This window comes from Scyliorhinus torazame, chromosome 9, assembly GCF_047496885.1.
Source record: "Scyliorhinus torazame isolate Kashiwa2021f chromosome 9, sScyTor2.1, whole genome shotgun sequence".
In the NCBI taxonomy this organism is placed as follows: domain Eukaryota; kingdom Metazoa; phylum Chordata; class Chondrichthyes; order Carcharhiniformes; family Scyliorhinidae; genus Scyliorhinus; species Scyliorhinus torazame.
Window position 1 is genome coordinate 165,557,068 of NC_092715.1, and position 72,089 is coordinate 165,629,156.

The 72,089-nt window shown below is 48.3% G+C and overlaps 1 long non-coding RNA gene across 1 annotated transcript; it reads left to right on the forward strand.

The window, feature by feature from the left end:
* Positions 1 to 30,073: 30,073 nt before the first annotated feature.
* Positions 30,074 to 55,615, forward strand: LOC140430039 (uncharacterized). Its single transcript, XR_011949293.1, has 3 exons — positions 30,074 to 30,277; positions 43,941 to 44,020; positions 54,658 to 55,615. It is a non-coding gene; the product is annotated as an uncharacterized lncRNA (long non-coding RNA).
* Positions 55,616 to 72,089: the final 16,474 nt, after the last annotated feature.

The window sequence follows — 72,089 nt, forward strand, 5'->3', positions numbered from 1 at the left end:
CCCGTGGCCTTCTTCTCCCGAACCCTCCACGCCTCAGAAATCCGCCACTCCTCAGTGGAAAAGGAAGCCCAAGCCATAGTGGAAGCTGTGCGACATTGGAGGCATTACCTGGCCGGCAGGAGATTCACTCTCCTCACTGACCAACGGTCGGTAGCCTTCATGTTCGATAATGCACAGCGGGGCAAGATTAAAAATTACAAGATCTTAAGGTGGAGGATCGAGCTCTCCACCTTCAACTATGAGATCTTGTACCGGCCCGGAAAGCTGAACGAGCCGTCCGATGCCCTATCCCGCGGCACATGTGCCAACGCACAAATTGACCGCCTCCAAGCCCTCCACGAGGACCTCTGCCACCCGGGGGTCACTCGGTTTTACCACTTCATCAAGTCCCGCAATCTCCCATACTCTTTAGAGGAGGTCCGTACAGTCACAAGGGACTGCCACATCTGCGCAGAATGAAAACCGCATTTTTTCAGGCCAGATGGAGCGCACCTGATTAAGGCTTCCCGCCCCTTTGAACGCTTCAGTCTCGATTTCAAAGGGCCCCTCCCCTCCACCGGCCGCAACACGTATTTCCTTAATGTAGTGGACGAATACTCCCGCTTCCCTTTTGCCATTCCCTGCTCCGACATGACCGCGGCCACAGTCATTAAAGCCCTGAACAGCATCTTCACGCTGTTCGGTTACCCCGCATACGTCCACAGCGACAGGGGGTCCTCTTTCATGAGTGACGAGCTGCGCCAGTTCCTGCTCAGCAAGGGCATAGCTTCAAGCAGGACGACCAGCTACAACGGGGAACGGGCAAGTAGAAAGGGAGAACGGCACGGTCTGGAAGGCCGTCCTACTGGCCCTACGGTCCAGGGATCTCCCAGTTTCACGGTGGCAGGAGGTCCTCCAGGACACTCTCCATTCCATCCGGTCGTTATTATGTACAAGCACTAATCAAACTCCTCATGAGCGTCTCCTTGTCTTCCCTAGGAGGTCCTCCTCTGGAACGTCGCTGCCGACCTGGCTGGCGGCCCCAGGACCCATCCTGCTCCGAAAGCACGTGCGGGCACATAAGGCGGACCCGTTGGTCGAAAGGGTTCCCCTCCTCCACGCAAACCCCCAGTACGCCTACGTGGAGTACCCCGACGGCCGACAGGACACGGTCTCCCTGCGGGATCTGGCGCCCGCCGGCACCACGCACACCCCCCCGACACCATCAACCCAACCGCCCCCCTTCCTGCCACTGCCGCACCCCGCGACCGCCCCCTTCCCAGGAGGATCAGTCCCCCTCCCCTTTGCACCGACAGCTGAAACCGTGCGGCTCCCGGAGGCGACAACACTGGTACAAGCACCACCACCACCGCCTGGGCCGAGGCGATCGACACGGACGACCAGACCGCCCGACCGACTCGTGGCGTCGATGTAAAACAAAGATGGACTGTCCAATGAACATTTTGTTTTTCCTATACCCTCTGTAAATAGTTGTAACAGGACGATACTGTCCAATACTGTACTACCATGTAACTGTTCTATCCTCCCAGGACCAGCCCTGTAAACCCTTACCACCATACGAAGCATCACCCCGCCGGGTTCATATTTGACAAGGGGTGAATGTGGTAGTATGTATTGGGGGTCATGTGGGACTGGAAGCCCTAATGTCATTGGCTGACAGATCCCGGGTCCTGGTTGGCCGTTGACCTCATGCTCCGCCCTGAAGGCGAAGTATAAGAAGCCGGTGCCTTCCCCCGCAGGCCAGTTTACTATCTGATTATGATGTGGAGATGCCGGCGTTGGACTGGGGTGAGCACAGTACGAAGTCTTACAACACCAGGTTAAAGTCCAACGGGTTTGTTTCGATGTCACTAGTTTTCAGAGCGCTGCTCCTTCCTCAGGTGAATGAAGAGGTATTTCTCTGATTAGACAGAATTCAATAGAATTTCCCCTCCTAACTTCAGGGCCTCTGTTTGACTGGGAGTATTTAATAGAGGGCATTAACAGGAGCTGCGAGTTCCAAGATGGCAAGTTGGGTACCAATCCCTGTTAGAAACTGAGTATAGTCAAGCTGCCCACCTGTAAGATTCCAAAGTGTGCACCCTACCCTAGAAACATATAAATTTCTAACAGGACTAAACAGGGCAGAATCAAATGAATGGTGTGGGAGCCCAGAACCAAGGATCACAGTCTAAGGATAAAGGGTAAACCATTTAGGACTGAGATGAGGAGAAATGTCTTCACCCAGCGAGTGGTGAACCTGTGGAATTTACTACCACAGAAAGCAGTTGAGGCCAAAACATTGTGGTGCGAATTCTCCGCCAGCAGGATTTTCCGTTCAGCCGGCGGTGCACCCTCCCCTTGCGGGTTGTCCGGAGGCGTGGGGTGACTACAAGGAAATCCCATTGGCCAGTGGCGGAAAGGAGAATCCCGCTACCAGCGAGAAACACACAGCTAGGGAGGAGGAAATTTCACTCCTACATGTTTTCAAGAAGGAGTTAGATAAAACCTTTGGGGACAAAGGGATGATAGGATAGGGAAAACAGAGACAGGTTACTGAGTTGGATGATCAGCTATGATCATAATGAATTGCAGAGCAGGCGTGATGGGCTGAATGGCCTCCTCCTGCTCCTAGTTTCTACATTTAGCATCTGCCTCTTTTCAACCATCTATATTTCTGCCCCAGAATCTCTCCACTATTGCCTTGTTCCTTTGGCTTGACATTCATTGATTGTCCCCTTCCCCTCACCTCAATGTTACATTCCATGCTGCAGATGAAGCATTGAAAAGAGCACGCCTTATTGTGGAGATAGGGCTTGGAACAGTTTCGGATAAAAAGACACTTTTTCCATTTGTATATATAAATAAAATACCTGCAAACACAAATATGTTTCCCACCTACTACAAGCTATCTACTTTGCTTACTTTATGAGACCTGGCAAATTGGGTTCCCACCTCTCAGGCCACAGGTTGTGAGGATAGCGAGTGTACATTAATGGCTTAAATGGGATCCACAGTTTTGGAGGTAGGGAGGGTGATGTGAAGTTCTGTGAGAACTGCACTACATATTCTCTGCCTAACATTATCTTTCCTTTTCAGCATTAGTTTATAACATTGTGTGCAGTTTTGGTCTCCTTATCTGAGGAAGGATGTTCTTGCAATGGAAGGAGTGCAGAGAAGGTTTACCAGACTGATTCCTGGGATGGGTGCGTCTGATGTATGAGGAGAGAGTGAGTGGTTTTGGATTATATTTGCTGGAGTTTAGAATAATGAGGGGGATCTCATAGAAACCTATAAAATTCATAAAGGACTGGGACAGGGTAGATGCTGGAATGTTACTGTAAGGTCTCAGGCAAGTGACCACTCGGAAATGATGTCTGTAGAAAAATTTGGTTTTATTCAAGTTATTATACATTCCTCCTATTCCCCGAAGTGTCTCCCACATCCGGCCCCCACCTGGGCTGGGGTAGTTTTATCCCTGCAGTCCGAGGAAAAGGGGGGTTAGCCTTGCCCCCTCATCTGGGTAGATTGTATTCAGGTTAGGCCACAGGACTCTGATGTTGCATTTCCCTGGGCCTCCTGTAGGGTTATAAGAACATCCCTCCCACCCCCCCCCCCCCCCCCCCGAACTCTGATACATTGTCCATGTCGAGGGAAGGGGGGGAATTCCTTTGCCCTCTTTGCCAAAGACTGATTATCTGACGTCCGTCACCCCGGGCCCGGAAGAGTGTAACGGATCGGGAATCGTCGTTTCTTGGATGAATGTCTCGGAGATTCTGCTGTAATTTGCTTGGCAGTCACCCCTGGACCTGCGTCAATGTCCGCTGGGAAAAAACCCATGTCCGACTCCTGGTCGGACGGGTCAATCTCCCGCATTTCTGAGTCACAGGGTTCAGCCATCTCAATCAGTACCACCGGCAACTACTCTGGAGGGAGGGAAACCACTAGGCCCGAGATCCATGGTCGGTCTTCGGAACCTGTTCCACCCGGCTCCGGAGATGGTCCCCGTTCCTATTCGAGTCCATCCCTTGCACCCACACCATATACAAGCACAGCCCGGTGCATTTTATGACCATTCGCAGAATCCATAATGCCCCGTCAGCAAAATTCCGGATGTATATGGAGTCACAAGCGGTGAATTCTCTCGCGGGCCTGGCTCGCTTTGCTCTGGCCTGTTCCTGCTGGTCACGGATCCTATCCCCTACGTCCGCCGAAACGAGGTTCAACCGTGTGCGCAAACTACGACCCATGAAAAGCTCTGCAGGTGTTACCTTGCTGGTAGCATGCAGCGTGGTCCCACAGTAGAACAAGAAATGGGCGGGCCCGTGGTTTGTTTTCACATCCCCAGCTTGAAAGCCTGTCGCGTGTTCTGCCAACCCATTTGAGGATGGGTGATAAGGCGCAGTGCGACATGACGGACTCCATTTTGCTTCAAAATATCTACAAACTCCGAACTAGTGAGTCATTGTCCGACATGAGGATCTCTGGAAGACTGTGGACGTTAAAGGTCTGCCGGAGTCACTTGGTGGTGGTACGCGATGTAGTCGTCGTCATCCAGTGTACATCCATCCATTTAGAATGCGTGTCTACAATCAGGAGGTACATTGCCCCTTGGAAAGGCCCTGCAAAATCCACCCCTGGACCTGCGTCAATGTCCGCTGGCAAAAGCTCCATGTCCGACTCCTGGTCACACTGGTCAATCTCCCGCATTTCTGAGTCACCGAGTTGAGTATCTTAAGACAAAGTCATTGGAAAACGTAGCAAGTAAGACAAAATACGTTTAAGTTTAAGATATGGCAGATGAGGTCAGCCAAGTGGAATGTCTGACGTGTCATATGTGGGAAGTCAGGGGCCTTACCGGCACCCTAGATGACCACATGTGCAAGAAGTGCTCATGAATGCAGGAACTTGAGCTTTGGGTTTCAGAGCTCGATTGGCGGCGGCTGGAGACACTGTTGCGCATCTGCAAGGCTGAAGGTTATTTGGATAGCACATTTAAAGAGGTGGCCACACTGCAGTTCAAGGGACTGGACGAAAGAAGGGTAACCACTCGGCAGTCCAAGAGAAACAGGTGGGTAACGCAGCAGTCCCTTGGGGTCCTGCTCTGAAATCAGTTTACCATTTTGGAAGCTGATGAGGGTGTTGGTTCCTGAAGAAGTGCAGTCAGAGCCATGCTTCTGGCACCACAAGCAGCCTGGCTGTACAGGAGTGGAGGAAGAAAGAAGGAAGAGCGATAGTGATAGGGGATTCATTACTTAGAGGAACTGACAGGTGTTCTACAGCCACAGATGTGACTCCAGGATGATGTGTTGTCTCCCTCGGATCGGGGTCAGAAATGTCCCTAATGGCTGCAGGGCATCCTCAAGTGGGAGGGTGATAAGTCAGATGTTGTGGTACAGGTTGGTACCAATGATATAGGTAGAATGAAGGATGAGGTCTTGCATCAAGAATTTAGGGAGCTAGGCAGCAGATTAACATACAGGACCTCATAGGTTGTAGTCTTTGGATTACTCCGGTGCTGCGTGTAAGCAAGTACAGAAACAGCAGAACAGGGCAGATTAATTTGCGGCTCAAGAGTTTGTGCAGATGTGAGGGTTTTTGATTCCTTGGTTCCTTTGTACCATTGGGAACATTTCTGGGGAAGGTGGAACATGTACAAGCGGGACGGTCTGCACCTGAATCAGAATGCAACTAACATCCTTGCGGGTAAGTTTGCTAGTGCTGTTGGGAGGAGTTTAAACTAGTTCAATAGTGGAAGGTACACAAAGCATTAGTACGACAAGGACACAGCATAATATCAGAAAGGAACCAAGACAGAGGGAGTTCGACCACGTTGAGTTCCAAAGGAGTAAGGCAAAGCTGGATGGCTGATAGGGGCGCAGAACCTGGATCGATTCAGCAACTGTGGAGGGACTAGCACCGGCGCCACGTGGAACACAATCGATTCCAATGCGGGATTTGTCGCCAGGTATGTGATTGATACTTGGGAGGCTGACAAGCTAATAATAAACTTTATTAGTGCTTACATTAACACTGCAATGAAGTTACTGTGAAAACCCCCGAGTCACCACACTCTGGCACATGTTCGGGTACACTGAGGGAGAATTCAGAATGTCCAATTCAACAAGCACGTCTTTTCGGAACTTGTGGGAGGAAACCGGAGAACCCGGAGGAAACCCATGCAGATACGGGGAGAACGAGCAGACTCCGCACAGACAGTGACCCAAGCCAGGAATCGAACCTGGGACCCTGGTGCTGTGAAGCAACAGTGATAACCACTGTGCTACCGTGCCGCACTATATAGCTGCAGCCGCATGAAACTCTGGTGCGGCCGCATTTGGAGTATTGCGTGCAATTCTGGTCGCCGCATTATAGGAAGGGTGTGGAAGCATTGGAAAGGGTGCAGAGGAGATTTACCAGAATGTTGCCTGGTATGGAGGGAAGATCTTATGAGGAAAGGCTGAGGGACTTGAGGCTGTTTTCGTTAGAGAGAAGAAGGTTAAGAGGTGGCTTAATTGAGGCATACAAGATGATCAGAGGATTGGATAGGGTGGACAGTGAGAGCCTTCTTCCTCGGATGGTGATGTCTAGCACGAGGGGACATAGCTTTAAATTGAGGGGAGATAGATATAAGACAGATGTCAGAGGTAGGTTCTTTACTCAGAGAGTAGTACGGGTGTGGAATGCCCTGCCTGCAACAGTAGTGGACTCGCCAACACTAAGGGTATTCAAATGGTCATTGGATAGACATATGGACGATAAGGGAATAGTGTAGATGGGCTTTAGAGTGGTTTCACAGGTCGGCTCAACATCGAGGGCCGAAGTGCCTGTACTGCGCTGTTATGTTCTATGTACACATTACAATCCCCACACACACTCATCCCAGCCAACAAGATGGCAATGGTTGTGCTGGAGCGTGCCCATACAGCTGATGGGTCAGCTGGGGCCAGAGGGCACCTAGAGGGTGGCCTGGGGGGACACCTATACGACCCGTGGCCCTAAGTTCACAGTGGGCTGTTAGCGGTGTGCTGCAGGGCTGCCTTGCTAGCTGCAGCAATGACGTTCCATGGCCACCCCCCACTACTCCCCTCAGCCCATGCAGACCCCCCCGACCAGCAGCACGATTGTCAGCAAACAATGGCGATTTTGGACATTTTCCATACCCCCTCTCTCTCCCTCAACAGCCACGACACCAGTTTCATGATTTTTAAAAGCACAAGTGAACCTCTCCATCGGGAACTCGGCCCATCAGAGGCGGAGCATCGCGGAGACTCCGGGGAATACCGAGTCGGGCCCGCTAATGATATGTAAATAGTGTTTACTGTATCTGCATTCTGGAATGCATTGACACCGCTGTCGAGGTGACAGAGAATTGCGATTTGGCGTCAAATCGATGGCCGCCACGATTTTAGCGTCAGAACCTATTCTCTGCCCAATCGTGTTTTGCGATTTTGGCATCAGCCAACAGAGAAACCCACGCGTGTGCTTTGCAATGCTCTTAAGAGCTGCTGTTTCTTTAATGGCTCTCACTTTATCTTCCATTGGGTGTAGCCCTTGAACATCCACCCTGTATCCAAGATAAGCGACCTCATTCACCTGGAAGGTGCACTTTTCTCTCTTTAGGTGCACTCTCGCTTCCTGGAACCCCTTTAAAACTTCATCCAGGTTTGCCAAATGTTCCTCCTCAGTGGACCCTGTAATCAGAACATCATCTAAGCAAACAATAACTTTGGGCAACCCTTGCAGTAAGCTCTCCATAGTCAGCTGAAAGGTGGCACAAGCTGACAAAACCCTAAAGGGTAAATGTGTATTTTGATGCAGTCCTTTGTGGGTGTTTATGGTGACATAAGTTCTCGGCACCATATCTAGTTCCAATTGTTGGAGGGTGGTTCATGCCCAACTTCGTATAAGTTTGGCCCCCAACTAGCTTTGCTTAAGGTCCTCTGTTATGGGTATGGGCTACTTGTCCAACTCCATAGCTTGATTCACTGTTAACATAATCTCCACAAATTCTGATTATTTTATCGTGTTTAACTACTGGTACGATGTGTGTTGCCCACTTTGCATACTGTACGGGTTTAATGATGCCCAAGTCTTCTAATCACTGCAATTCTGTTTCAACTTTTTCCACTAACACATAAGGCACAGGCCTTCCCTTTAAAAAACCTTTGGTGTAGCTTCTAGATCGATGTAGATCCTAGCTTGCAATCCTTTAGCTTTTCCAAATTCTTCTTGGAATACTTCTTCATATTTCATTAAGACCTCATTCAAGTCCCTTTCTTTAATCTTAAAGATTTCCAGCCAGTTTAATGTTGTCTCCCAGAGTCCATCACATCCCATCAAGCTTGGTCCCTAGCCTGACACCGCCGTCAGGCGGAAGCTGTGCTGACTGCTGTCCGTAACTCACAGGAGTTGTAGTTGTTCCTACTATCTTTATGACCTCTCTAGTATACGTGGCTAATTTTGCTGTAGTGTTCAGCAACTTTAGGTGTTGAACCCCTTCTTTCAGGCACCGGCAGGTCCATTCGTTTATAACGATAGCTGATGCCCCATTTTTAGTGCCGACCATTTACTACCAGCATGGTCTTACTTGACAAACTACGTCCCCTATCCCGCCTGGTATCTCGTTCTGTACTGCTACTGCTTGATCTTTCCCTTCTGCTGCAGTATGTCCTTTCAGTAATTCTCGACCTTTTCCTGTGAACCTGTTCACTATCCGATGTACTATCTGAACTGGCACTGCGTTTCTGTGCCCTCCATTTTTGAACTTCGTGTTCCCAATCCATTGTCTTGACACCCTCCCCTATATGCTGTACATTCAACCAGTGTTTATACTTTCCAGTGCCTTCCCTGCTCTCCTAACAACAGTTGCATCCTTCCATTGACTAGACCCTTCAGGCAAGTATGTCACTTTTGTACCAACTTTTGGCAATTGTCCTTTCAGAAAAATGGCCTGTTCCAATTCATCAGAAGTATTGTGTTGCTCTACAAAAACCCTGTCTATATCAGTTAACTGGTCCTCATAGGTTTGTAACACATGCGTACCAGATGACCCTGGTTCCTCATATCTGTCTGATCTGTCTACATTTGAAAATTTGTAATCTGTCCCCATTATCCTTGATGAATGTGCCCTAACAGTCTGATTGCCATGTTGCAAAATAATTGTTTTGCCATCTACGCCTATGATCTTCCCTGGGCCTTTCCATTCATTAAAATGGTCTCTCTTATAGTATACTATGTCTCCTTGCTGAAAAACGGTATTTGATGGCCGTACATTATGCCTTAAAGCTCTGAAAATTATTTCAGAGACTTCTGCTTCAAAAAAAGCTTTTCTACTGCTATGTAATGCATTTAAATGCTCAGCAAAGGCAGAGCTAATTGTAGTCCCTTCCCAAGCTGGAGGCTGGTCATCCAAAATGGATGACATTTTAGGATTTCTATCAAACACTAATTGATAGGGACTGTAGCCCCCAACCATCTGCAACAAATTCTTTGCATGTACCGCCCATGCTAAGGCTGAATTTAACTTGCAATTTGGTCTATCTGCCAAAATTTTCCAGAGCATGTCATCTATTACTGCATGGTTTCTTTCACACACACCATTACTAAATGGACTTTCCGCAGCCGTATTCATAACTGTGATATTTGTGTTTTCACACATATCCCTAAACTCATCGTTAGCAAATTTGCCCCCGTTGTCTGTAAGGAATTTTGCCGGTGGCCCCATTCATGTCCCTATCCATTTTTCCACGATCTGATCCAGGATTACTCACTTTTCTTTACTTCGTACAATGGTTGATTCACTAAATCTGGTTGCTAAATCTACAAAATGCAAAATAAATGTATCGTTGACTTCATCCCAGATCTTAAGTACCTTGTTCGGAGCCGTACGATCTCACTTCCACAGTCTGCTTTATTGCTAACTGACCCGTTTGTGTCATAAGAGCCATAGGAATTGAATGTTTCCCCATGAACTTCTTTAAGGCCTCTATCATCTGATCGAATAAGCTATCATTATCTGCAAACTTAACTCCTGTCAAAACCAGGAGCCAATCCATATTCGACACTCTGGCACAGTCCAGTCAAATGCCAACACAGACTGTGGAAATTCCAGGCGGTGTTTGTGCAGCCTTCTGTGTCGTCTGCTAAATTCCATTATAAAGTCCTCCATAGAGATAGATTCTGGAAAATAGAGGCTATCAAATTCTGACCAGTCTTCATACGCACTTAACAAGTCATCCTTTGATAAATCTTATCCATAAAACGTAATGGATTGTGGGAGGGGCAGCACGGTGGTCCAGTGGTTAGCACTGCATGCCTCACGGCGCTGAGGTCTCAGGTTCGATCCCGGCCCTGGGTCACTGTCCGTGTGGAGTTTGCACATTTTCCCTGTGTTGCGTGGGTTTCGCCCCCACAACCCAAAGATGTACAGGGTAAGTGGATTGGCCACGCTAAAATTGCCACTTAATTGGAAAAAATGAATTGGGTACTCTAAATTTATATTAAAAACAAAAAATCTTTGGGTTGTGGGGGCAAAACCCACGCAAACACAGGGAGAATGTGCAAATTCCACACGGACAGTGACCTGGGGCCGGGATCGAACCTGGGACCTCAGCACCGTGAGACAGCAGTGCTAACCACTGCGCCACCGTGCTGCCCTTACTGGATCCAAATTTTGATCAATGACACCAGCACTGGACTGCTTGTATACCTCCCTGGAGAAAATGGGAGCGGAGCCCTCTGGAAAAATGCCTTGGGAAGAAATATTGGCAGAGACTGAAAAATAAATAAAAATGTTAGCAGTACGTTCATTTTCATGGTCTGTACCCTCCCCACTGACTATAGCGGCAAGGTATCCCACCTCTTCAAACCCCCTTTGACCCCCCTCTACCAGACCGGTCAGATTCCACTTCTGCATAGTTGCCCATTCATGAGTCTCCTGAATCCCCAAATACCAAAACTATACCCTGGCCACCTTGAATGGCAAGGCCCCAAGGTCCACACTTCTCCCCTGGGCATTCATCGGAAAAACCTCACTTTTTCCCACATGCAATTTATACCTGAAAATTCCCTGAATTTCCTCAACAATTCCATAATTCACCCCATATTATCCAGTAGATTTGCAATGTACAACAATAGATCGTCAGTGTACACCAACACCCTGTGTTCTCTACTCGGTCCCCTCACAATCCCCTGCCACTCATTCGAGCCCGCGGCATGATTGATAAAGGCTTAATGACCAAAGCGAACAGCCAAAGAGAAAACGGGCATCCTTGCCTTGTCCCCTATGCAACCTAAAATACCTTGAGTTCATCCCATTCGTCCTTACATTTGCCGTGGGGGATGCATTTAGTAACGTACTCATGCACTGAACGCGGCCCAAACCCAAACCTCCAAAGAGTTTTGAATAGGTACCGCCACTCCACCCGATCAAAGCCCTTCGCATCCATCGATGCAATCACCTCCGGCACCTTACTCCGCGGTGGGGACATAACCATATTCAATAGCCTTCTGATATTGCTTGACAACTGCCCCTTAACAAACCCTGTCTGATCCTCCGAGACCACATCTGGGTGACACATCTCCAACCCCCCCACCAATACCGTCACGTACGTATTTAACAATGAGGACCCACTCGGATCCGTATCCTTCTTTGGAATCAAACAAATAGATGCCTGTGGCTAGTGGCCAACAATCCCCCCCTTCGCCAATGATTTGTTAAACATATTCAAAAGATGAGGCGCCAACTGTCCCAAAAAATACGTACAAAAGTTAACCGGGAAGCCATCTGGCCCCGGAGTGTTCCCCGATTGCATCAACCTGACACACTCCATTATCTCCTGCAGTCACAATGGCGCCTCCAGTGTCTGTCGTTTCTCCCCTTCCATCTCTGGGTACTCCAACCCATCCAAAAACTGCCCCATAACTGAGTTCTCCCACCAAGGCTCTGATCTACATAACTCCTGGTAGAAGGCCTCAAATGCCTCATTGATATTCCCTGGAGCCACTACAAACCCGCTCCCCCATCCGCAGCCCACGCCTGCACAATTTCCCGTGCCGCTGCCTGCTGTCTCAGTTGGTGGGCTAGCAGGTGACTAGCCTTCTCCCCATACTCATATTGACCGACGGAGCTGACCCAACACCTTCCCCCTTGTCAGCCGGTCAAACTGTCCTTTCAATTCCTTCCATTCTGCCAAAATGAGCATGCTGCCAAGATTTTCCGCTGAAAACCTACGATTCATATCCACAATAACTTCCAACAGTCTTTGGCTTTCCTCCCTCTCAACTCTATCCCTATAGGCCTTTAAGGAGATAACCTCCCCCCAAACCACCGCGTTCAATGCCTCCCAGAATGTGGCTGCAGAAACCTCCTCATTTTGATTAAGCTCCACGTAATTCTTTATCGCCAATGCCATCTTATCACAAAATGTCGAATCAGCCAAACGCACCAAATCAAATCTCCACCTGGTCTCTGTGCCCTCCCTGTTTCAAACCTCATATCCACTTAATGCGGTGCATGATCCGAAATAATTATTCCTGCATACTCCACCCCACTGCTCCCGGCAGCACCACCTTCCCCACCACAAAGCAATCAATGCAGAAGTATACCCGATGAACCCGATGCGAGAAGAAGGAGTATTCCGTCTCTCCCGGGTGCCTAAACCTTCACAGGTCCACCCCACCCCATCTGATTCATACATATCCCCAACCCCCTCGCCATCCCGACCTAGCCATTGACTTGGGACTAGATCTATCCATCCTAGGTTCCAATACACAATTAAACCACTCCCATGATCAACTGGTGGGTATCCAAGTCTAGGATGGATACCAAGAACTTCTTAAGAAAGTTTGCGTTGTCTCAGTTGGGCGCTTATACATTCATCAAAACCACCGGTGCCCCCCTAACATCCCACTAACCATCACTACCCTAGGGTCCCGCACATCCCTGACCACCATGAATGCCACCTTTTTACTGAACAGGATCGTGACCCCCCTCGACTTAGAGTCAAACCCGAATGGACCGTCTGTCCCACTCATCCCTTAACCTCATCTGATCCTTCATCCGTAGATGCGTCTCATGCAGGAACACCACATGTGCCCTCAAGATCTTTAGGTGTGCAAACACGTGAGTCAGTTTAATTGGACCTTTTAAAGCACGCATATTCCATGGTACAATCCTTACCATAGGGTCTCTGCCCTCCCCCCCCACTGCGAAGGTCTGCCATCATCTCTGAACCCAAAACCCTGCCCAACCATCCATCCCCTGACTACCCTGGGCCCTTCCAAAATGGCTGCCCCCTCAAACCTCATCCGAAACAATCCAGAAATCCAACTGCTTCACCAGCCAATACCCCTTCCTCCCCCCCCCACCCCCCCCCCCCCATTCAGGCTAACCACTGCAGCCTGAGGCTAACCACCCCCACACTGCTTCAGTTCATTAGCATTCCCTATTAGCATGGTGAATCCCACCTGGTGGTCTAAACAAAGGGCCTTGCCCATCCCACCCAAACTTGCATCCCCCTACTCTGCTTGCTCCCTCTTCGGCCCACCCCGATACCCAACCACCCTGTGCAAAAACCAAACGACCGCAAACTCATTATTGTATGCACCATTCACATCTTAAAAGTACAATAATAATAACAGTGAAAAGTACACATATACAAAAGCATTGCATATCAATTAAAAACAAAACCTGGCATGAACGTAAGTCATAAACCATACAAAAGTCCCAACATTAGCCCTCCCCCAATCCATGTTCCTTGATGAAGTCATTCACGTCCTTCGGCATTAAAAAATAATTTTCCTTGCTCTTAAAAGTTACCCAAAGTTTGGCTGGGTACAGCGCCCCAAACCAAACCTTGTACCGAAAGAGCCCGGCCTTGGCCTGATTGAATCCTGCCCATTGCTTGGCCAGGTCGACCCAATGTCCTGGTAGATCTGGATCTGATTGCCCTCCCAGCTTCAGCCTCGAGTTTCCTTGGACCACATCAGAATATTTTCTTTGTCTTGGAACTGAGGCGGCTCCCCAGCCGTTGGTCTCTGTCTCAGGGACTGATGGGCACGATCTACCTCTGGGGCCTTCTCGAAGATTTGCTCCTCCGCCAACTTCTAAAACATCTTCCTGCATAGCTCATGGCACTTGTTCCCTCTACTCCCTCCGGCAACACCGCGATTTGCAGGTTCTGCCGCCTGGACCGATTCTCCTGGTCATCCACCCTCGCATGCAGCACCTTGTAGGTCTCCCCAACATTGCCATCTCTGTGTCCAGTGAAATGATCTGGTCACTATTGTGCAACACCACCCTTTCCACCTCATGGATCTCGCACCTTGTGCCTCCAACCCCTTCTCCACACAATCCAAAGTCCTGCGAAGAGGGGCTACAGCTTCCATAATCGCACCAGACCAGCCTCCTGGCATCTCCTTTCATTATTGACAAAATTCGTCCTGAATGAAGTCCATTAGCTGCTCCATAGGCACTGTGGCAGACGATGATGACCCTTCCCTCTTTGCCATTTGTTCCAATGATGCTGCACCATGAGCGTCTTCCAACTCCTGAGCTAGAGCTCTGACCGACTTTTTCCGGGTCCGATACCCCGCTGACATTCCACTCTGGGGTGAAAGCACTAACCCTAACTCTCCTCTCACTTCACACTTTATTCATAAAGGTCACCCATTAACCGGGCAGAACGGGTCAAAACCAACACCTTTAAGCAGGAGCCAACCTGTGTGCGACCAATCACAGCCATCACAGGCTACCGTCGCAACCTCCGAAGTCAGATTTGCCTTCTTGAATGTGAACCTTCGGAAAGTGACGGGTCCTGACGGAGTCTCTGGTCGTACACTCAGATCTTGTGCGGACCAACTAGCAAGTGTGTTCGGGGACATCTTCAACCTTTTCCTACTCCGTTCCAAAGTTCCCACCTGCTTCAAGAAGACCACTATTATACCAGTGCCAAAGAAGAATCAGGCAAAGTGCCTCAATGACTACCGTCCGGTGGCTTTGACATCTGCCATTATGAAGTGCTTCAAGAGGTTGATGTTATTCACAGAATTTACAGTGCAGAAGGAGGCTATTCAGGCTATCGAGTCTGCACCAGCCCTTACAAACAGCACCCTACTGAAACCCACATATCTACCCTATCCCCGTAACCCAGTAACCCCCACTTAACATTTTTTGAACACTAAGGGAAATTTAGCATTGGCAATCCACCTAACACGCATATCTTTGGACTGTGGGAGGAAACCGGAGCACCCGGAAGAAACCCACGCATACACGGGGAGAACATGCAGACTCCGCACAGACAGTGACCCAGCTGGGAATTGAATCTGGAGCTGTGAAGCAACTGTGCTAACCATTATGCTACCGTGCTGATCTTGAGACACATCAACTCCATACTCCCAGAATGCCTTGATCCACTACAATTCGCATACAGCCACAAGCAATCCACAGCAGGCGCTAACTCCCTTGCCCTACACTCATCCCTGGAACATCTCAACCACAAGGACTCCTACGTCAGACTCCTATTCATTGACTACAGCTTTGCCTTCAACACCATAGACCCAGGCAAGCTCATATCAAAACTCCAAAACCTAGGACTTTGCTCCTCCCTCTGCAACTGGATCCTCGACTTCCTGACTCATTGACCACAATCGGTAAGGATAAACAACACCTCCTCCATGATAGTCCTCAATACCGGGGCCCTGCAAGACTGCATACTTAGCCCCCTACTATACTCCCTGTACACACACGATTGTGTGGCAAACTTTGGCTCCAAGTCCATCTACAGGTTTGCTGATGACATGACTATAGTGGGTCTTGAACAACGTTGAGTCAGAATACAGGAAGGAGACAGAGAACCTAGTGGCATGGTGTAATGACAACAATCTCTCCCTCAATGTGAGCAAACCTAGAGCTGGTCATTGACTTCAGGAAGCAAAGTATCATACACACCCCTGTCTGCATCAATGGTGCTGAGGGGGAGATGGTTGACAGCTTCAAATTCCTAGGTGTGCACATCACCAACAATCTGTCCACCCACGTCGATGCTACAATGAAGAAAGCACAACAGTGCCGCTATTTCCTCAGAAAACTAAGGAAATTCAATATGTCCACATTGACTCTCACCAATTTTTACAAATGCACCATAGAAAGCATCCTATCTGGCTGCATCACAGTCTGGTATGGCAACTGCTCGGCCCAAGGTGATAAGAAACTACAGAGAGTCGTGAACACAGCCCAGTCCATCACAAGAGCCCGTCTCCCATCCATTGACTCTGCCTACACCTCCCGCTGCCTTGGGAAAGCGGACAGCATAATCAATGAACCCTCCCACCCGGGTTATTCTCTTTTTCAACTTCTTACATCGGGCAGGGGATACAAAAGTCTGAGAATACGCACTAATAGGTTCAAAACCAGTTTCTTCACTACTGTTACCAGACTCCTGAATGGCCCTCTTGTGGACTGAAATGATCTCTCCACGCATCTTCTCTACTGAGTAGTACTACACTCCGTATGCTTCACCCGATTTCTGTGTCTATGCATTTACATTGGGTATTTACTGTATGTTCTGTATTTCATGTATGGAATGATCTGCCTAGACTGTATGCAGAAGTATACGTTTCACTGTACCTCGGCCCACGTGACAATAAATCCAAATCAAATCGGACCATGGCCTCCACCGGAAGTCCACTGTCACCATTTCTAATGCCTTCTTGAAAGTCAACTCGTATTCCAACAACAGTTTCCTTTTGTATGGCTTTGCTATTCATCCGCTTTCTAGCCATTCTCTGAGCATATCATTTAAAGCTGATCCAAAATCGCAGTACTCTGCAATCTGCTTTAGCCTGGCTACAAATGCTGTGATAGTCTACCCCGGGGCTCTACCTGTTGAGTTAACCGTGTAGTGATCTGTGTATCTGAAAGTATGTAGAGGGTTAACATCTATAAGTAAGTGCTAGATAACTACTAGATGGCAGCACCAGATATATGTATACAAGGTACACTCAGAGAGAGTTCCCGCCTCTTCGTATTAGGAGTGACTAGTGAACAGAGTATTCGAGATATAGCTTAGTGTGCAGAGGTAGTTAATCAAAATCTATGTATATATATACTTAATCTTATTTATCTAATCTACAGTTATAACTATTGAAGAGTGAACAAACTCATAGTTAATTTATAATTGTTACTCAATAAACAGTATTTGCTTGATTTGAAGACTTTGAGTGTTACTGAACATCAAGCATATGACCATTCTGGCATTAAGCAAATGAGTAACAAGATATTACAATACATAATATAACAAACCTTATATACTTGCAGTGTCATCGAGTCTTTAGGGTGATAATACCCCTACACTAGTTCCACTAGCTCTGCATGACTTGGTATCAGGAGCCTCCAGAGATGTTAAACTACGAGTCAGATTATAGGTCTGGGTCCCACATGCGGTAAGTAAAATTACTTTCTTTCTACCCTTCCTTTCTATTCCATTAGCCTAGAAAAAATACTCCAGCCATTCGACATACTGCTCCTAATTCTCAGTAGTCGGGTCGAAGCTGTCTTGCTTCTGAAAGAAAGGCCTGCTTCCCAGGCCTTGTGCCATCTGATTGACTTTGCGTTTTTTTAATGACACTCTCAGCAAGTTCCTCACTGCAACAAAATCTCTCCGATTTACCTTGTTTCTAATGTAGTAAATGAAGGATTGGAGACCACCAGTTAGTATGTATAATAACTTATAACGGTTTATTTACAAATGGTATTTACACCGAGCCTTTCGCGATGTTATCACTTCTAGCTTTAGGATCTACTCTGGCTGCAAAAGCCCATGCTCTACACCAGGATCCTCAGTCTGGATTCCCATTGAGTGATGGGGTCACAATGTATGCCCTTCAAAGGGACCAGCGACTACAATGGTAGAGGGGTAAATCACACAACCTTTAAAAGGTACGTGGATGAGCACTTGAAATGTTATAACATTCAAGGCTATGGACCACGTGCTGGAAAGTGGGATTAATGTAGATTTAGTGTAGTTTTGTTGGTGCCGACTCGATGGGCTGAAGGGCCTCTTCTGTACTATATGACTCTATGACGCTTTGATGTTTCCGATGGCGGGGAGTCCAGAACCAGGTTGTCATAGTCTAAGAATACAGGGTAAACCATTTAGAACTGAGACAAGGAGAAATGTCTCCACCCAGAGAGTGATGAGCCTGTGGAATTCGCTACCACAGAAAGCAGTTGAGGCCAAAACATTGTATGGTTTCAAGAAGAAGTTAGACCTCGCACTTGGGGCAAATAGGACCAAAGGATACGTGGAGAAAGTGGAAATACGATACCGAGATGAATAATCAGCCATGATCATAAGGTATGGCAGAGCAGGCTTGAAGGGCCGAATGGCTTCCGCCTGTTCCTATTTTCTATGTTTCTATAAGGCCTTAGAATGAAGTATCATTGGTTGGATATATGGCTCACTTCATTGAATAACATATTTTAACAGTGACGGTTGTCAAGGAAAATATTTCATAGGCATTTACTTTAAAATGAATCCAAATCCCTGCTGGGGTTAATATGAGTAATAATACTAATATTGTAACAACTGACTAAATGAATAGCACAGCATTAGAAAAAAATGCAGTATTCGTTTACTGGAATCAATGCTGTTAACTATTTTTGTTGGATTTTCTTTCATGATCCTATTCCGCAAGAAAACACTTTTCTGTACAATTTAAGTGCTTTGATGTGTTCCGTTTTGTGGGACATTCCTCGCAAAAGGTATTTGGGTTCACCTGAATATCTAGAGTTTATATTCTTTTAGATCAATGTTGCACATGGCATTTATTGAAGAGGGAACGTGTTCTGGGGGCATCAAACATCTCTTATCTACCACAAAATGATTGGTCAAATGAGGTAAGCTGACTGCAGGATTTGAGCACATAATTTAGTCTGGCAAGGAGCTGAGGGAGTGAGTGCTGCATTGCGAGATGTGTTTAGGTGAACACCAATATTTTTAGTTTGGAATATTTCACAATTCTGAACGCAATATTTATATAAAAACATTTTAACTGTACATAAAAGTGTTTTCTTTTGGAATAGGATCATGACTTATGAAAGAAAACAAAACTAAAAACATACTGATTTTTACTTCTTTTGGTCGGACACTAAGCCGACACCTGAGTTGCTTATCCAGGCTGGTGTAAAAAAATTCCTCAGCTGGAATTTCTTCATTTCTACCACCTTAATTTTATGACGTGGAGATGCCGGCATTGGACTGGGGTGAGCACAGTAAGAATTCTTACAACACCAGGTTAAAGTCCAACAGGTTTGTTTCAAACATTAGCTTTCGGAGCACTGCTCCTTCCTTGGGTGAATGAAGAGGTATGTTCCAGAAACATATATATAGACCAATTCAAAGATGCAAGACAATGCTTTGAATGCGAGCATTTGCAGTGAATTAAGTGTTTACAGATCCAGAGATGGGGGTAACCCCAGGTTAAAGAGGTGTGAATTGTCTCAAGCCAGGACAGTTGCGACATGAATCCCAGGTCTCGGTTGAGGCCGCACTCATGTGTGTGGAACTTGGCTATAAGTTTCTGCTCGGCGATTCTGCGTTGTCGTGCGTCCTAAAGGCTGCCTTGGAGAACGCTTACCCGGAGATCAGAGGCTGAATGCCCTTGACTGCTGAAGTGTTCCCCGACTGGAAGGGAACATCCCTGCCTGGTGATTGTCGCGCGATGTCCGTTCATTCGTTGTCGCAGCGTCTGCATGGTCTCGCCAATGTCCCACGTTTTGGGACATCCTTTCCTACAGCGTATGAGGTAGACAACGTTGGCTGAGTCGCACGAGTACGTACCGCGTACCTGGTGGGTGGTGTTCTCACGTGTGATGGTGGTATCCATGTCGATGATCTGGCACGTCTTGCAGAGATTGCCATGGCTGGTCGCTGTTCTGAAGGCAGGGTAGTTTGCTACAAACAATGGTTTGTTTGAGGTTGCGCGGTTGTTTGAAAGTCAACTGGGACCTGGGATTCATGTCGCATTACATTCACCCCCCCACCATCTGGCCTGGGCTTGCAAAATCCTACCAACTGCCCTGGCTTGAGACAATTCACACCTCTTTAACCTGGGGTTACCCCTATCTCTGGATCTGTAAACACTTAATTAACTGCAAATGTTCGCATTCTAAGCATTGTCTTGGATCTTTGAATCTGTCTATATATATGTTTCTGGAACATACCTCTTCATTCACCTGAGGAAGGAGCAGTGCTCCGAAAGCTAGTGTTTGAAACAAATCTGTTGGACTTTTACTTTAATTTCAGTGAATGATCATTTGAACCCTCAGGAATAGCATAAATGGATAAAAACAGCCATTTGTGCACATTCTTCAATTTGACTTCTGACAATGCTGCCACGATAGACTACGAGGAGAAGAGGAGAGGATTTTTCCCATTGTCCAGGCCAAAATGGATCCCATACCGTATTCATTTCAGTAGCTTTTTGTGAGTTCCCACAAAATACAAATGAGAGGAACCTGCTGGGGGATTTCCAGCCCACCATTTGTAGTAAGAATAAAGTTAAAGGGCATTTATAACAACTTGTGTATGAATAATATACTTCTTTTTCCTTTTGATCTTTTCATATTTGGACTACCTGTCTTAGAGGTCTCTCTTAATGACAGTTCTTACATGAGCTCACCTACTTAGAATGTAAGGGTGAAATTCACCCAAATCTTTTCTTTTGAACTTTTATCACCTTTGCTTTAACTTCTGAAATTGTATGCCCTCTTGTTAAACACTTCTTAGGTAAATAACTGTCACAGTGTTGTTAGGCTAATCTGCATATTAAAGAACTCAGTTCATTCGCCCCAGCCATACTGTCTTCCTAACCAACTCCCATGTAAAAAAGTAGTTTGCTCTCTTTTAATCCTTCACCCACCAGAACACAAAAAACAAAGAACAAAGAAAAGTATAGCACAGGAACAGGCCCTTCGGCCCTCCAAGCCTGCGCCGACCATGCTGCCCATCTAAACTAAAATCTTCTACACTTCCAGGGTCCGTATCCCTCTATTCCCATCCTATTCATGTATTTGTCAAAATGCCCCTTAAATGTCACGATCATCTCTGCTTCCACCACCTCCTCCGGCAGCGAGTTCCAGGCACCCACTACCCTCTGTGTAAAAAAACTTGCCTCATACATCTCCTCTAAACCTTGCCCCTCGCACCTTAAACCTATGCCCCCTGGTAATTGACCCCCCTACCCTGGGAAAAAGTCTCTGACTATCCACTCTGACTATGCCCTTCATAATTTTGTAGACCTCTATCAGGTCGCCCCTCAACCTCCGTCGTTCCAGTGAGAACAAACCAAGTTTATTCAACCTCTCCTCATAGCTAATGCCCTCCATACCAGGCAACATCCTGGTAAATCTCTTCTGCACTGTTCGATCTCTATGTCTATTCATATACCAGTAATGCCGTACTATATACTAAAGCCTTCTCATCCTTCTGGTAGTGTGGCGACCAGAATTGAACACTATACTCCAAGTATGGCCTAACTAAGGCTCTATACAGCTGCCACATGATTTGCCAATTTTTATACTCAATGCCCCGGCCAATGAAGGCAAGCATGCCGTATGCCTTCTTGACTACCTTCTCCACCTGTGATGGCCCTTTCAGTGACCTGTTGACCTGTACACCTAAATCTCTCTGACTGTCAATACTCTTGAGGGTTCTACCATTCACTGTATATTCCCTACCTGTATTAGACCTTCCAAAATGCATTACCTCCCATTTGTCCAGATTAAACTCCATCTGCCATCTCGCCACCCAAGTCCCCAAACGATCTAAATCCTGCTGTATCCTCTGACAGTCCTCATCATGACCTGCAATTCCACCAATATTTGTGTCGCCTGTAAACTTACTAATCAGGCAACCTTTGTGTTGTCCGCAAACTTACTAAACACATTCCCAATTATTAGGTTCCTTAATTTTCATTTTATCACAACCTGTTGACAGTCACTGAGAATATTGAGTATAATGGTATGATCCTGCCTGCTCAATCTTAAATCCTACCTCACCCTCGGGTGGCACGGTGGCGCCATGGTTAACGCTGATGTCTGATAGCACCGAGGACCTGGGTTCGATCCCTGCCCCTTTCCGCGTGGAGTTTGCACATCCTCCCCATGTCTGCCTGGGTTTCACCCCCACAACCCAACGATGTGCAGGGTAGGTGGATTGGTCACGCTAAATTGTCCCTTAATTGGAAAACATTTTTAAAAGTAAAAAAGAAAATCCTACCTCACCCTCTTCCTGCTATCTGGCATGACGTGCAAACCGATGATGATGTGACCATGAACTTTTTACTTTCTGCACAATTCCCACTTCCCTCATCCTAAACTTCCCCTCTGATTTGCTGCTTTCAGATAACTAAGAGCAATTGCCTGCCCAGCTGCACCAGCCTCAGGAGGGTGAGAGCATCACTCAAGTACTGACACTGCAATCTTTAGGTGGTAGTGTAGAGTTAAGGTCTTCACATGATGAGTCACTGGGCATGAGGGTCTGCAATCAGGGCAGAAGGGAAGGCTGTTCGACTACCAGCTACCCAGATGGCAAGGTTGCAGATGAGTCCTGCTAGAGATGAGTTGGGTGAGGAATTTGTTCGGATGGCCGACAGAGAACCCTGATGAACATGCACTCTGAAATGCCCGGTGCATTGGCAGGCCTGCCAGACAACCTGTTGTCACTGTCAAGGAGCACAAAGGAATCTGGCTCCATCACGGTACAGTACATTGCACACAGCTGGAGTCTAGACTTTATAGTATGGAAGTAGTGACCAACACTATGTCCCGATCATGAAAATGAATCCAGTGGTCAATTTCTCAGTTACTGTTGCAACACAGACAAAAGTTACCCAATATATGAGTCCTGCAGTAGAAGCTCAGATAGAGGTGACGAGATCCAATCCAGGCAGGCTCAGACTGCAGCTGCCGTGGCTGCCTAACACAGGTACATCCATGGTTTCACTGCAGTCCGATAAGTTATCCTCCTACAGGAATGAGGCAGTGCCACGGAAGAGTGGCAATGGTTCCATGGACCACAGGCTTGTTGCCTTCTCTTTGGATAAAAGCTATTGTCCTTGAATCATTGACACGCCATCCTTGCTGCTGCCTCCTAGGCAACCCAGACTACTGCTGCCATGTCGAGCTGGAGCAGTCTGCAGCCAAGCCCTTGTGGTTCAGAGCTGCTTCATGGTGCCCTTCTAGGCCATCCCCAGCCTTCCCATTTGAAAGGGAGCAGTTTCCAGCAGCCATGCCACAGCTACAAGGGTAAGACTGTGTCGGACAGGCAAAGGCACCTGTCAGTCCACTCACCAAAGGGATTCACTAGGATTACTTTTTGGTTATATAATTGGATATGTTGTTGGATAAAGATGTTATCAAAGTGAGAGTCTCTTTTCCAGGATTCTGGGTGCCTCCTCTTTTCCTCCTTGATCGACACTGACCATCTCGAGAGTTGGTGCCTAACGCACAACTGCTGACTCTCGAACTCCCACTCCCAACGCTCACGTATACGTTGATTGTCAGTGGGTGGGACTTCCATCCACCCTTGGAAGGAAGTCCCTTGCATAAGAGCTGTCAGTCAGTAAGGCTGACTGACAGATCTTCAACCCGGCCAGGCACAGCGCTGCAGTGACCAGAAACAATAGAGGAGTGTTCTGCCTGGGACTGAGCTCTTTGACTGTTGCAAGTCCTGGAGGGAACTCCAGGACAGGGCTTGGGTGACATCCTGGAGGATCGGGAGGGGGTCGATCATGGAGTGAGGGTGCCCCGACTCTGAGTAGGAGGCCTTCAGAGTGAGGCATTCCCCCCCCCCCCAATCCCACTTGAGATGGGGAAAAGTATTACTGTCACTTTCCCACCTTCCCTGCACCCACTGCTGCCGGCATAAAAATTGAGGCTGGACGGACAAGGCCCTTAAGTGGTTATTAAGTGGCTACTTAAGGGCCTTAATAGGTCAAGCGGTGGGATTCCTCACCAATGCCCTGCCCGCCCAAGCGTGATATTGCATCTGGGTTTGGGAGGGTGGGTTCCCGAGACGACTCCCATCCACTTCATTTTATGCTCCCAGCCCGCCCCCACCTCAGAACGTTTCTAGGTGGAATGTAACATTCTGCCAATGATAAAGGCATTGTGGCTGCTGCCAGGAGTGAAAGGTCATTTACCGACTGGTGTTTGCGTGGTCATACAGCAAGTGCAAGTTAACAGAATGGTAAACTTTATGGCCCCTCTATCTCGCCTTTTTGACATGTGGGACTGCAGAGCCACAAACAATAACCCTGCTATCCTGGAAAAGCCACATGCTCAATGAAATTACCTTTCCTAATCTATAAGGTGCCTGTCATTTTCCGATGCAACTATGGACGGTGGAGTGGGAGGTGTTCACTCTGTTGGCTGCTCATGCCCAGGGTTACAATTCGCTTGGTGGCCATTGGTAGTGCCATCCTAGCCCTGTTCAAAGCTTCAGGTCATATTGAAGGAGGTGGCACAGTTTTGCGACCACATCCTTGATGAATTTGAATTTGAAGCATCTCCTGGTTGAGATAGAAGTAGAAGTGCTTCCTGAAACTCCTTAATGGGTAGGGGCTTCTGCAGAGAGCCCTCCTTCTCCACCATCTCTGCAGAGCTCCTCTCTCTGCAGCCTCTATTCTTTTCTCTGTAATGTTGCAGACCCAAAGCCACTGAAACTCCAGCCTCCATACCTTTTGCAAACCTGGTGTGGACAGGTGACCAATTCCTCTACCCTCCCTAAAGATGCAACAACTGACCATAACACTTCCAAAAGCATTCAACAGTACTTAACAAACATTACTGCAGTCAAAAGCACCTCACTTTGTAAATAATGCTAATGAGATGTCCGTCATGCAGTTGAATGGATGTTCAGCTGAAAGTGATTAGCACATTTTAAATAATTAATTTGTTGCATGTGGGTGTCGCTGGCTCGGCCAACATGTATTGTCCACCAACAAAAACAATAAGTACTGAAAATTTCAGCAGGTCTGACAGCATCTGTGGAGAGAGAAGGGAGCTTACATTTAGTGGCTGGATGACGTGCCGCACTCCACAAAAGATTCAGCTTCATACACTTATGTCCCCACCTCAACACATTTCAGGCTCGACACGATGCTGAACTCAGCCCTGTTCATCTCCATGCTCACTTCTTCGGGCAGGAGTCCTCCCCCGTTCAACAGATCCTTTCACCCACCTCCAATACTCCCCTCCACCTGGACCCCTACCCTCCGGCTGCTTACCTACTCTTGATAGTTTTATAGAGAACTGTTGGCATGACATTGACCATCTCAATTTCTCTGCTCCTCCCACCTACTCGAACCTGTTGCCTTCTGCTCTCTCAGGTCCAACCCTGACTTTGTCATCAGACCCTCAACAAGGGTGGGGCTGCTGTCTGGCATGTTGTCTGTGCTTGGAGAGGTTGCTCATGAGACACATCAACTCCATATTCCCAGAATGCCTTGATCCACTATAATTTACATACCGCCACAACCGTCCACCGCAGACGCCATCTCCCTGGCCCTACACTCATCCCTGGAGCATCTCACCAGCAAGGACTCCTACATCAGACTCCTATTCATTGACTACAGCTCCGCCTTCAACACCATTATCCCAGCCAAGCTCATATAAAAACTCCAAATCCAAGGACTTGGCTCCTCCCTTTGCAACTGGATCCTTGACTTCCTGGCCCATAGACCACAATTAATAAGAATAAACAACAACACTTCCTCCACGCCAGTCCTCAATACCGGGGCCCTGCAAGGCTATGTACTTAGCCCCAGTCTATGGCTCCAACTCCATCTACAAGTTTGCTGATGACATAACTGTAGTGGGTGGAATCTCAAACAACAATGAATCAGAGTACAGGAGGGAGAAAGATAAGCTAGCGTTGTGGTGTAATGACAACAATCTCTCCCTCAATGTCAGCAAAACTAAGGAGCTGGTCATTGACTTCAGGAAGCGAAGTATCGTACACACCCATGTCTGCATCAAAGGTTGACAGCTTCAAATTCCTAGGTGTGCACATCACCAACAATCTGTCCTGGTCCACCCACGCCAACGCTACGACCAAGAAAGCACAACAGCACCTCTACGTCCATAGGAAACTCAGGAAATTTGGCATGTCCACATTGACTCATCAATTTTTACAGATGCACCATAGAAAGCATCCTATCTGACTGCATCACAACCTGGTATGGCAACTGCTCGGCCCAAGATCATAAGAAATACAGAGTTGTGAACACCCAGTCCACCACGCGAACCTATCGCCCATCCATTGACTCTGTCTACACCTTCCGCTGCTGTGGGAAAGGGGGTAGAATAATCAAAGACCCCTTCCACCCAGGTTATTCTCTCTTCCAACCTTTTCCATCAGGCAGGAGATACAAAAGTCTGGGAACACAAACTAACAGATTCATAAACAGCTTCTTCCCCGCTATTATCAGACTCCTGAATGACCCTCTTATGGACTGAACTGATCTCTCCACACATCTTCTCTACTGAGTAGCACTACACTCGCGTGTCTATAACTATGTATTCACATTGTGTATTTATTGTATGTCCTATGTTTTACATGTATGGAACGATCTGCCTGAGCTGTATGCAGAACAATGCTGTTCACTGTACCTTGGTACACGTGACAATAAATCAAAATCCATTCCAATCTATATTGACCTCTACCTTGCCAACACTCAGACACTCCCTCTTACCTCCCCCTGGACCACCACCCCACCACTGAGCATCAAGCCATTGTTTCCAGGACTGTCACTAACCTCATCCCCGCTGAATATCTTCCCTCTACAACTTCCAACCTTATAGTCTTCCATCGCTGCCCAGTCTATTTCTACCTCCACCCCAAAATCCACAAACAGGACTGTTTGCCCATTGTCAGCCTGTCCCTGCATCCCTTAACTAATTTCTTCTATCTTGACTCCATACTCCCTCCTCTTGTCCAGTCCCTTCCCACCTACATCCGTGATTTATCTGATGTCCTACATCATATCAACAACTTCCAGTTCCCTGGCCCTAACTGCCTTCTCTTTACCATGGATGCCAAATCCTTCTATAACTCCATTCCTCATCAGGATGGTCTGAAGGTTCTCCACTTCTTCTTCGAATTGAGGCCCAAACAATCCCGATCCATCACCACTCTCCTCCGCCTGGCTGAACTTGCCCCTTCACTCAACAATTTCTCCTTTAACATGTCTCACTGCCTCCAAACTAAAGGCGTGGCTATGGGTGCCCGCATGGGTCCCAGTTTTTCATGCCTCTTTATGAGGTATGTGGAACATTCCCTGTTCCACTCCTACTCCGCCCCCATCCCACAAATCTTTTATCGGGATATCAACGACTATTTTGGTGCTGCTTCATGTTCCCGTCAGGATCTGTAAAAACCTATTAATATCGCTTCCAATTTCCATCCCTCTATCACCTTCACTGTCTCCATTTCTGGGGATTGACTGTCCGCTTGTATCCATTACAAGCCCACCATCTTCCACAGCTACTTCGACTTGAACTGTTCATACCCCACATCCTGTAAGGATTTCATCCCATTCTCACAGTTTCTTCACCTCCGTCGCATCTGTTCCGATGATGCCACTTTCCAAAACGGTGCTGCTGACTTGTCTTCATTCTTCCTTAATCGTGGTTTCCCACCCGCTGTGGCTGACCCATCTCCCGCACCTCTGGCTTCACTCCCTCTCCTCCCTCCCAGAACTGGTCTATTACATTTGCTGCTACATCAGAGAGACTAAATGCAGACTGGGTGACTGCTTTGCAGAACACTTGTGGTCCGTCCGCAAGCAAGACACAGACCTTCCTGTCATTTGCCATTTCAACCCACCATCATGCTCTCATGTCCACATGACTGTCCTTGGCCTGCAGTTGTGCTCCAGTGAAGCCCAGCGCAAACTGGAGTTACAGCTTCTCATCTTCTGATTAGGCACGTTACAGCCTTCCAGACTTAACATTGAGTTCAACAACTTCCAACTGTGAGCTCTCTCCTCCACCTTCATTCACCCCATTTTTATTTCTATCAGTTCATTTTCATTTCTTCCATCCATCCATTTTTCTCTCACCTTTGTCCCTCCTCCCCCAACCCCACTTTGGCCATTTTTTCCCTGATCTCTTAATGTGCCACTATTAGTGCCCTTCTTAGCCTTAATAACTCCCATTTACATTCCCTTTGACATTCTGTCCATGACGTCATTGTCAATCACCATCTATTGCTGTCCCTCTATTCAGTCCCACTGCTCCACGTCCCCCCCACCACAACATTTTAAATCTGACCCTATTTCCAGTTCTCTTGAGCTTTGACAAAGAGTCATCCAGACTTGAAACGTTAGCTCCCATCTCTCTTCGCAGATGCTGTAAGACCTGCTGATATTGTCCAGTATTTCCTGTTTTTGTTTCAGATTCCAGCATCCGCTGTAATTTGCTTTTATATATTGTTGCCTTTCAGAAGGTGGTGATTAGCCGCCTTCTTGAACCACTGCAGTCCCTGGGGTGCAGGTCCACCTACAGTGCTGTTAGGGAGGGAGTTTCAGGATTTTGACACAGCAACAGTGAAGGAATGGCGATATATTTCCAAGTCACGATGATGAGTGGCTTTTAGGAGAACGTCCAGGTGGTAGTGTTCCCACATGAATGTTGCCTTTGTCCTTCTAGATGGTAGTGGTCGTGGATTTGGAAGATGTTGTCTAAGGAGTCTTGGTGAGTTCCTGCAGTGCATCATGTCGATGGTACACATGTATGGACTGGACACATGCGCTCAAGTTTCTGGGACATGTGCCAAATCATCTGATAGGCTGACAAATATTATGATCTGAGAATTTCTGATGCTTTCAGCACATGCATGTCATGCCGATGCTAGTGGCCTTCCCAGAATGGGACATCATACGGAACCTTCCAGAAGAAGCTGAAGTGTGTGTCATGCCATTTTCTTACTTCAGAGCTTCCATAGCACCAGTAGCTGTGGTACTATGGAGCCCAATTTCAGGGCCATGAACTGCTCAAGCTGTTCAAACTGCTTGAAACTAATGGAGCTCTTCAACTAAATTACTGTTTTGTACATCACTGCATGTATGTAATTTTATTCTTATGTTTTCATATTACTTTTCTTCTTAATCACAGCAGTAACAATATTAAGTTAAACCATATGTCTTTTGTTTAATTTTCTCACTTAACTTTTGGTGAAATTGTTTTTTTGTCCATAAAATAATTCTATTGGCTTTAGTTATATTTATTTATGCATATACATAAGCAAAAGCATAAAAATAAACATTGCCAAATACGCTCTGAAGAATATAGAGCAAGGGCAGATTTATTCATTCATGTCCATTTTTTCCTTGCCCTTTGCCCGGACTGCATTTGGTTTGAACATTCCACAAATCTGGATTAGGAATATTTATATTGGGACAATTGTATGCAACAAAACCTTGCAGTGCTTCAGTTTGGGTTGCTCTCCATATGAATTATTTTATATTCCCAGTATTCTGTTTATATTCCATTATATCATGTTTTTATTGTGTTATATTGTCTCTCCTACTCCTATGTATCCTTACAAATAAGTTATCTTTGCTTCTTTTAAATTTCTTCATTCCTTCTGCAACTATTTTGCATTATTTCTTTTTGTTTTAACTGATTTATGATTGTTACTTGCTTATTTGCCATGTCATTTTGCACACTTCCGTTCTCTGCAATCCATCATTTTACAGTGCATTTAAAAATCCTGCCTACAGGATCAGTTTTGATCTTATCAGCTAATGGATTGCTTTAATAGATTGCTCCTAATTCTTTGCATGTTTCTGATAGTCTATCTGGTATCTTGCGCTCTTTTCTTTCTCCGTTTTTGCATTTCATTCCTTGTGCTCCTTGAACTGCTTCTGAAATACCTACTCATCTGGTTTGCAGCAGTTGGAATGCAGAGAGTTGTTTGTCTCTTCACCAGAATACATAAACAGTCCTGGAGCTGCCCACCCACATCTTCTGTAAACACAGATTTTCCCCATTCTCTCATACTCCTAAGTCTCTCAATGTCTTTTTTGTCATTGCTTTTTCATTCCTTGCAGATGAAATGTCGCCTTCTTTTCCAACAACTTATCTTTATAAATTCTTAACCCTGTTCAGTGCCAAAAGTTAAATAATGCTCGAAAAATTCATTTAATTTTTGGTCTTGGTTTCTTCAGTTCTTTCGATTAAAAGAGTGTTATTGCTTTATGAAGTCATGGACCTCTGCTTATACTTAAGGTAGGATGGTGCTTAAATCAGCATCTCTACTTAGTTTTAACTACATTTTTAAAAGTAATAATCTTCAAATCTGCAAATATATCAAAATAAATATTATCTAATGTAAAAGTCTGGCATATTCTGACTGGCAAGCAATTATCTTCTCTGTGGCTATCACGTTACAATGCATTTCCAGGATTAATTTATTTCTTATTATCTCTGTTTAAAATGTCTTGTCATCGGTTAGAATCCACACAGAAATTGAAGACTATTCTTGCTGGTTTAAAAAAAGGTATGTGCTGCACTTTCCTGGTTAAATACATATGTTCAGTATTTTTCTGGCATAGCACAGCTGACTGAATGTCATAAATGTAATCAAGCTGTCATCCTGCAGTTTGTGTTAACAAATACTCAGGGCACGACAGAGACTCCTTTGCACTAGAGATTATAGGGGACCGTTTAGTCTGAGAGGCCATTTATGTAAACCTCAGCTCTGAAGTTGGACATGTGTTAAACTTGTTTATAGATTTTCCAGTCCACTCTTTACTCCGTCTGAGTAGCTGATTTCAGAAAAAGGGATAATGGAGACCAAGCGAGAGACGTATTAGGATGAAGCCCAGGCTGCTCCAGGAAGGAGCTTTTCCCTTTCTTTCTAAGGATTAAAAAAAATGTTTTGGAATAAAGGGAGTCTTTGTACCAAGCAAATTTTCTGCTGGGTAAATGGAATCATCACTGGAGTCTCAGTCCTTTTGAATTACTGCAATCTTCCTGCTTGGATATAACAGTAGTTTTTTTGGAACAGTGATATCTCATTAATAAAAGATTCAAATGCAGCAGATCTTTCTGAGGACTGAAATAATGAAAGAACCCACCATTGATCATAGCTCCATCAACTCTATGCATGCTACTGTTAACTACTCAGTGTTATTTTACACATGACATATCATTTTACACAGTCACATCCCAGTTTTTGCAGGCATTGCAATGATCTTTTTGTCGACAAAATTGGATCTCATATAACTGTCCGGTTATAAATCTCAATTTTGAAAAATTATTTTCGTTTCGTGACATATTGGGCGCAATTTAATAAAATAATTCATACTTAAGACCATAAGACATAGGAGCAGAATTAGGCCATTCGGCCCATCGAGTCTGCTCCGCCATCCAGTCATGGCCAATATGTTTCTCATCCCCACTCTCCTGCCTTTTCCTCATAGCTTCTAATCCCCTTATTAATCAAGAAACTGTCTATCTCTGTCTTAAATACACTCAGTGATTTGGCCTCCACAGCCTTCTGCGGCAAAGAGTTCCAAAGATTCACCACCCTCTGGCTGAGGCTGTGGACTCGGGTTCTAGTTTTTCCTACTAATGGAAACATCCTCTCCACGTCCAATCTATCTAGGACTCTCGGTATCTTGAAAGTTTCAATAAGATCCCCCCTCATCCTTCTAAATTCCAATGAGTATAGTCACAGAGCCCTCAACTGCTTCTCATATGACAAACTCTTCATTCCAGGGATCATTCTTGTGAATCTCCTCTGGACTCTTTCAAGGCCAGCACATCGTTCCTCCCTCAGATACTGGACCCAAAACTGCTCACAATATTCCAAATGGGGTCTGACCAGAGCCTTATACAGCCGCAGAAGTACATCCTTGCTCCTGTATTCTAGCCTTCTCGACATGAATGCTAACATTGCATTTGCCTTCCTGTTTCTTAATAAACATTTTATTGAGGGTTTTCTTTGGCATTGTAACAGCAGCAATGTACATGAGAATATAAACATAGTGCAAATACCACCTCCCTCCCCCACAGGTCCCACCATTAATTAACTCCCTAATCTATGCTAACGTAACCCCCCCCCCCCCCGCTTCAACTGGCGATTAATTCTCTGCGAAGAAGTCGATGAATGGTTGCCACCTCCGGGCGAACCCTAACAGTAACCCTCTCAAGGCGAACTTAATCTTCTCCAGGCAGAGAAAGCTAGCCATGTCCGATAGCCAGATCTCTGATTTCGGGGGCCTTGAGTCCCTCCACGCTAGTAATATCCGTCTCCGGGCTACCAGGGAAGCAAAGGCCGGAACGTCTGCCTCTTTCTCCTCCTGGATTCCCGGATCCTGCGACACCCCGAAAATCGCCACCTCCGGACACATTACCACCCTTGTATTTAATACCTTGGACATGACGTCTGCAAACCCCTGCCAAAATCCCCTCAGCTTTGGACATGCCCAGAACATGTGAACATGGTTCGCTGGTCCTCCTGCACACTTTGGGCACCTATCCTCCACCCCAAAGAATCTGCTCATCCGGGCCAAAGAATCTGCTCATCCGGGCCACTGTCATGTGAGCCCGGTGAACGACCTTGAATTGAATCAGGCTGAGTCTGGCACAAGTTGCGGTTTCATTGACTCTACTCAACGTGTCCGTCCAAAGGCCCTCCCCCATCTCTTCCCCCAGCTCCTCCTCCCACGTTCGCTTCAGCTCCTCGGTCTGCGTTTCCTCTGATCCTATAAGCTCCTTATAAATGTCAGAAATGCTCCCCTCACCTATCCATCCTCTGGAAACTACCAGATCCGGAATCCCCCTTAGCGGCAGGAGTGGGAAGGTTGGTACCTGTCGACGCAGAAAGTCCCGCACCTGCAGATATCGAAAGTCGTTTCCCCCCCCCCGCCAATGCAAACTTCCCCTCCAGCGCCCTCATACTCGGAAAGCTCCCCTCTATAAACAAGTCCCCCATCCTCTCAATCCCTGCTCTCCGCCATATTCGGAACCCCCCGTCCATCCTCCCTGGGGCAAACCGGTGATTATCGCAGATTGGGGACCAGATAAGTGCTCCCACATATCTCCTCCATTGCCCCCAGACTCTCAAGGCCGCCACCACCACAGGGCTGGTGGAGTACCGTGCCGGCGGGAACGGCAGAGGTGTGGTTACCAGCGCCCCCAAACTTGTGCCCTTGCAAGAAGCCGCCTCCATACGCACCCATGCTGACCCCCGCCCCACCACCAGCTACTTCCTAATCATGGCTACGTTAGCCACCCAGTAATAATTGCTAAAGTTCGGCAACGCCAGCTCTCCCTCTCCCCGACTCCGCTCCAGCATTACCCTCCTCACTCGCGGGGACTTTCCCCCCCATACAAAGCCCACTATAACTTTATTGACTCGCTTGAAAAAGGACCGCGGAATGAAGATGGGGAGACATTGAAATACAAACAAGAATCGTCAATGAGGACCGTCAATTTCACCGTTTGGGCTCTCCGAGCTAGAGACAACGGGAGTGCATCCCATCTCCGGAAATCATCTTTCACCTGATCCACCGACCGGGCCAAGTTTAATTTATGTAGTCGGTCCCAATCCCACGCCACTTGAATACCTAGGTGCCTGAAACTGTCCCCGACCAATCTAAATGGCAATTCCCCCAGTCGCCTCTCCTGACCCCTCGCCTGGACCGCAAACATCTCGCTCTTCCCATATTAAGCTTATACTCCGAAAACCGGCCAAATTCCCCTAAAATTCCCATGATCCTTTCCATCCCCTCAGTTGGATCTGTAACATACAGAAGCAGGTTGTGCGCATACAGAGACTCTGTGCCCCCCCACCCCCCCTTGCCGGACCAGCCCCTTTCAGCCCCTTGAGGCCCTCAGAGCAATTACCAGCGGCTCTATAGCCAGCGTAAACAGCAGTGGGGAGAGGGGGCATCCTTGTCTCGTCCCCCGGTGCAGTCTAAAATAGTCCGAAGTCATCCTGTTCATCCGTACACGTGCCACAGGAGCCTGGTACAACAACCTGACCCAGTCAATAAAGCCCCTCCCAAATCCGCCCCTGACCCTCCCATAAATAATCCCACTCAACCCGGTCAAAAGCTTTTTACGCATCCATTGCGACCACTACCTCCACCTCCCTACTTTCCAGGGGCATCATGATCACGTTTAACAGCCTTCTTACATTGGCCACCAGCTGCCTGCCCTTAACGAACCCCGTCTGATCCTCCACAATGACGTTCGGCACACAATCCTCAATCCTGGAGAACAAAATCTTGGCCAGCAGTTTGGCGTCTACGTTCAACAGGGAAATCTGCCTATAGGACCCACACAGCTCCGGGTTCTTGTCCCGTTTCAGGATAAGCGAAATCGCGGCCTGTGACATTGTCTGGAGCAGAACTCCCCTTTCCCTTGCCTCGTTAAACACCTTCATCAGCACCGGTCCCAATATCCCGGACAACTTTTTGTAGAACTCCGCTGGGTACCCGTCCGGTCACGGGGCCTTACCCGACTGCATGGTCTTCAGACCCTCCACTATCTCTTCCAACCCGATCAGGGCCCCCAGCCCTTTTCCCAGCTCCCCATCCACCTTCGGGAAGGTCAGCCCCTCCAGGAAGTGCCTCATCCCCTCCAGCCCCGCAGGGGGTTCCGACCTGTACAACCTGCTGTAAAAATCCCGAAGCGCCTTACTCACCCCTGCCGAGTCCCCAACTAAGTTCCCATCCTCGTCAATAACTTTCCCTATTTCTCTCGCTGCCTCCCTCTTTCTGAGCTGCCATGCAAGCATCCTGCTGGCCTTCTCACCATGCTCGTATATCGCCCCCCTCGTCTTTCTGAGCTGTTCCACTGCCCTCCCTGTAGTTAACAAGCCGAACTCCGCCTGTAGCCTCCGCCGTTCCCTTAAAAGCCCTGCCTCTGGAGTCTCCGCGTACCTCCTGTCGACTTGCAGAATCTCTTTTACCAGTCGGTCCGTCTCTGCCCTATCCGTCCTGTCCCTGTGAGCCCGGATCAAGATCAGCTCTCCTTTCACCACTGCCTTCAGCGCTTCCCAGACCACCGGTGCTGAGACCTCCCCCGTATCATTTATCTTCAGGCAACTTTGTATGCATTTCCTCAGCCTCTCGCACACCGCTTCGTCCATCAACAACCCTACATCTAACCTCCATTGCGGGCGCTGATTGCTATCTTTACTAACCTGCAGGTCAACCCAGTGTGGACCGTGGTCCGAGATTGTGATCGCCGAGTACCCCATGTCCACCACCCCTGCCAGCAAGGCCCTACCCAAAACAAAGAAATCGATCCGAGAGCATACCTTATGCACGTGGGAGTAGAAGGAGAATTCCTTCACCATCAGCCGCCTAAATCTCCATGGATCCACCCCCCCATCTGCTCCATGAACCCTTTCAGCTCCTTTGCCATTGCTGGGACCCAGCCTGTTTTCGAACATGATCGATCCAGGCCAGGATCAACAACTGTATTAAAGTCCCCTCCCATGATCAGCTTGTGTGAGTCCATGTCTGGTATCTTCCTCAACATAATTTTAATTTGGCGCATATACATTAACCAGCACTACCTTCATCCCCTCCAGCTTACCACTAACCATAATATATCGACCCCCACATCCGAAACTATTCTAACCACCTCAAATATCACCCGCTTATTAATCAAGATCGCAACCCCTCTAGTCTTTATGTCCAGCCCCGAGTGGAAGACCTGACTGACCCAGCCTTTCCTCAGTCTAACCTGGTCTACTACTCTAAGGTGCGTCTCCTGCAGCATTACCACGTCCGCCTTCAGTCCCTGCAGGTGCGCGAACACACGTGCCCTCTTAACCGGCCCATTTAACCCTCGTATATTCCAGGTGATCAGCCTAGTTAGGGGGCAAAGTGCCCGCCCCCCTCTGCTGATCAGCCATCCCCTTTCTTGGGCCCGCCTCCAGCCCATGCGTCGCGCCACCTCCGGCCCGCTCCCCGGCGGCCCAGCCACCGACCTCCTCTCTGTCCCTCCACCGAAGTCCCTCCCTCATCAGCAGAACAACTACCCCCCCCCAGCAACACTACTCTAAAACCTAACCCATATAGTAAACTAAACATATGCACACCCCCCACTGCTCTTCCGTGAACTAGAATGATAGATAGATAGATAGACAGATAGAAATATAGATAGATTTTGCCCCCGTCCCCAGCGTCAAAAAGTCTCCCACCTATTCTTTCCTCACTCCCCTCCCCCCCGCTCATACAAACAAATTCCCTCATCTAACAATCCCTACGCAATCACCCAACTGAAAAAAAAAAACAACCCCACCACCGAAACCCAAACAAGCACGTCTTCATCCCACAAAAGCGCACATCAACAAAAAAGACATTGCCAACATCCACCAAAAATTACACCCGGAAATGAAAAAACTTTGCTCCCCCCCCCCTTCTTAAACAGAACTCAAAAACAAAAGAAAAAAAATAAGAGGAGAAGAAAAGAAAACAATAAAAAGGGACCTGATATAAGCCAACAAGTTGCATCAAAGTTCGAGAGTTCTCAGCCCCCCACCAGTCTTTTTCTTTTCGCGAAGTCCAGCACATCTTCGGGCGACTCAAAATAATGATGCTGGTCCTCATATGTGACCCAAAGACGAGCCGGATACAGCAGTCCAAACTTCACCTGTTTCTTGAAGAAGATTGACTTAACTTGGTTGAAGCCTGCCCTTTTCCTGGCCACCTCCACACTCCGGTCCTGGTAAACCTGCAGGAAACCGTTGTCCCACTTACAGCTCCGCGTTCGCTTGGCCCACTGAAGAATGCATTCCTTGTCCAGGAACCTGTGCAATCTCACCACCATTGCCCTCGGAGGGTCCCCCTTCGCGGCTTCCTCGCAAGCGCTCTGTACGCCCTGTCCACCTCCAAGGGTCGGGAGAATGTCCCCTCCCCCAGCAGCTTTTCAAACATACCCGCTATTCATGCCCCAGCATCAGCTCCCCAGCCCCCTCCGGGAGCCCGACAATTCTTAAGTTCTGCCAGCGGGACCTATTCTCTAGGTCCTCCATCTTCTCCAGATGCCGTTTCTGCTGGTCCCGCAGCATCCCCACCTCCAACTCCACTGCAGTTTGAGGCTCCTCCTGCTCAGCCAGCGCCTTCTCAACCTTCTGGATCGCCCGATCCTGGGCGTCCAATCTGTGCTCCAGCCGATCAATCGACTCTTTAATCGGGTCCAGGCAGTGCCATTTCTGCTTGGGAAAGCCGTCCTGGATGACCTGCATCAACTGCTCCGTTGATCGCTGGGCCGGCACACCAGGGGGTCCGGTCCTCGGCCATGCTGTCTCCTGCTGCAGCTTCAGCACAGCCCTTGCCTATCTTCCTATTTCTGCCTTTTCGTGCACTTCTGGTTCTTTTCTCCATACACCGATACGTGGAAACGGTGCCCAATTGCCTCAGCCTTTGGATTTACTGTTTAAAACCGAAAAAAGTCCGGGGGAAAGATCCAAAAGTCCGACCAGAGCGGGAGCCACCAAATGTGCAACTCACTCCCTCATAGCTGCCACCGGAAGTGCATTTGCCTTCCTAACTGCCAACTGAACCTGCAAGTTAACCTTAAGTGAATCTTGAAGTAGGACTACTAAGTCCCTTTGTGCTTCTGATTTCCTAAGTCTTTTCCCATTTACAAAATAGTCTATGCCTCCATTCTTCCTTCCAAAATGCATAACCTCACACTTTTCCACATTCTATTCCATCTGCCACTTCTTTGCCCACTTGCCTAGCCTATCCAAGTCTTTCTGCAGCTTCCTTAATACTACCTGTCCCTCTGAATATCTTTGTATAATCTGCAAACTTAGCAATAATGCCCTCCGTTCCTTCTTCCAGATCGTTAATGTATGTTGTGTCTAACTTCCTTGTTACATCCTCAAAGAATTCTAACAGATTTGTCAGACATGACCTCCCCTTGATGAAGCCGTACTGACTCGGTCCTATTTTATCATGCACTTCCAAGTACTCCGCAATCTCATCTTTAATAATGGATTCTAAAATCTTACCAATGACCAAAATCAGGCTAACCAGCCTATAATTTCCCGTTTTCTGCCTCCCTCCATTCTTGCACAGGGGTGTTATATTAGCCACTTTCCAGTCCTCTGGGACCCTCCCATGCCTCCACAATCTCCTCAGCTATCTCCTTTAGAACCCTGGGGTGTAGTCCATCTGGACCAGGTGATTTATCCACCTTGAGACCTTTCTGTTTCCACAGAACCTTCTCCTTAGTGATGGTCACTACACTCACCTCTGCCCCCTGATTCTCCTGAATTTCTGGTATCCCACTGGTGTCTTCCACCATAAAGACTGATGCAAAATAACTATTCAGTTCCTCTGCCATTTATTTGTATCCTATTACCACTTGTTCCTCAGAACCCCCAGCACCCACCAGGACACCCCTTCATGTCCAGGTGCAGTGCCCATACATGTCACACCTCCTATAAACCCTCCTGATCCATCAAGCGTGTGGCTCACACTGACCTCTGTTTGTTGCAACAGGAGAAAGATAGCCTATAAATGGGAAAGGGCCAAGGCGGAGGGGGGCAGGATGCAAGAGAGCCGAGTCCTTACACCTTATGAGGAACGGGCTCTGGAATTCACAGGGTTGTCTGAGAAGAGAGCAGTCGCCGACAGGGAGGTTGGCCTGCGCCACCGAGATGTGGATCCACTGTCCCTTCACCCAGGTGACCCGTCTCAAGTGCGTTATTCATGTCAGGCAAAATGATCCTTCCCTTTCACTGACCCCATATCTATTGTCTTACAGGATCTCCATCTGATGAGGCTGGGCTATCCTGAGTCGTTCCCTCCCCCACCACCCAAGAGACCACCTTGGAGGAGGGCTCCGAGGAAACCACTAAGGCGTCACAGCTATCACCCCCACCTTCCACCAGTGCTGAGACACAACACCACGATGGACGACATTAGTGGACAGGCTTCTGGAGCACAATCTGGTGAGCATCACACAGTTGCTGATGTACATCAAGTGGAGGCAGAAACATCCAAGGAAGTCAGCAGTCGGAGGTTTGCCTGATCCCAGGACTCAGATGGGTCCCAATCAGATGCCGAACTTCTGGACAAGTTACACTCAGAGTTGATGCAGATGATAGTCCAGAGCCGTGACATTCAGGAGGGGGTGTCAGCGACATTCCAACGACTGCGAAGATGATTGGAGGAGTCCCAAAGGCTGCAGGTGCAGGAGATGGTGCCGCCAATGCATAGCACTGAGGCCAACAGTGCTCAGGTGGCGAACGTAGTGGAAAACCTGGAGCATAACATCTGCGTCTTGAGTGGTGGTGCCCAAGGCATGGCTCAGTCTGTGACGACCATGGCTGAAGGACTCAAAATCATATCCCAGTCATCAAGGGACATGTACCTGATGCAGATGGACATTGTTGAGGCACTGCAGAGTATAAGCCAGTCACTGAGGACCATCACTGAGGGTGTAGACACCATGGTGTAGATAATGGGGAGATCCCTTTTGAGTCCCCCCCCCCGGTGCAGTAACCCCCCTCCACTCCCCACAGGTCGCCCCCCCCCCCCAGCGTTCCCGCCCTGTTCCCGCCGGCAGAGACCAGGTGTGGACGGTGCCAGTGGGAACCGTCATATTGGGCAGGCCGCTCGGCCCATCCGGGCCGGAGAATCGCCGCTCGCCCGTTACAAACCGCGAGCGGCGATTCTCCGAGCGGCCAACCGTGATTCTCGCCGCGCCGGTTTTGGGGGGGTGGGAGAATCGCGTGCGGGTGCCGGGGTGGCGTGGCGGGACTCACGCGGCGCTCCGGCGATTCGCCCACCTGGCGTGGGGGGGGGAGGGGGGAGAGAATTCCGCCCTATATATTTTGCACTCGCACCCAGAATGCAGGCGAGGCATTTGATAGTTTTCTCACCGACTTGCGCTGAAGGCACAGTCGTGTAATGTTAATACCCTCCAGTCGTCAATGTTCCACGATCAGATTGTGTTCGGGATCTCCAATGATAAGGTACGCGAGAGGCTTCTAAGAGAAACAGCTCCAATTCGAAAATGCTATCCAAATATTTCATGCCAGCGAATTTGCAGCAAAGCAGATCAGCACATTGAATCTCCAGCATTTTGGCGTGCAGGTAGAAGAGGCAGCCAATGCTATTAGTGTGGTGACGCACTAGAATAAAAAACTGGCTCCAAGTGCAGGCGGCCATTTTGAGCGGCCGACCCGATCCTCCATTTTATACCCGCGATGTGGCAAACTGCATTTACCACGACAATGTCCAGCGTTTGGAAAGATATGGCCCAACTGTAATGGCAGAAATCATTTTGCAACATAATGCTTTTCCAGAAAAAGAATGGAACAAACAAAAGTGATGACAAGGATACTCATGTCATGCCAAACAACAATACATTATTGACAATTTGCAGCAATAGTGAGTTAAAAGCAAATAATCAAAAAGACAAATGGACAGTGCCATTAATGATAAACGACATACTAATAACATTCAAACTCGACACAGGTGCGAGGGCCAACCTCATCAATTTGCCGATGTCAAAGAGCTGCGAATTGAGCCACAAGTAGTAAACAAAACAGTATTGTTAAGAGATTGCAATGGAAATGAAATTACATTGTTAGGCGCATCCGAGCTCGAAGTTAATGTAAAAAAAAATCAGAATTCACACTTTGAAATTTTCCATTGTGGTGGCGGAACACAAATCTTTTCTCGGAGTAGAAGCATGTGAGGAAATGAAGCTAGTTAAAGAGGTTTACAGTGCAGAGAGCTCTGCAATAAGCCCACATGCCTCAGTAGACTCCATACTAAATGATTTTCCTGAGATTTGGCACTTTACCTTCCACATACAAAATCCAATTAAAGGAGAACACAAAGCCAATGATTCATGCACCAAGACATGTACCAGCTCCATTGAGAGACAAAATGAAAGCTGAGATAGAGAGGATGACAGCTTTAGCCATAATCAAGCACATAGACGAACCTACAGACTGGATAAACTTTATCGGTTGTGTCAGCATAAACGAAGAAACCACCAAGGTCATAGTCTTGCAGAAGGTGAGAATATATCTCCACGAAGAATGGCCCAGACGATCCTGCTCAAGGTTTTACAATGGAAGAGCAGAGGTAAGTGATGCAGATGGATTTTTTTATGCGAAAAAAGAGAATAGTAATTCTGAACTCACTAGGGTCGGTGGGTTTGAGCAAAATCCATGAAGGGCACACGGGAAGAAAAAAGTGTAAGAAAAGAGCTGAAGACACAGTCCATTGGCCGGGTATCATCCGAGATATTGAAGCAATGGTACGAAACTGGCAAGAGAGTGAACGTCTGCACACAGTGAAGGGAAGCAAACAAACTGCACACGGTATAGAATGCTTCAGTTCCAATTGTCAAATGAGTCCATTACTCCAAAAGTAGAGGATCCAACTGCCGCCCCCCGCCACCGAGAAGCATGCCATGGGGAGGCCAGAGTACCTTGTCCTGTATCTTTGGTAATTTATACATTTATTTGGACACAATAAGCAGGCAGTCAAATGAAACACCACATACTAGAAAAGGAGAACACGTCTGAATTGTTCCACATTTTGCTGTGGGCAACATCGGTTCAATTTGAAGAACTTGTACTGCGGGGTGAACTTGTCCTAATGAGGGTGCATATTGCTATGGTACCGAACCAGACCCCAAGCTATGTTAGGAAACCAGCAATTTTTCAATTTGTAAAACTCTGAGGAAAGTATACTTTGCTCCAATTGTGATTTCACTGACAAATAGAGATTTCTTAGTATTAAAATAAACTTTATTATTAACACAGTATTAACCATATTAACATCACAGAAAAATAGCTCTAAAATTAACAGTGAAACAATTCTTAAAAAAGAAATAGGGCATCACTTCTACTACTACACTATTCCTTCCCTATTTCCAATTAAACAAACCCATTACAGATTAAAAAACACTTATAAATAAAGTTCACAAACACATGGATATTTGCTGAACTATTGTGTAGAGGCTTTCTTTCAAAAAAAATATAGAGAGACTCTTTCAGGAACAGCCAGCAAATCCTTCTGTCTCTGTAATACTAAAATTTTCTATAATCAAAACTGCTTACTGCAGACCTAGCTCCTCCCATTAATTACATCATCTCTATCCTACTCAGATCCCATGGCCTGCTTACCTAAGTCTAAACACAATGCCTCAAATTATCTACTCTCCAGAAATCAGAACAAAGTTCCATTAGGCATCTCTTTGTAAATAAGTACATAGTTGGAATGAATAATTTCATTTTTACGACATCTTAATTGCATCTTTTGCAGACACACCACCAGCCTGTATGTTAAACCAAGATTTTAAAAATATTACTGCAATATATATATAATACAATCTATATAAAAAATTCTTACAATTGTCACAATATTGGGAGATTTGTGGACCTAGCATAATTTTCCATCTATATTGGAACTATGTCACAAAATTCTACCAAAAAGAAATAGATGTCCACCACAGAGATAGTCTTATTGAATTGTCTATATGTTTAGAAATAACATATCAGGGGATCTGCTGTATAAATGCTATTTGTTGTCATTGCACTAATGAAGTAAAGAGGAAGTGGTGTTATGTATCTGCGAATATATTTTTGCTGGTTCTGCATCATGTGATGTGTAGCGATGTCTGCAGAGTGTTTGTGCGGGCTTTCAGGAAGATCATCATCTTGGTTGTATGAGCAACACTCTTAATAAGCCTCTCATCGTGTTTTACAGGTATCCGGAGTATGGGCACCTCCAATCTTTTCTCTTGGCGACAACAAAGAAATGTAACATTGGGTCACTGGGTGCCCTATTAAGAAGCTCTTCCCAACAACCAACTTAAGGGTCTCAACTGGCTGAAGGGCATGAGGTTGCCTGCCATCTTCCATGCTGCTGATTAAATGCTAGCAGCAGTAGAAAAGTGAAGGGCAGGGCAACCCCACCATTCCACTTAATTTTATACCCTTGCTTCTCACTTCCCAGCCCACTCCTTGCGGCCCTTTTACATCTCAGTCAGGGATTCTAATAGGAATAGTCCTCATTTGCCTGGATGAGTGCAGCTCCAATACTAAAGAAGCTCTGCACCATCCAAAGCAAAGCTTGACTGGCACCCAATCACACGTTAAATGTTGATTCCCTATCCAGAGGGAGGCAGACAACTGCTGGTTAAACCTTTAAGAAAATCATGAACTCCCTTGAGAAATTGTTTGCAATTCTAGGTTAGAAATGTGACTTTACAACCTTCCCTCTTCAAGACAAGATAGTTACATTGCAAACAGCACTCTCCCATGTTCTCAGTAGTACTTTGTGCTTCATGACAAAATTGATGCAGCACGGTAGCATTGTGGATAGCACAATTGCTTCACAGCGCCAGGGCCCCAGGTTCGATTCCGGCTTGGGTCACTGTCTGTGCGGAGTCTGCACATCCTCCCTGCGTGTGGGTGGGTTTCCTCCGGGTGCTTTGGTTTCCTCCCACAGTCCAAAGATGTGCAGGTTAGGTGGATTGGCCATGATAAATTGCCCTTAAGTGTCCAAAATTGTCCTTAGGGTGGGGTTACTGGGTTATGGGGATGGGGTGGAGCTGGTGACCTTGAGTAGGGTGCTTTTTCCAAGAGCCGGTGCAAACTCAATGGGCCGAATGGCCTCCTTCTACACTATAAATTCTATGATAATCTATGATGTTCCATATCAATCCTTTCCTTATTATAACAGTTAACCGGAGATGCTCTATTTTGGGACTAATTCTGACATGAAACAGTGTCAGCTGAGAACATGTATTGTGAAATTGATTTCCCTATGCCGTACTTTTGTATCCAGTTCTTAGGAGGGAATGTGAAAGAGAATGATCTCTTAAATCTCAGTCATCTTTTTCTCCATTACCATTTTCACTGTCAGCTTTGCTCCTTCTCCCGCAGGTGCTGTTTCTTTTCTGCAATGTGTTTCTGCAGAAGCCAGGTAGACTATATACAGTCAGTTACACTCCATCGAGGGGCCAGTAAGTATGAATAGGTCTTCCTGGCAACCATCCTAAGTGAATCTGTCATGTTTAACTTGGGATCTACAGCAGCAGTGCAAAATAGGCCCATTATTCAACATCATTGTACAGGAACTCTTGATGAACATTAGACTCACAAAGAAAGATTATTGCATCAATGAAAAAGGAATAAAATGCATAATGGTCGGCAGTAATGCTTTGTGAAAATGTGAACATATAGATGCACTTGGCTCGTGAGAAGCAGGAGAATACGTGTATTTGTCACTGGGATTCAGTTATTTTTGAAACCTTTTACAACTGTCCATTTTCCCAGCAGCACTCTGAAAGTGTTAGAAGCTGTGTGAAGAATTCTTCGTGCTGTGCTTTGTAACCATACATTAGGTGGGAATAGCAATTTAGTCTGTCATCCTGATTTTTGGAACAATTCCCATGCCACACAGGCACAGCAAGGGTTATCCTCTCCCTCTCTGCTTCTTGAAATAATAGGAAAATTGCTTATTTCCTGTACATGTGCACTCTCTGAAAAATGGACATTGTGGTAAGAAAATAAGAATGTGTAAATCAAATGTTGAAGTTAGCCCCAGTGGTGCAAAGATAAATATTTTTTGCAAGTATTATTCAAAGAATTTAAAAAAGGATATTGTATTGAGGCTATGCATAGAAACCTTGCAACAGGATAAATGCATAGGTCAAAATGAATGTTAATTGGCTATATTTTACTTGAATCAGCACACAATAAACAGAAAATGTTGAAATGCGCTTTTCTAACTTTGCAATAGATTGTGTGGGCAGAGTTTGTGCCCCAGCGGAGGTGAATTTCAAAGCGGGGGGGGGGGGGGGGGGCATTTGATTGGGTGGGAAAGTGTGGGGTGGAGAGCTCATCACATTCCCAACTCCTCCTGATGGCAAGGATGGAGAGTGACCTTCCCACCTCTTATGGGCCTCGTCCAGCCGCCACTGAATTTCTATTCGCAGACGGTGGATGGGGAACTTGCCATGAGGGACAACTGCAAGGCACGGTGGCACAGTGGTTAGCACTACTGCCTCAGAGCACCAGGAACCCGGGTTCAATTCCAGCTTGAGTTAATGTCTGTGATGAGTTTGTACATTCTCCCCGTGTCTGCATGGGTTTGATCTCGGTGCTCTGGTTTCCTCCCACAGTTCAAAGATGTGCAGGTTAGGTGGACTGGCCATGCTAAATTGTCCCTCAGTGTCTAGGGATGTGCAGGGAAGATTATGGGGTCACAGGAATAGGAGGGAATTGGGTATGGGTAGAATGCTCATTTGAAGGGTCGCTACAGACTTGATGGGGTGAATGGTCTCCTTCTGCACAGTAGGGATCCTATGATTCTATAATTCTATGATGATTCTATGAAATCCTATTGGGTTTGCCTGTGGTCTACTGGGCTGGGCACATGCCATAGCTGGAGGGCCTCTGTGCTTGATTGAGGGACCCAACATTCGGAATTGGGGGTTCTGCAGAAAGTCACCCCTGCCCTTGCCCTTAACTCCCCCTTTCTCCATTGCTGGCACTCCCCCTCCCTGGTATCTCAAAACCACTCACACTTGCCCCTCTCCATGGCTCCTGCATCAATCCTTGGTGAAAGTTTGAGTCTTCGACTGGTTGGCAGCTCTTGGGGGGTGAGAAGGTAAGTGCCGAATTCTTACAAAATTGCGGCAAGCCACCGGAGAATATTCGATGTGGCGTTCCCACCAGTATTATAGCTGATGGGCATGAACCCCAACTTGAACATTAAATTTTGCCAACTTGTTTGCTCCTGCATCTGCTACTGCAGTCAATTTGTTTTATTGTTGTTTGGAAATTATGACAAAAGCTATGCTGTTTTCACACACAACCCTTTCAGTATGAATAGAAAGCTGCAAAGTGGTGAATGCACAGTACTATGAAGGGGTAGTATGTGAACTTACAACTACGTTTGATCCAACTGATGAAAGTCTGGTGATTTTGCAGGCAGAGGTCAAATGAAAGGTTGGATGAGCAGAGTAATAATTGTGCATCTTCTGCTGGTAAATAATACTGAAAAATGTAGAGGCCTGGGAGCAGATTCCCTCTCACCCATTTGATATATTTTAAGATTGTGTGGGGATGAGATTGCTGGGGCAGATGTAAAATGAAGAGTAGCGATAGTATAGGTACAGCATAGACAGATTCAGGATTTGTTATCTTTTGAGGCAAGTATAAGCCCAGCATGAGTATTGGCAAGCTATATAGGGCACAATACAACCGAGGTTGGTCGTCTCCTTCTGGAATTTTTCATGCACTTTTCAGGAAGGATCATTTGAGAGGGGAACCTGGCTGAATTTTCTTTTACCTCCTATCACCACAATGGCAGAAGCCAGCTAATTTAGTGCAGAATAGGCATCATATCAGAGCATTTCTTCACTACCACAAGATTTCATTCTATCGTGTACAATGACCTCAGGAAGGCTACTTTATAAACTCTGCTGAAGAAAAGCCAGCTTAATTCTAATTACATCTGTGTCATCGACATATGAAGCGTGATTCTCCCAAAAGGTAACAAAGTCCCCTAATATGCACGTTTAGCCATGTGTTTCCAGGCATTTGCAGTGCAAGAAACACATGGCTACTCAACGCGACATGTGTTATATAAGGGGCCTGAATGGGGAATGTGTGGCCAAGGCCGCACATAGCCCCATTTTGTACAGTGGGGAGCTCCGCTCAGCGGAAGTCCCCAGTGTAGCGAGAGATCAGGGGCAAAATTCTCCGTTATCGGCGGAAAGTCCGCCGATCGGCGCAAAAAACGGCGCAAATCCGACTTGCGTCACGTCGGAAAAATGGGTCGAAAGTCTCCGGCCCGAAATGGGCTAGCAGCGATGTAACGGGATCCGCGCTTGCGCAGTGGTTCACGCCGTGCAGCGTCATACGCGCCGCACGGCGTGACGGCTCATAAGGCCGCGCTGCTCCCCCCCACCCGACCGGAACACCCGACCGCAACACCCGACTGGATGGCTGGCCGCTGCTCAGCCCCGAGGTTCGAGTCACGGTATGTGGAGGCGCTCCTGGACGCGGTGGAGCAGAGGAGGGACGCCCTGTATCCCGGGCACGGCCGCAGAGTTGCCCCACGCCACAGCCGGCGTCTGTGGAAGGAAGTGGCAGAGGCCGTCACCGCTGCGGCCCTGACACCACGGACAGGCACCCAGTGCCACAAGAAGGTGAACGACCTCGTCAGAGCAGGCAGGGTGAGCCTCCCCCATATTCCCCCCCTCCCCCATATCCCCCCTCCCCCAAATCCCCCATATCCCCCCTCCCCCATATTCCCCCCTCCCCCATATCCCCCCTCCCCCATATCCCCACTCCCCCATATCCCCCCTCCCCATATCCCCCCCTTCCCCATATCCCCCTTCCCCCATATCACCCCTCCCCCATATCCCCCCTCCCCCATATCCCCCTCCCCCATATCCCCCCTCCCCCATATCCCCCCTCCCCCATATCCCCCTCCCCCATATCCCCCCTCCCCCATATCCCCCTCCTCCATATCCCCCTCCTCCATATCCCCCCTCCCCATATCCCCCCTTCCCCATATCCCCCCTTCCCCATATCCCCCCATATCCCCCTCCCCCATATCCCCCTCCCCATATCCCCCTTCCCCCATATCCCCCATATCCCCCCTCCCCCATATCCCCCCTCCCCCATATCCCCCCTCCCCCATATCCCCCCTTCCCCATATCCCCCCTCCCCCATATCCTCCCTCCCCATATCCTCCCTCCCCATATCCCCCCTCCCCCATATCCCCCCTCCCCCATATCCCCCCTCCCCCATATCCCCCTCCCCATCTCCCCCCTCCCCCATATCCCCCTCCCCCATATCCCCCCTCCCCCAATTCCCCCCTCCCCCATATCCCCCCTCCCCCATATCCCCCCTCCCCCATACCCCCCCTTCCCCCATATCCCCCTCCCCCATATCCCCCCTTCCCCATATCCCCCCTCCCCTTCCCCATATCCCCCTCCCCCATATCCCCCCTCCCCCATATCCCCCCTCCCCATATCCCCCTTCCCCATATCCCCCCTCCCCCATATCCCCCCTCCCCATATCCCCCTTCCCCCATATCCCCCCTCCCCCCTTCCCCCATATCACCCACTCCCCCATATCCCCCCTCCCCCATATCCCCCACTACCCCATATCCGCCCTCCCCCATATCCCCAAGTGAATCCAGCCCTAACCTTAACCTCTGCAATGCACGCGCAACCGATGGCGTGCATTCATATACCTGCCTAACAGTGTTGCCTTTTACCCCTGCCACCCACCCACCCCCCCCACAGGATAAGCACGCACACAACAATAGGGAGCATGTGAGGACTGGAGGAGGCCCCGCTGATGAGAGGCCACTGACCGAACACGAGGAAAGGGCCCTGGAACTGGCTGGCGGACCTGACGACCGGGAGGTTGCTGATGCAGAGGTCGGGGGCGTAGTAGCAAGTGAGCCACCGACAGCCCGTCCCCATATCCCCCCTCCCCTATATCACCCTCCCCCATATCACCTGATCACTGCCTGATATCTAACCATGCATGCTTCATTGTGTATCGCAGGACCATACGTCCAGGCACCCATCCCCGCAGATGCAGACCGCCCGCAGGATGCCCCTCGGAGGCCAAGTGAGACGGAGAGACACAAACCCTCCAGCATGCGACGCCCGCAGGATGTCCCTCGGAGGCCACGGGAGACGGAGAGGCCCGGACCCTCCAGCATGCGACGCCCGCAGGATGTCCCTCGCACACCATGGGAGACAGAGAGACCCGCACCCTCCAGCATGCGACGCCCGCAGGATGCCCCTCGCACACCACGGGAGACGGAGAGACACGGACCCTCCAGCATGCGACGCCCGCAGGATGCCCCTCGGAGGCCACGGGAGACGGAGAGACCTGGCGCAACAGGGAGACGACACCCCCGTCACGTGCGGGAGCGACCACCCAGCGACGAGGGTGGCAGCCACAGGCCCCCGTCACATCCGAGCCAGGACACCACTACCCAGGACACCACTACCCAGGACACCACTACCCAGGACACCACTACCCGGGACAGCACTGCCCAGGACACCCCTACCCGGGACAGCACTACCCAGGAAGACGAAATACCGGACAGTGACTCAGAGTGGATGGGTGGAGACGAACTCCCACCCCAAAGTGCCATGGACTCAGAGTGGGACGAAGAGCACGACACAACGCCACTGCTGTCACCAACACCCTCCACCATCGCAGAAACACTCACCTCGGTTGGGCACTTTAGTGATGAGGTGTCTGGTACACTCACTGGTGCGCACAACACAGCCGTCCCGGTACAGCAGGTGGAGGTAGGAGCAGCAGAGGGGCCGGGCGGTCGGAGGGCAGCCCAGCCCAAGCGAACATCTGCCGCCCAGATGGATCCCGGGTTCCTGGAGTTACCACACCCACCCATAGATCCGATGCAACCACCGACCCGGAGACGAGCGAAGAGGGTGACGGGCGGCTTGCGGCAGCTGCAGTCACAGGTGGAGGAGTCCACCCGCGTCCAGGAGCTGGGAGTGGTGCCGGTCATGCGTGCCACCCAAGCTGACACCGCACGGGTGGCGTCCGCGGTGGAGGCAATGGGTGCGACGGTGTCAAACATGGGGAACGGTTTGCGAGGCCTGGGGCTTTCCGTGCAGGCGGCGTCTGTGGCCCAGGAAATGGCTGCCCTCTCACAGGAGGCCATGAGCCAGTGCCAGCGCTAGATGGCAGAGGCGCTCAACGCCATAGCCCATTCTCTGCAGGCCGTGGCCCAGTCTCAGCAGGCCATGGCCCAGTCTCTGCAGGCCATCGCTGAGGGCATCGGCGCCAGTGGCCATGTGCGAGCCGGCGTCGCACTGTCACAGACAGGGTTTGCCAACCCCCTGGGCTCCATGGCTGCAAACGTGCAGACCCCTGTCGATACCAGCACGGGCCTCCAGGACTGGCAGCGCCAGATGTCGGGGGGGCGTTGGATGGCCAGTCCGTTCACATCCCCTACCCATGTAGAGGCCTGGGGGCCATCGGGCACCCCGAGGGAGGAGGAGGTGGTGTGGTCCGTCCCGGCTCCCCCTGTAGGGGAGGTCCCGGTACACCGCGACACCTCGGACTCCCCCCTTCCGCCCCAGGTGCATCGGGTGGGCAACGGGCAGGACAGGCTGGCAGCTCGCCATCCCAGTCGCCTGGGCCGCTGCCTGGCCCATCTAGGCCAGGACGCCCCAGGAAACGGCCGCCAAAGGGATCCGGTGTCAGAGGGCAGGAATCACAGGAGTCCACCTCCAGTTCTGCTGTACCGTCTGGGGAACCACGTAGACGTAGTCAAAGGGCCCATAAGGCCAAACAATTAGACACTGAGTAAGTTGGCACGGGTGCAGGGCACAGATGAGTTTTAGGGGCTAGGGCACGTGCATGAACTCCTTTGGATATTAAAGTCAATGTTACACCTACAGAAGCTGCCTTTGTGCTCTGTCCAAAGCGTGCGGGGGTGTCATGTACGTTGAGCGCAAGTGTGTGTGTGAGGGGTGGTCTTACCTCAGCCCCAGGTGAGTCTGCCCCCTTCCCCCTGGGCCGCCATCAACATCCCCCGGGCAGAGGACGGGACCGTGCGCTGTAGTGTCACAGCCGCATGCAGGGATGGTCCAGGTGGATGGTGGTACTGTGGCCATGGGTCAGACATAGTCCAACGATGTAGAGCCAGGAGCTCACCGCAGGGCGGGTTGTCATCATCCTCCATGGCCTGCAATAGACACGCGTCCACCCGCAACTGTGTGAGCCCGGCCCGTTGTGCCGCAGGTGGATCGGCAATGGGGGGGGGGTGGTGTGCATGCGGGTGGGGTGGGTGGTGTTGGGGAGGGGGGTGAGGGTGCTGGGTGGGTGGATGGGTGGGGGGTGTGGGTGGTCGGCTGTTGCCATGGTGTGCAGTCTGTGGCCATACTGCCCGATTCCCACGCCCATCTAGTCAGTGAAGCGGGCGGCTATCAGTCTGTCCCGTGCCCGCTGGGCCAGCCGGTAACGGTGGACAGCCACCCGCCTGTGTCTACCCCGTCTGCCCTGACCATTACCCCCACCCCCCTCATCTGGGGAGGACTGCGCCTCTTCCTGCTGCTCCTCCACTCCGCCCTCCTCTGCCTGCGCCACATCGCCCCTCTGTTGGGCGATGTTGTGCAGGACGCAGCACACCACAATGATGCGGCCGACCCTATCTGACCGATACTGGAGGGCCCCCAGAGAGGTCCAGGCACCTGAAACGCATCTTCAGCACGCCAAAGCACCTCTCTATCACTCCCCTTGTCGCTACATGGGCATCATTGTAGCGGTTCTCCACCTCATTGCGTGGCCTCCGTATAGGCGTCATCAGCCACGATCGCAATGGGTAGCCCCTGTCGCCCAGCAACCAGCCCCTCAGCCGGGGATGGCGTCCCTCGTACATGCCGGGGATGGATGACCGCGACAACACGTATGAGTCGTGTACACTGCCTGGGTAATGGGCGCAGACGTGCAGGATCATCATGCGGTGGTCGCAGACCACCTGTATGTTCATCGAATAGGTCCCCTTCCTATTGGTGAACACGGCCCTGTTATCTGCAGGTGGCCGCACGGCGACGTGCATCCCATCGATCGCGCCCTGGACCATGGGGAACCCGGCCACGGCAGAGAAGCCCACGTCCCGGGCATCTTGGCTGGCCCGGTCCACGGGGAAGCGGATGTAGCGGTGCGCCATGGCATATAGGGCATCTGTCACTGCCCGGATGCACCGATGCACCGATGTCTGCGATATGCCGGACAGGTCCCCACTCGGTGCCTGGAATGACCCCGTTGCATAAAAGTTCAGGGCCACCGTAACCTTGACGGACACGGGGAGAGGGTGTCCCCCGCCAGTGCCACGCGGTGACAGGTGTGCCAGCAGGTGGCAGATGTGTGCCACGGTTTCCCACCTCATCCGGAGTCTCCTCCTGCATTCCCGGTCCGTGAGGTCCTGGTATGACTGCCTGGGCCGGTACACACGGGGCGCCCTCGGGTGCCTCCGTTGCCGTAGGGCCGCGACGTCCTCCTCCCCCTCCTCGTCCTGTCGGTCAGGTGTCCCTCCAGCCTGGGCGGCTGCCGCCTGTCCCTCTGCGGCAGCCTGCACCGCCTCTCTGGCACGCTCCTCCTCCTCCTCCTCCTCCTCATCCAGGGCAACATAGACATGAGCGGCTGCCGCCACGGCGGCAAACATCGCTGGATGATCGGAAAACATGACGGCCTGGTGGGGTGGAGGGGAACGACGACATGTCATCATTGCCCATATCCCCTCCTCCCTCCAGCCAGATGGCATGGACCGCATGGGTCCAACTGTTGGAGGCTGGCACCTGGCCAGGTGGACCAACTCACTTGCCCTCGCATCCCCCTCCCTGGCACGGACCCCCACACAACCTCCACCCTGGCACAGACCCCCCCCCCAACCTCCACCCCGGCACGGACCCCCCATCCCCCTCCCCGGCACGGACCCCCCCCAACCTCCACGCCGGCACGGACCCCCCCCAAACCTCCACTCCGGCACGGACTCCCCCCCAACCTCCACCCCGGCACGGACCCCCCCCCAACCTCCACCCCGGCACGGACCCCCCCCCCAACCTCCACCCCGGCACGGACCCCCGCCATCCTCCACCCCAGCACAGACCCCCCCCCAACCTCCACCCCGGCACGGACCCCCCATCCCCCTCCCCGGCACGGACCCCCCCCCAACCTCCACCACGGCACGGACCCCCTCCCCAACGTCCACCCCGGCACGGACCCCCTCCCCAACCTCCACCCCGGCACGGAACCCCCCCCCAACCTCCACCCCGGCACGGACCCCCCCAACCTCCACCCCGGCATGGACCCCCCCCCAACCTCCACCCTGGCACGGACCCCCCATCCCCCTCCCCGGCACGGACCCCCCCCAACCTCCACCCCGGCACGGACCCCCCCCCAACCTCCACCCCGGCATGGACCCCCCCCCCAACCTCCACCCCGGCACGGACCCCCCCCCCAACCTCCACCCCGGCACGGACCCCCCCTAACCTCCACACCGGCACGGACCCCCTATCCCCCTCCCCGGCATGGACCCCCCCCAACCTCCACCCCGGCACGGACCCCCCATCCCCCTCCCCGGCACGGACCCCCTCCCGGCACTCCCCGGAGCCCAGCCTACTCTAACCACCCCCCCCGCCCCCCCCGCCGCACACACACACACTCAACCCGAGACACACCTCTCCTCATGCATTCAGACTGCGGCCACGCCATCGCCTGCCCAGAGCCAACCCCCCAGGCCGTCACTCACCTCCACGCTGGCCGGCGTGAACCTGGAGCACAGGGTCACGCCGATGAAAAGGAGGTTTAATTTACGTCGACGTGAACGGTAATCACGTCGACGGGACTTCGGCCCATCCGGAAGGGAGAATATCGGCAGGCCGAAAATCGGCTGCCTTGCGCAGACCCGTGCCATTCTCCGACGGCAGCGGCGACATTAACGCCCCGCCGACTTTTCTCCCTTCGGAGACTTCGGCAACCGGCGGGGGCGGGATTCACGGCGGCCAACGGCCATTCTCCGACCCTCTGGGGGGTCGGAGAATGACGCCCCAGGACACCATTTTTAAATGGTGCCCTGATCTCCGAGAGCTGCAAAATGTTCCCCAACCTTCCCCAATCCCGAACCCACTATGGGAGGGTCCCCGACGACCCCCCTGGCCGCATCCTCAACACACACGCCAGGCAATCCCAGCCCGATTGCATGAGCGCAAGAAATGCTAGCTTGGCAGTGCCAGCCTGACACCCTGGCAGTGCCCTTGCCAGCTGATAGCACCATCTGGGAATCTTGACAGTGCCAGATAAAAGCAGATTACTGCGGATGCTGGCATCTTTGACAAAGGGTCATCTGGACTCAAAATATTAGCTCTTTTCTTTCCCTACAGATGCTGCCAGACCTGCTAAGATTTTCCAGCATCTTCTCCTTGGCAGTGCCAATTTGGCACCCAGGTGGCATTGCCAGGGGTGCTCGAGTGGCACCAGCAGTGCCAGGGCACCAAGCTGCTCCAGGGGCCTTCCCCCGCCACCACCCCCACTGACCTTGGCAGGTCAACCCTGCCCGGTCAGTGTCAGGACGGCAGCCTACGGGTGCACTTCTCTGTGTTGTACCTCCTTTTTCTCCCTCATCAGCTACGATGCCGGTTTCACGATTTCTAAAAGCAGAAGAGAACCGCGCGTCGGGAATTCGGCCTATCAGAGGCGGAGAATCGCAGAGGGCCTGGAGAATACCTGGTCGGGCACGCTAATGATATGCAAACGGCGTTTACTGTACGTGCGACAGAGAATTGCGATTTGGCATCAAATCGCCGCCCACCACGATTTCAGCGTCGGATCCGATTCTCCGCCCAATCACATTTCCAGATTTTGGTGTCGGCCAAAGGAGAATCCCTCCCTTATACTCTATTGGAAGAATGTGTTGGTTGATTGGGAAGTAGACTCGGTTTGGTAGAGGTGTTGCAACTTGCCAACCAATCAGCACTCTTTCCTTATACAGCATACATTTGTTGATTTCCTTTACATTGTATTCTTGCGAATGTCCTGTTGAGTTCAAGATGAAAAACTTCAACAAAAATTTCTCTTTTTTCAGCAATACTCAAGTTCTATACTACCAAACACTAATTGAAAAATAGACATGGAAGAATGGGCTCTTGGACAAGGTGTTCAAGGAAATGAAATCAATGATGAATGAGAACCTTCAAGAGAAGAGGAGAGGAAGGGAAAGAAAACTGATGAAAGAAAATATTCTGTTATCAACTTTTGCACTCATTTGTGTTGAGTTTGCTAATTTGATATCTATAATGTAAGCATATTGAAGAAAAGCTTACTTTTAATGCCATGTTCTGATATACCTATGAGTCAACATTTTCTATTATAAGTTCCTATGTCAAATTGTTTTGTGGGAATGGCCAATGTAACCTTGTCACACTAATTACTGGTGTAGCACTTAGCTTTGTATCTCAAACCCACTCAGACTGTACTGCAGGAGAACTCTCATAGCTTCAAGCAAATGTACTTCAGTGTTTCTCAAAATATCCCGAACGTTTCTTACTTAATCTTAAATAATAATATAAAATCAAAGTATGTTTCTTCATCCTATTAAAAACCTTACACTGTTTGCACTTCCCGTCAGTAAAAATTTGACTTCCGATTGTCCCATTTTTAGTTTGAGCACTTGCACTCCACCTCCACTCTACCCAGGCAATGACTGATCCAATATCCATGCCATAGTCTCAACATGTGGTACACAAGTGTGACCTTCTGTTGTCTGTCACAACCTCTGCTGTCTAAAACTAAAAATGTAAACCATAAACTGATCATGGCAAAAGGTAAGATCTTACAGAATATGATAATGTTCCACAACATATGTCAAGGCAGGAACACATTAAGGGAATGAAACACATTGTCAAAGTGCTCAAATGTTGCTATTATATATAAAGGTATGTCATATCCTCAATATGTTACTACATTTTTAAAAAATATATATTTTATTGAAAATTTTTGGTCAACCAACACAGTACATTGTGCATCCTTTACACAATATTATAACAACACAAATAACAATGACCTATTTTATAAACAGAAAATGAATAAATAATAAATAACAAAAATGAAAACTAACCCTAATTGGCAACTGCCTTATCACAAGTAACACTCTCCAAAAATATAATTTAACAGTCCAATATATAATTATCTGTAGCAACGACCTATACATATTATACAGTATATATTAACAACCCTGAGAGTCCTTCTGGTTCCTCCTCCCCCCCCCCCCCTACCCCCCCCCCCCCCCCCCCCCCCCCGCCGATCCTGGGCTGCTGCTGCTGCCTTCTTTTTCCATTCCATCTATCTTTCTGCGAGGTATTCGACGAACGGTTTCCACCGCCTGGTGAACCCTTGAGCCGACCCCCTTAGAACGAACTTAATCCGCTCTAGCTTTATAAACCCTGCCATGTCATTTATCCAGGTCTCCACCCCCGGGGGCTTGGCTTCTTTCCACATTAGCAATATCCTGCGCCGGGCTACTAGTGACGCAAAGGCCAAAACATCGGCCTCTCTCGCCTCCTGCACTCCCGGCTCTTGTGCAACCCCAAATATAGCCAACCCCCAGCTTGGTTCGACCCGGACCCCCACTACTTTTGAAAGCACCTTTGTCACCCCCCTCCAAAACCCCATGTAGTGCCGGGCATGACCAGAACATATGGGTATGAATGTTACTACATTTTAATAAACCCGAGACAATTGACGGGATTTTCCAGTCCTGCCGAAAGTTCATAGACTTGTGGCTGGACTGCCCAATTTCCCGTGGCGGATCCATTCACAACAGAGCCAGAGAACACTGGCCTATGCATTGTGCCACAATATTCCATGTTATAGCCATACAATAAACAGAATTCCCCGGGTGATTAATATTTAATTGACTCTTGATTAGCTTTGATAACATATCATAAATCTTCATCTCCTTCAGGAGTACCATTACATAGTAATGCCAGGAGGTATTCTTACACTGGGTGTTACTACTGATTGTTGATGTTCGTAAAAGAAAAGACATTAAATTGAAACAAACTCACATATATATATTAAAATGAAGCATTTTAAAATAATTAGCGCTGTATTTGATATTCTTCTTTGATGCCTTATGTCTGATTTTTCACTCAAACGTCAAAGACTTTTCGAAGGGTCCGTGTAATAGCTGTCAAAGCGTTGCTACATACAGGCTCCAGAAGCAGCAGCCGGAATATTGGCAATTTGTTTTTTTAGCTGATTCAAAGACTTCCTTCTCCCTCCTATCTGCAAGTGTTGGAGGCTAGCTACAGTGAGTTTCCACCCTTAGTTTGCCTTCATTCCCCAGGAGCATCCATATAGTCATCTTCAGCATGCAGACATCCCAGGACCAGAAAATCTACTGGAGTTGGAGGGCATGTTTGTGGAGGGTGTAAGTTCCATTCCACGGGAAATATGCCCATTTGGAAAGCTAGGACACTGAATGTAAAGGAAAGAGAAGGCCATTTGGTCCATTGAAACTGATTTTCTTATTATCCAACTACCTCTTGGTAACTTGTATCCATTTATATTTTTGTTCCCTTTCCTTGCTTGGGGGATTATTCAAAATGTTTATCACCCATTGAGTAAAAAAAATCCTTCCTCATATAAGCTTTAATTTTAATTTATATTTGTACTATTCTGACTTATTTGGAAATAATATTTTGAGTTTACCACACCAATAGCAGTAAATATTTTATCTATTTCTGTATGGTCACCCTTTAGCCATTTTCTCATTAGACTTTAGAACTTGAGCTTCTCTGATGTTTCCTTATAATTTAACTATCTTACTTTTGAAATCATCCTTAGTGATCTGTTCTGAGCCGAGGAGTGGCGTGAACCACTCTGGCGTCGGGCCGCCCGGAAGGTGTGGAATTCTCCGCATCTTCAGGGGCTAGGCCGGCGGCGGTGGGTTTGGCGCTGAAGGGCCTCCGCCGGTCGGCGCGAGTTGGCGCATGCACGGGAGCGCCAGGGTGTGCTGGCGTCATCCCAGCGCATGCGCAGGGGGGTTCTTCTCCGCGCCGGCCTGGCGGACCATTACACCGGCCAGTGCGGAGGGAAAGAGTGCCCCCACGCCACAGGCCCGCCCGCAGATCGGTGGGCCCCGATCGTGGGCCAGGCCACTGTGGCCCCCCCACCCCCACCCCCCCGGGCCAGATCCCCCCGCGCCCCCTCCGAGGACTCCGCAGGCCGCCCACAGAGCCAGGTCCTGCCGGTAAAGACCTGGTGTATTTCACGCTGGCGGGACCCACCGAAAACGGGCGGCCACTCGTCCATCGCGGGCTGGAGAATCACCGTGGGGGCCAGTGCCAACGGCCCCCGACCGGCGCGGCGTGATTTCCACCCCCGCTGAAAAGCCAGCGCCGGAGAATCCGGCAGCTGGCGTCGGGGCGGCGGGGTGGGTTTCACGCCGCTCCCCGGCGATTCTCTGGCCTGGTGGAGGGTCGGAGAATCCTGCCCGATAAGTCTACCATTGCTTCTTCTAACTCTTGTGCTAATTGTAAAATAAAGACTTGCTTTTTGCAGCTTCAGGACGTCCCAAAAAGCTTTCCAGCCAATGAAGTATTTTTGAATTGGAGCCACCTTTGTAAAGTAGGAAATGCATTAGCCAATTGGTACACAACAAGGTCCCACATACAGCATAGTGATGTTATAATAAAATATAATATGTTTTTAATTATGCTGTTTGAGGGTAAATATTATCCCTCACCATGGAATCATTTATATCCATGTAGATATTGTTCTTGGTTTAATATTTCCTTGAACAACATATCTTCCAGCAGTGCATTGAAATTGAAGCTTAGATTTTTGTACTCAATTCTCTGGAATGGGACTTCTGATAAGGGGCAAGTGTGTTACCATTGAGTCGAGGCTGACACTTCAAGCTTTAAAATACCCTCAAAAACAACCAACTTAAACAGGTTTTCTGAAATGCAAACAACTTTGTGTTCTAAGTGACTACAAGCAAATTTATACATGGCGTGGAATATGTGGGACTCTCGAGGGGATACCGATGTAGGGCTGCCGTTTTGAGCATGCAGCCTGCTAGTGAAGTCCCTCGACTGCACCCCCCCGCATCGAAAAGCAGCCCCCACATTGGAATATCTGGATGCCCACCCTACCCCCGAGTACGTGGGAGGCCCAACCGCCCCCCACACCCCTCCTCCCCGTCCCACCTATTCCTCGCCATGCATAAATTTGCTTGTAGTCCCTTAGAACACAAAGTTGTTTGCATGGTGCCAGGTGCGCCATGATCTGGTAGATATGCCGTATGGCCCCTCTGCTCAGCCAGAGTCTTTAATGACACGCCCAGCCCAGCAGATCCCCAAAAGATAGGCGCTGCTGGTACACACAAAAGACCTAATGCGGCACCTCCTTCCCAGCTACCTCTCGGCCTGTTAGGCGGCTGGCTCTCCATTTTCACTGGCTGGCTCCTGTTCCTCTGTGACAGGCTCCGCTGCTGCAGTGTCCTTCCTGAGTAGCTCCTGCTCGTACAGCCTCAGTGCATCCCCCAAGGCTGCGGCGGCCAGGATGACCGCAACCATTCCCGGTTGGATTCCGAAATCCATTGTCTGCAGGGAGTGAAAGGGTGATATGATAGCATGGTGGATACCCTCATGCCCAACCATGTCCAATGTAGCCCCTGCCCCCACCATGGCCCCCTCCCCAATTTTCCCATTCCTGGCCGGTCTCCCTGGCACTCTGCTCTTGGCGCTGTACTCCTGGCCCCATTGGTGCCCGGCACTGTAGGTGCTACTGTCATGAGAATGTCACTTTAAGAAGTGTTTGTCTGCTCAAGTTGCTGCAGTGATGTCAGAGTGTGGCTGGAGCTGAGCTCTGGATCTGCTTTTTAGTTTCACTTTGAGAAAAGCTTGGGTGTGTCTGTGTTTTTTCGTTTTGTTTCAGTGTTGGAGCTGCAGCCACCAAAGAAGATGTAATGTTGTTTCTCTCTGTCATCTAAAGACTATATCTTGATCATTTGGTGAATTCAGAGTGAGAACTGTTCTCAGTAGTGAATTTAAACCTGATGTACTTCAGTTCAAAGGTTTTTCTTGTCATATGGATGTTAAAAGGAAAGTTTTTTAAAAAATAAATATTTTTATTCGCCATTTTCACATTTTCTTCAGAATTTACACCCCACCAGCAAACAGTAAACAGTAACGAATACAATGTCAATCCCCTTATTAACAACAATGATCCCATCCTCCCACCACCCCAAACAATGACCCACCTGACAATGTAAGCATCAAATAAAACAAACCCTCCCAAGGTGGATAAAAAAAGGAAAAAAGAAAAAGGAATCAGGAATCGCCTATGGTTACCATTGACATATACAGTACACCCCCCCAACCCCCCCCCCCCCTAATATTCAATGCATCCAATCCCCGAAAGAGTACCGTGAATGACACCCATGAATTTTAGACCCCCCCCCACTACACCCCCTCCCAGACCCCTCCCCTCCACTTCCTCTTGTAAACTCCTCCCCCCAACCTCGGTTCCTTCCCCCAACTTTTCACCCCGGCTAGACTCACCGAAACCTGTTCTACCATGCTCCGATGGCCGCAGCCCCTCCCCCCCACCTCACTCCCATTCACTGGTCGGCTTAAACCGGCCAGCGTGGAGACCCCCGCCCGGGTCTCCTTCCCCCTTGCCCGGGAAAACCAAGAAATCCCCTTTATCACACAACCCCAACATACACACCCAAGCCCAAAGAACCATCATTGCAAATGAAAGTCCCATCTCTTCCCTTGTCCAAATATACAGCGTTGACTCATTTAGTACGTACACCAACACGCAGTGAAAAAATAAAGTTACTTGAGGCTCCATCGGTACACGACCATTTCTCAATTCTGCCACAGACCTTCTGCCTTCGCAAACTCCTCCGCTGCTTCCGCCGTCCCAAAATAAAAGTCCTTGGATTTGTAGGTCACCCTCAACTTAGCTGGATACACTATGCCGCACTGCACCTTGCTGATGTACAGTGCCTTCTTCACCCGGCTGAAGGCAGCCCGCCTCCTCGCCAGCTCCACCATAAAGTCCTGGTATATGCATATACCAGCTCCAGCCCACTGCACCACCTGCTTCTGCTTTGCCCAGCACAGGACCTTCTCCTTCATGCTATACCTACGGAAACACAGAGATACTACTCTTGGCGACTCACTCGCCTTTGGTATAGGTCTCCACGTCCGATGAGCCCAATCCAGCCCATATCGGGAGGGATCGTCCCCCTCCCCCAATGGCTTCGCCAACATCGTGGCAAAATACTCCGTAAGCCTCGGGCCTTCCACCCCTTCGGGCAGGCCCACAATCTTCAGATTATGTCGCCTTGATCAGTTTTCCAGGTCTTCCATTTTGGCTCGCAGACTCTTGTTGGTCTCTATCACCTTCCGCAACTCCTTACCCATCGAGGTGAGTTGATCACCGTGCTGCCATAATGCCTCTTCCACTTCCTTCAGTGTCTCACCTTGCTCCCGCACCTCCGCCGCTGCGCTTGATGCCTCCGCCCTCACAGGGGCAATCGCCTCCTCCACCAGCACTTTCAATACTGCCCCCATCTCCTTTTTCATCGCTTCCATGTGCTTTGTGAACTGTTTTTCAAGTTCCACAGCCATCACCTTGGTCATTTCTTCTGCTGTGAACGATGCAACCTCCCCAGGTGTTCCAGCCTCCGCTTTCCTTACAGTTCCTGCGCTGACTTTTTCGCTCTCCGGCGGACTTTCATTAACCCCCTTTTTCACGGCTGTTTTTCTCCCAAACTTGGACATTTCTCCTCCCTGTGCCTCCTTACAGCCTTTTCAGCCTCCATTGCGCCCGGGACTGGGCGTTAAAACTCCGAAATTCTTATTCCCCAGCGGGAGCCCTCCAGTGTGTGGCTGCCTCCCGCCCGCCATCACCGGAAGTCGTTTTAAGGAAAGTTTAAGGATTGCTTAGTGTTGTATTCTTTGGGGGTTGTATTTGAATTGATGGTTGCTAAGATGTTCACTGTATGTTTTAAAAAGGTTAACTGAGTTCATAGAATAAACATTGTTTTGCTTTAAAAAAATACTGTTAGACGTCTGCTGCACCACACCTGTAGAGTGGGCCGTGTGCTCCCTATACTACAATCTAGTAAAAGTCGTGGGTCAGGTGAACTCCATGATACACTTTGGGGTTCTCTAAACCCTGGCCCATAACAAATTGGGGGCTCGTCCGAGATAAACGTCTATCTATTGGATTAGCTTAGTGAGCTTAAAGACAGTGAGGGGTGAGCATATTGTGGTTGCTTTTCAGGTTTGGTATTTTATTTTAAGTAGGGAGTGTGTTGTGGACAATGGCTCTTTCAGAGGCTTTGAAGTTTTTAGGGGTGGAGACGGTCACACACAGTACCTTACAGACAGAGACTAAAAGCAGACTCTAAGATTTGGCAAAAACATTGCAGTTGACATTACCTGACAAAATGCAAAAAGGTGAGGTAATTATGGTGGTGGCTAAGCATTTAAAATTGCCTGAGATACAGTCTGGCTCATTGGAAATTGCAAAAAATCAGTTACAAATTAAACAAATGGAACATGAGAAAGAATTAAAGCAGCTTGAATACGAAAGAGATAGAGAGGACAAAGAAAGAGAGAGAGAGGAAAAAGAAAGAGAGAGAAAGGAAAAAGAAAGAGAGAGAGAGTTTGAACTTCGGAAAATGGCCATGAAACATGACAGTCAGTTAAAATTGGCGGATTTAAAGGGAAATGTACAGTTTGAGGCTAGTGATGAGGATAAAGACAAAGAGCGTCAAAGTCGTAGGTTTGGTGGTGATCTATTTAAATATGTCCAAGCATTGCCAAAGTTTGATGAGAAGGAGGTAGAAGCCTTTTTTATTTCATTTGAGAAGGTGGCTAAACAAATGAAATGGCCACAGGACATGTGGGTATTACTGATTCAAACAAAGCTGGTAGGTAGGGCTAGTGAAGTGTTTGCATCACTACTGGAGGAGGTATCTGGGATGTATGAGGAGGTGAAAAAATCCATCTTAGGTGCATATGAAAATCGCTTATTGTCACAAATAGGCTTCAAATGAAGTTACTGTGAAAAGCCCCTCATCGCCACATTCTGGCGCCTGTTCGGGGAGGCTGGTACAGGAATTGAAATCTGCTGCTGGCCTGCCTTGGACTGCTTTCAAAGCCAGTGATTTAGCCCTGTGCTAAACCAGCCCCTATATATGAACTATGAACTAGTGCCTGAAGCCTACCGACAAAGGTTTAGAAATTTAAGGAAAGAATTTGGTCAAACATACATGGAGTTTGAAAAGCTCAGAGTAATTTTGATAGGTGGATAAGGGCTTTGAAAATAGACAAAATGTATGAAGCTCTCAGAGAAATTATACTTTTGGAGGAGTTTAAAATTCAATTCCTGATGTAGTGAGAACTCATGTGGAAGAGCAGAGGGTTAAAACTGCGAGATTAGCAGCAGAAATGGCAGATGATTATGAATTAGTTCATAAATCAAAGCTTGGTTTCCGACAACCGTTCTCAGCCTGTGAGGGATAGAAACTGGGGACATGAGAAATACTCAAGTGGTAAAGGTAAAGGTGATCTGATGGGAGATAATAAGGAGAGTGTACCTCAGGTTAAAAAGGAAATCCAGGAGGGTGGAAGAGACATGAAAAGTTTCAAATGTTTTCACTGTAATAAACTAGGCCATGTAAAGTCACAGTGTTTGTGGTTGAAGAAAAGCACTGGGAAGGCTGATATGGTAAAACAGGATAAGACAGTGGGGTTTGTTAAAGTGGTAAAGGAAAGCCCAATGAAGCGAAGAAGGTGCAAAATATTGTACTGCCTGATCAAGAGGTGATTGATAATAAGGTGCCAGATGTCTTTCAAGAATTTACTTGTGTGGGTAAAGTTTACTCAAGTGTATCAGGAGGAGCAGGTAAAGAAGTCACAATTTTAAGAGATACGGGAGCTAGTCAATCTTCAATGATAAGAGATGAGGAGTTATGTAGTTTGGGAAGAATATTTCCAGAAAAGTTGGTAATATGTGGAATTCAGGGTGAGAAGAGTAGAGTTCCATTATATAAGGTAAGGTTGGAAAGTCCAGTGAAGCGTGGTGAAGTGGTAGTAGGTGTAATAGAGAAACTATCTTGTACAGAAATACAGTTTATCTTGGGTAATGATATGGCTGGATCGCAGGTGGGAGTGATGCCTACTGTGATTGATAAGCCAGTGGAAAATCAGACAACTGAAGGACGAATATCCTGGGATCTTTCCGGATTGTGTAGTAACAAGGTTGCAAAGTCACAGCTTAAGACAAGAGGAGAAATCAAAGAGTGAAGATGAAGTTGAAGTGCAATTATCAGAAACGATTTTTGATCAGATGGTTGAAAAAGAACAAGAACAGGTGGAGGATGAGGCGGATATTTTTAGTTCAGGAAAATTGGCGGAGTTACAACAGAAAGATATAAAAATAAAACGGATGTATCAGGAAGCAAACACGGAAGAGGAATCGGAGTGTAGACCGGAGTGTTATTACCATAAAAATGATGTCTTGATGAGAAAATGGAGACCTTTACATATGCAGGCAGATGAAAAGTGGGCAGAAGTTCATCAAGTAGTATTGCCGGTAGGGTATAGAAAGGAAATGTTGCGAGTTGCACATGAGGTACCAGTGAGAGGTCATTTGGGAGTAAGGAAAACTCAAGCTAAAATACACAAACATTTTTATTGGACTGGACTACATAAAGATGTAGTTAAATTTTGTCGATCATGTCACACATGTCAAGTGATAGGGAAACCTCAAGCAGTGATAAAACCAGCACCCTTAATACCCATTCCAGCATTTGAAGAACCTTTTACAAGGGTCTTAATTGATTACGTTGGACCGCTTCCTAAAACGAAAAGTGGGAATCAATATCTTTTGACGATAATGGATGTTAGGTTTCCAGAGGCCATTCCAATACGTAATATTACAGATAAAAAGATTGTGGAGGAGTTACTTAAATTCTTTACTAGATATGGACTACCCACAGAAATACAATCGGATTAAGAATCATATTTTACCTCAAGGTTATTCAATGAAGTTATGGATACCTTAGGAATAAACAATTTAAATCAATTGCGTACCATCCAGAATCGCAGGGAGCGTTAGAACGGTGGCATCAGACATTAAAGACAATGTTGACGGCGTATTGTCACGATTATCCAGAGGATTGGGATAAAGGAATTCCATTTGTACTGTTTGCAATTAGGGATGCACCTAATGAGTCAACCAAATTCAGTCCTTTTGAACTAATTTTTGGTCATGAGGTAAGAGGACCATTTAAATTGATTAAGGAAAAATTGGTGAGTGAGAAATCGGAAATAACATTATTGGATTACGTGTCAAATTTTAGGGAACAATTAAATAGGAGCAGGTGAATTGACTAGACAACATTTAAAAGTTGCACAACATCTGATGAAATGGGTAGTGGACAAGAAATCCAAAGTTCGTAGTTTTGCCAGTGGAGATAAAGTTTTAGTATTGTTACCAGTGGTAGGTGAACCTTTAAAAGCAAGGTTTTGTGGATCTTATCAGATTGATCTTATCAGCACGGTAGCATTGTGGATAGCACAATTGCTTCACAGCTCCAGGGTCCCAGGTTCAATTCTCGGCTTGGGTCACTGTGCGGAGTCTGCACATTCTCCCCGTGTGTGCGTGGGTTTCCTCCGGGTGCTCCAGTTTCCTCCCACAGTCCAAAGATGTGCAGGTTATGTGGATTGGCCATGCTAATTTGCCCTTAGTGTTGGATGGGATTACTGGGTTGTGGGGATAGGGTGGAGGTGTAGATCTTGGGTAGGGTTGGGTGCTCTTCCAACAGCCGGTGCAGACTTGATGGGCCGAATGGCCTCCTTCTGCACTGTAAATTCTATGAAAGGAAATTAAGTGAGGTGAATTATGTGGTTAAAACGCCAGATAGAAGGAAGACTCACCGAGTGTGTCATGTGAATATGCTTAAACGGTACTTGAAAGGGAAGGAGAGCAAAAGGGGGAGGTTTTAATTATTCTAACTCAAAGTGAAGAACCAAATCCAGATGACTGTGAATTTGACATACCTCAAATGAAATTGGAAAACGAGGATGTTCTTAAAATTGGGATAAATTGTTGAGTTACCTTCCAGAGGAAAAACGGACTGACCTGAAAGAGGTGTTTATATCACATGGGCAAGTTTGTGGAGATAAGTTGGGAAGTACTAAAATGGCTATACATGATGTAGATGTGGGAAATACTGTTCCAATTAAACAACATCCATATAGATTTAACCCTTTAAAATTGGCACAGGTTAACAAAGTGATTGAAATGGGTTGCAGCCAATGGAGCTCACCCATAGTGATGGTGCCTAAACCGGACGGTGCCCAACAGTTGTGTGTGGACTATAGAAAGGTTAATGCAGTTACAAGAATGGACTCTTATCCTATCCCACGTTTGGAGGATTGCACTGAGAAAGTGGGACATCAGCTTTTATTTCCAAACTAGATTTACTTAAAGGTTACTGGCAGGTACCTTTAACGGAAAGAGTGAAGGAGATTTTGTGACTCCAGATGGTATATACCAATTCAAAGTTATGCCATTTGGCATGAAAAACGCCCCAGCAACATTTCAACGGTTAACTAATACAGTCGTTTCAGGATTACCCAATTGTGCAGTATACATTGAAGATCTGGTAATTTTCAGCCAGACATGGAAAGAACATTTAAAATATCTGATGGAGTTATTCGATCGACTTCAGGAGGCGTGTTTGGTGGTAAACCTAGCCAAAGTGAATTTGGAAAAGCCCAAGTCACTTTCCTTGGCCATACAATCGGACAGGATTGAATGGTCCCACGGGATGTGAAAACAAAAGTTATTGGGGAGTTTCCAGTACCCTCGACACGAAGGAAAATAATGCGATTTCTTGGCATGAATAAATTCTACCGGAAATTTGTGCCTAATTTTAGTCGTGTAGTTGCTCCACTGACGGACTTGCTAAAGAAACGTAACAAATTTAAGTGGACAGCGGAGTGTCAACAGGCATTTGAGTGCCTGATGACTGTGTTGACCACTGCTCCCTTCTTAGCCATCCCAAATTATACCAAACCATTCAAAGTGGCGGTTGATGCGAGTGATGTGGGTGTAGGTGCGGTGCTTCTACAAGATGATGATAAAGGACTAGAGCGGCCTATTGGTTATTTTTCAAAGAAATTGAATTCTCACCAGAAAAAGTATTCGACGATTGAGAAGGAGACTTTGAGTTTGGTGCTGGCTTTGCACCATTTTCACATTTATGTGACCAGCAATCCGTCTGACACCATTATATATACTGATCATAATCCATTGACGTTTTTGGAGCGATTCCGGAATAACAATGTTTTGCTGGAGTTTGTTGTTACAGCCATTTCATTTAAAAATAGTACATGTGGCAGGATGAGAAAACGTGATAGCTGATGCTTTGTCATGAATGTGATGAATAGAAGCAGGTTCGGTGGAGGAAGAAGAACTAAAATGGATCATATTATTATACCTGTTTGCGTGTGTTGTTTTTTGAAACAAGAAAGTATATTTACTGTGTGCATTTCTTGAAGGATAGTGAAAAGGTGAAAAATGAAACCATCTTGAAGTTGATGGTTTATTTTTTTTCTTGGGGGGAAGTGTCATGAGATGTCACATTAAGAAATGTTTGTCTGCTCAAGTTACTGCAGTGATGTCAGAGTGTGGCTGGAGCTGAGCTCTGGCTCTGCTTTTTAGTTTCACTTTGAGAAAAGCTTGGATGTGTCTGTGTTTTTTGATTTTGTTTTAGTGTTGGAGCTGCAGCCAGCCAAAGAAGGTGTAATGTTGTTTCTCTCTGTCATCTAAAGACTATCTCTTGATCATTTGGTGAATTCAGAGTGATAACTGTTCTCAGTAGTGAATTTAAACCTGATGTGCATCTTTTAAAAGGTTTTTTTGTCATATGGATGTTAAAAGGAAAGTTTAAGGATTACTTAGTGTTGTATTCTTTGGGGGTTGTATTTGAATTGATGGTTGCTAAGATGTTCACTGTATGTTTTAAAAAGGTTAACTGAGTTCATAGAATAAACATTGTTTTGCTTTAAAAAATACTGTTAGATGTCTGCTGCACCACACCTGTAGAGTGGGCCGTGTGCTCCCCATACCACAATCTAGTAAAAGTCGTGGGTCAGGTGAACTCCATGATACACTTTGGGGTTCTCTAAACCCTGGCCCATAACACTACCCTTGCCAATGGTACATTCTGCGGCCCTCGTCCAGCACCCTCCTGTGGACTACCGTGAGCATTCCCCTTGGATGGGCCGCATGATGGTCTGCTGGCGGGTGGAGGTGGGGTGGAGGGAGGGGTTGGGGCTGGAGGGGTGTATCCATTCAGCTGGTGTCACTCTGCGCAACCATGGACCATTGTAGGCGGTCAATGGGGTGCGTAGCAAGACAGCGTTCTTGCAGGCTGTGGCAATGGCGGTCCATGCCTGTTCATCCAGGTCCCACATGCTACAGTTGCAACACATCAACTGCTCTGCCATCTTTACTATGTTTTATTTAAATAATTAGGTTTCAAATTGAGAAATATAATTCAATTGTTATCTTCAGTCAAATTAAGTAGTTTAATGAGTTAAGCTATAAATTTAGTGCAATACTTTTATCTCCCGAGTACCAATTTAAATTATTCAGGTAACCCCTTTCAACTGATTAACAGATAACTGCCACTGTCAGATCGTTTCCATTGAACTAGGTTTTCTTTAAAGTTTTAAGTTTCCAAGTCAGATTCTGACTTTTAATTTAAATTATTGTTTGAGAAAATCTTACCAGAGATCGTCTACTTGCACCAAATTCCCAAATTAACACGCGACCCTGCCTAGGGCAGCTAGGTAAGTGCATGAGGGAGAAGAGAATGGAAAGCTATGTTGATAGAGTTAAATTAAGTAAGGCGGGAGAGGCTTGTCTGGAGCATAAACAGCAGCTCAGACTTTAATAACCATCTTTATTGTCACAAGTAGGCTTACACTACAATGAAGTTACTATGGAAAGCCTCTAATCGCCACATTCCGGTGCCTGTTCGGGTGCAAAGGGAGAATTCAGAATGTCCAAATTACCTAACAGCATGTCTTTCGGGACGTGTGGGAGGAAAGTGGAGCACCCAGTGGAAACCCACGCAGACACGGGGAGAATGTGCAGACTCCGCACAGACAGTGACCTGCGACCCTAGCGCTGTGAAGCAACAGTTCTAACCACTGTGCTACCGTGCCCTTGGACCAAATGGCCTGTTCTCTGCTGTAAGTTCCATAATTGAATCCATAAACTCTCTGCAGCACAAACGGAGGCCATTCGGCCCATCGAATCTGCACTGACCCTCCAATAAAGCATCTTACCTCAGCCCATTCCCCTGCAATATTCATGTACCCCTATAACCCCACCTAATCTGTACTACCTTGAACACTAAGGGGCAATTTAACATGGCCAAGCCACCTAAGCTCCACAAGTTTGGGACTGTGGGAGGAAATCCATGCAGACACTGGGAGAACATAGAAACTCTACACAGACAATCACCCAAAGATCGAATTGAACCCAGGTCTATTGCGCTATAAGGCAGCAGTGCTAACCACTGTGCCACCGATAAACTATGAACTACATTGAATTGAATTTTGAATTGAACTGAATTGAATTGAATTTGATTTATTGTCACGTGTACCGAGGTACACATGAAAAGTATTATTCTACCCAGACAGATTGTTCCATACATGAAAAAACATAGGACATGCATAAATACACAATGTAAATACCCAGGCACAGGCATCAAGTGAAGCATGTAATGTAGTACTACTCAGTCGAGAAGATGTGTGAAAAGATCTGTTCAGTCCATAAGAGGGTCATTCAGGAGTCTGGTAACAGTGGGGAAGAAGCTGTTTTTGAACCTGTTAGTACGTGTTCTCAGACTATTGTTTCTCCTGTCCAATGAAAGAAGTTTGAAGACAGAATAACCTGGGTAGACGGGGTCTTTGATTGTACTGCCCGCTTTCCCAAGGCAATGGGAGGTGTAGACAGGGCCAATGGATGGGAGGTGAGTTTGCGTGATGGACTGGGCGGTGTTCACGACTCTCGAGCAGTTGTCATACCAGGCTGTGATGCAGCCAGATCGGATGCTTTCTATGGTGCATCTGTAAATATTGGTAAGAGTCAATGTGGACATGCCGAATTTCCTTAGTTTCCTGAGGAAGTATAGGCGCTGTTATGCTTTCTTGGTTGTAGCATCGACGTGAGTGGACCAGGACAGATTGCTGGTGATCACCTAGGAATTTGAAGCTGGAATTTGTACACCTAGGAATTTGAAGCTGGCAACCATCTCCACTTCGACACCACATCCGTCTATAGCAGATAGACGGAAGTTTTATTCACTTCCGTCTATAGGAGATTATGCATTGGAACAATCTGATTTGATTCACTTTATTGTAAAAAATGAAACCTTTTAAAAATAATTTCATTTGTTGTCTGAACTTCGCAAAAAACGAAGAGTGATCTGATTTTTAACCGGCTGATACTTTTCCATTTCTGCTCAGAATGTAGTAAACTGACACTCAAGCAGAGACTGCAACCTTCAAGAACCACTCTCCATGTTTCACTTCCATCAGCACGCAACCTATGATTGTGAGATCTTTTTGAAAGCCAGTGGGAAAGGAGGCTTTATTTTCAGCACCTTAATCTCAGCCCTTGTGACCCATAATATCCCAATGCTAATGTCATATGATAGAATATTATAGTAGACTCTAGATTCAGCATCATGCTGTATTAGGGTTACCAGCTGTGATTAAATGTATTCTTGGAGTTTTCACCACATGACTTGCCCCCACACGCCAGCCATTAGTTGGCCAACATACCCATCCTTGTGATGTACTGTCGTCTTTCACCAATGGAAAACAAAGAGACTCATTCCTCAAGTGGATGATCATTGACTGTCAGCCGAACAATCTTTCGACCCCCACATTTTCAATGTTTTATATCTAGTAAGGGGAAATGTTCAAAGAAAATGAAAAAAAAATGTTGGGCGGGATTCTCTGTCGGACGCCGCCGAAATAGGAAAATGAGATTGGGCGGAGAATCGGGTCTGATGCCGAAATTGCGGCAGCCACCCATTTGACGCCAAACTGCGGTTCTCCGTCACCTCGACAGCGGCGACAATGTGTTCCAGAATGCATGTACAGTAAATACTGTTTGCATATCATTAGTGGGCCCGACCCGGTATTCTCCGGGGCCTCCACAATTCTTCACCTCCGATGGGCCGAATTCCCGACAGCGCGGTTCACTTGTGCTTTTACAAATCGTGAAACCGGCATCGTGGCTGAAGAAGGAGAGAGAGAGAGGAGGTAGTGTGGGCTGCTGGGCTGGGCATTGGCTGGGTTGGCTTGCGTGGGGGGGGGGGATGCCCCCACACGGGACTGCGGCAGTGTCCAGACATAGACTGTCATTGCCGTGGCCATCTTACTGCGCACCCACCAACCACTCACCTTGGCCCTGGTTCTGCAGAGTGACACTGGCCATGTGGGTGCCCCACCCCACCCTCCGCCATACCCCCCACCACCCAACCGGCCACCACACGCGGTCCTTCCAGGTGCTCCGACCATCTGCCCCCTCAGGAGTTCCTGAAGATGATAAACTGGTTGCTAGAAACTGTTTGATGTTATGTCATCTCTCCATCTTCTTTCCTTTTTTAAAACATTTTATAGCGCCCAATTCATTTTTTCCAATTAAGTGGCAATTTAGCATGGCCAATCCACCTAACCTGCACATCATTGGGTTGTGGGCGTGAAACCCACGCAAACACGGGAAGAATATGCAAACTCCACGCGGACAGTGACCCAGAGCCGGGATCGAACCTGGGACCTTGGCGCCGTGAGACAGCAATGCTAACCAGTGCGACACCGTGCTGCCTCCATCTTCTTTCTTTACCCCTTCTTTTCTTTCCTGTTCTTGCCTGCCATCCCTTTTGTCCTAAATGATAATAATGATGATGAGAAACTGGGTTGGATTCCCCATTTTTGGGACTATGTCCTCATGCTGTTGGGAAAATTGAGATCTTTTACGCCAGGAAAACCAGGGTCAAAAGGCCACAGATTCCCCGTTCTGCTGGGGGCTAGCAGACACCTGTCGTGGAGCTCACAGCTCCAGCTGCCGATATGGCCCCCTGCACTTCCGGGTCAGAGTCTGCGCATGCGCACGGCTCTGACGTCCAGCGGCCACGCCATGCCCCATGGCGGATTCAGCCCGCGTCCCAACCCGGCAAAATAGTGCGCCGTATAGGCCGCTCGTGCACCCCGGACCACCCACACACATTGCCCCAGCCCTGAATGAAGCCCCCTCTGCCCGCCAATCGGCCTCCACCGACTGTGGTGACCCCGGACTGAGTCCGCAGCTGCCACGTGAGTATCACAGACAGTGGGGCCAATTTAGAACCACGCCGTCAGGAATTCGGCCGGTCGGCAACGGAGCACCTTG